Source organism: Fukomys damarensis, unplaced genomic scaffold (genome assembly GCF_012274545.1).
Source record: "Fukomys damarensis isolate Sample0158 unplaced genomic scaffold, DMR_v1.0_HiC HiC_scaffold_1, whole genome shotgun sequence".
Classification (NCBI taxonomy): Eukaryota; Metazoa; Chordata; class Mammalia; order Rodentia; family Bathyergidae; genus Fukomys; species Fukomys damarensis.
Window position 1 is genome coordinate 33,664,491 of NW_022900913.1, and position 72,089 is coordinate 33,736,579.

The following is a 72,089-nucleotide window of genomic DNA, read 5'->3' on the forward strand; positions in this document are numbered from 1 at the left end:
GTAGGATACTTGCTTTGGGAAAACCATAACCTGAGAACTCTGACAACACTGAGGCCACCATGCTTGCGAAGCCAAGTACTTTTGCTCTAGACAAGACCCAGCTGAGCCTACTGTCTGATCCATCTTTTCCCAAAAAAAAAAAGGAAGAAATGTTTACTGCTACCTTAGGTGCTCCACACACTGGCTGACTACCACTGAATGATTTAAGGTGCCATGATAAGGAACCAAAGAATTGCTCAGCTGATCCTGTCCAAATTTCTGATCTACTGAATATATGAGCCAAATTTAAAAAGGGTTGTACTAAGTTTGAGGGTAGTTAGGTTTGCAGCAATAACTAGAACATTTAGAGGCTAGAGAAGAGTAATATAGAGAAAGATACCTGAAAATTGAGAGCACATGTATGTCAGGTGAACAATAAAAGAGATTTGCACATACACAACACAGCTACATACATTGTGGTATGATTTTTTTTTAATTTCAAAGTAAAGAAGCCTACAACTACCCAGAGTTTGTCTGTTTTCTGCATTAAAGGATGTTTATCATCTCTGATTTACAGACACTAATTCTAACAGAGACCCCAGGGATTGTAAAAAATACAAAAATATCTTCACATACAGTAAAACCTTGGATTGTAACTTGCTCTGTGAGTGTTCCACAAGATGAGCAAACATTTCTAATAAATTTTAAGTTGATAAATGTGTTGCCTTGTGACACAAGTAGTATGTAATGCCAAATATCACATGAGCTCAATTGGTCCAAAGGTTTTCTCTTGCTGAGGGATTATGGGCAATCAATTCCTATCAGCAAGAGGTTAAGGAAGACATTTCATCTGTAGAAAAGGAAAAAAGGATGGAGGAATACCTCACTTCAAATGAGATTAGGGAGATGTAGAAAATGTGGAAAATAGTGCAAAATTTTATAGAAAAGCAACCCCAAATAAGGTTTTAGCAGTGTGAGCAATGAATCTGTTTAATGACAATGCAATGTCACATTTCTGTGAAATCCTCAAAAGGAAGCAAAAGTAGGTGCCACTGGATAGATTCCTTGTTAAAGTTGCATGAAAAGAAAAGATTCCATTAAGCCAATAGATCGCAGTGATTCTTTAGTGATAGTAAAAATCACCCTACACAATAACCCTCCTCTTCCGTCTCTCACATTAGCCATGATGGTTTTCAAAGGTAAGTGCTGTTTAATTTATTTACTTATTTTGTGTTTTCTTCACTATTATATACAATATTGTAATCACTTGATGTACATACTTTTGGGCTGTGAAAAAATCATCTGAGGTTTCATTATTTCTTATGAGAAAATTTGATTTGATATAAGTGCCTTGGATTACAAACATCTTTCTACAATGAATTATGCTTGTTATCCAAGGTTTTACTGTATTCAAAAATGCATAAGTAATAACACACACTTTTCACTGACTCATCCAAAATAAAAACACACTCTTTCCACAATTATTAAAACATTTGAAAAAGAAATTACAAGGCTATCACAGGATTGAATTTTCAGCCCATTTTAATCAAAATATTTTTTAACTTTTGAAATTTTAAATACTTTGTTTTTAAAACTTCTTAGAAGAATTTTTTAAATTATATTATCAACTTAAATTTGATGGGAATTTGCAGGTTCAGAATTACAGGCCCAGACATTTGGGAGATGAAGAAAAAGATATCTCTACCACGATAAGAAAAAGAAAACTTTCCAGCATTAAATTCATATACCTCATGCCCAGTGTTATGGCATTAGAAAATGACACCTTCAAAAGGTGATCAGTAAGATCTAATTTAAGGCACAGTATGTAATTTATGTTTAAATTTATGATAATATATATTATTAGAAATTATAGTCTGTCAATCTCTATAAACCCAAAAGTCTCTCTTAACCCGACTTAAATTTACAGAAAGTACTCTAAATTTGGGAGAGCAATAACCAACTCCTTCTCAGCTGTATATAGCAAAGGCCTTCTCATGGGAGACTGTCAGCTTTTCGTAAATGGGACCAAATACCCAACATGTACAACTTAGAGAAGTAAGGTTTATTTCTTTCTCACAGTTTCAGTCCACAGTCAGCTGGCTCTAAGGCGGGAACATCACAGTAGAAGGACATAGAGAAACAAATCTGCTTAGTTCATGACAGTCATGAAGCAGAGAAGGGGAACAGTACCAGAGACAGATAATATTCCAAAGACACACCTCCATGACACACGCAGACTCACTCAGAAGTTTGCTTTGCTAATCCTTTGGACAGTTCCCCATCCCATAAAAAGCTTAACCATCAAGTTTAACCAATCTTAATCAAGCTGAACCATCACAGACATATAGAAGCCGCTAAGAGAGATTAATAAAAATGAAAGCTAAAAACATAAACATGAGTCCAGGAGTGTGAGCACCAAGAAGATGATCAGAGAAGATATGAAGTGAAAGTTTCAAGGTTATCCTCTGAAAATGGGATGGAACTGACTCGTCCACGGCAGGGTGACCAGGTGGAGAGGCAGCCACCTGTGGCAGTATCTGAGTGTCTATCAGGAAATGTAACAAAAACAAGAAAACCACTCTGATCTCCTCTTCCACACAAATAACTTTGTGTAGTTAGAAGCAATGTTTTGATAACTTGCTTGTGGTGCGGACTGAGAACTCCTAAGAGATGCTCCTTAATGGAGGGCAGACAGGCTGAATAACAGTAAAATTTTGGAGTGTCCTGGTGCACTCCGGACATAGAGTAAGGGCAGAGAATTGTCTCATTCCTTCTCAGTTCTCCCCCTGCCATTGGACTGTCCCTCCTCTCAAAATTACTAGAAATAGATACAGATATATGTCATTATGATATCTTTTCAAGGAGGCATACAGCCATCACTCATTTCTAGAGAAATTACCACCTCATCAGTGAAATCTTTAGTGACAGCGTGGGCCAAACATTTGGTCAGTTGTCACTGTAGCTAGATTGCAGCTCTCAAGCTACAGATTCTGTCCTTGACAGTTCTTCAAAGAAAACTGGAAGCCAAACTTGGAAAATGAAGCTGGTCTGAAGGTAGAATGGACATGGAGAAAATTACAGCTGAAACTGAAGAAGCCATGGTGCTGGGGAATTACATTAGTCTGCCATGTTATCCTGTCACATATGCCACTGTCAGATATCTTGTCCCAACTATGCATATCAGTCATCCTGCTAACTACACCCTGTCAGTCAAGGCCAAGCCTCCCCAGAAGGCACCTGGAGAGAGGTCCAGTTAGTCCATACAGTCCTTTGTGAGTTAATTTCCCAATAAAGAACAAGATGCAGAGAGTTAATCATCAGGATCACAGCATGACAGTAGGAGCTCCAGCTCCAGAGCTCAAGAGCTGCATATTTTTATTCCTTCAGTAAAAGAGCTACTCAAAGGTTACAGTGTTCTTTTGTTCATAGGAGTTGTAATGCCTTATCATCTTACTAGGACATGGAGCGACAAAACACCTGCTGCATGACCTTGATCATGCTGTTCATGTGTGGTTGAGTATGTTAAGTCATTCTGATAGAGAATGCTTTAACAGCAAAAAACCTAGGAAATGCCACATTGTAAGATAACATCTGCCCTTTGCTCTGTTTAGTTCAGAATTAAGGGGAAAAAATGAGAATCAAGACTTGCCATGTAGAGGTACATGATCCCAACAATGAATGTAACTGTATCCCTAAAATGTACCAATAAACTCAATAAAATTAAAAAAAAAAAAAAAGAATTAACCGGGTGGCACGGGAGCATCTAGCCTCCCTAAATAGTTTTGTAAATGAAAAGAACTATTGTTAACTTTGCTGACCACACACACCCACTTTCTCTGGGCTAGAATAGATAACTAAATGAATTTTAATGGTAACCTCCCCTACCAAAGATGTGCTACATCCTGGTTGAAATTCAACTGCCTTAAAACCATATTTTGAATATCAGCAATGTGAACTGTGAAAATGAAATGTATCCATCTAAATGAGATCAAGGCTGTAAAACCCTATAAAAGGGGGAGTTGTAGAGCAGTACTGGATCGATCAGGGCACTACCATTAGGTGTGACTGATCCCCATTGATGGAGTAAACTTGATAACTGTGGACTGTTCCGTGCATGTCCCTGAGAGGAGAGCCATGTCCTTAAGTGTACTTAGGTGCACTCAGACACCCAGGCTTTGAGTATAATCAGAAGTGGTAACCCACAGGATTTTGTCTTTAATCCTTGTTCAACGCCTGTGTTGGGGATAAACTCATATGCTGGTTCCTACATTGGTTAAAAACAGTACACATGCATATACAAACAATATTTTAGCTAAACCTACTTTTCTTGATTTAGCCTTAAATTCAGAAATTAGAAGAGTTGACATTCTTGTAATCATTTATACTTAATTTCATAATTTTTAATGTTTGTTGTTTCATTTAGGATGCCCTATGTGGTTTAAATGTTTCTAAATCCTATGCAATTAACTAAAAAATTTCACTAATCAATCCAGTCTACTCATATAGTACATAAAATAAATGTTCCAGAATTTCATTTTTATTTTAAGTAAGTATTCAGGATGCATTTTTTCTTTTTCTATTTGGTTGGTTTGGGGGGTCTTGTTTGTTTGTTTTATGGGTTTGTTATGGGCTGGGGGGTACTGGGGAATTGAACCAGGGTCCTTGCACTAAGCAATATCCCAAGTCTTTTTCTTTTCTCTCTCTCTCTCTCTCTCTCTCTCTCTCTCTCTCTCTCTCTCTCTCATAAATCTCATAAGTCACCAAATTGTGGTCCTCTTTCTTCATCCTGCTGCAATGCTAGGATCACAAGTTTGTTCCTGGTCTGCATGCATTTTTCTACAAAACAAAAATAAAACTATAATATCCTACAGTATGGTACACCAGTAGAAGCCTGTTTAAACTTCAGTGTAACTGAAATGTTGTGTATTCAAGATGACTTGATTTAAATACAAGTTTAAAAGTATCCTTCATGTCATGCTTGGAAGGACATTGAACCAGAAGAGAACGAGGCAGATGGACGTTTCTGTGAGGATGATAAGGTGAAATCACAGATGCTCCAAGGGCTTCAGAGTTGATGGTACTGATTTCTGATTTTATATTTTCCCTTAGGTGGGTGAGGTCATACCACATTTGTTTGTCATAACTCATTTTATTTTTGTAACATGGGAATAAAAACGAGAGAGAGAGAGAGAGAGAGAGAGAGAGAGAGAGAGAGAGAGAAGATCCCTTAAGATTAATTCAAGTTTGCTGGAAAAAGTGAATACAGTGGAAAGATATAGTTGTATTTGTGAGAAAACAGTTGTCTGAGGTAGCATTGACTGAGCAGTGACAAATCAACTGGTGAAATAAACAGCATGATTTTCTCTGAGGATCAATGAAATATTGATTCTTTCCCACTTAATTAGGTTTCTTTGCAAGAAGAATATGATATCCTCGATATTTGCAATCACTTAGCTATGTCCTATACTGTCTATTCATTTATCTAGGTTCAATTTCTTAGTGTGTGTTGTTGTGGTGGTTTTCTTATTTCTTTTCTTTTCACTCGAATCCTCTGTAGAGATCCTAAGGTAAGACTGCTAATGACTTCTTTAGTGAGAGAAGAGGAAGAAAACATCCAAATCAGCTCTATTTTAAGACTCATCTGTTTTGTTTTTAATACTGCTTAAATGTTATATGAAACTAAATACATCCCTATAAAAGGATGACAGTTGCCATAAAAGATATTTCATTTTACTAACTACTATGTGAATGAATGATTAAATTTCAATGTTTATTATACAAAAATACTTGGCAGATGCCCTTCAAATTTTACTCAGTTTATTCTGAATAGTTGTATATAACCAGCTATTTTTCCCCTTTACTGAGGCATGCATTCTACAGCCATTTTATTTTGACAAGCTTATGTAAGGATGGTTATTGGTAATATTTTTTTCAGCTTTAATTGCTTTTATTGGTACATTTTAGGGATACAGTACAGTTACATTCATTGTTGGGATCTTGTACCTCTACGTGACAAGTCTTGGTTCCCATTTTTTCCCCTTGTCCCTGCCCTCCCTTCACCCCCTCCTCCCCTCCCCATCTACAAACACTTTATTTCCATCTTTTCATTATCTCACATTTTTTTCTTTTCCCTTATTACCCTTCCCCTACCCATCCCACCTTCCCTACACCTTTAGCTCCTTTCTTCCCATTTCTAAATGTCAGTAATCTTATTAGGATCTTCTGTATTATTGTAGATTATTCACACCAGAGAAACTATTCGGTATTTACACGTGTGACTTATTTATTTCACTTAGGAGTATATCTTCAATATGTATCCATTTTCCTATGAATGAATCTATCTTCTCGATCTTTATGGTTATTGGTAATATTTTTAAATGGCTACAATTATTACTTCCCTGTATCCACTCTCTTTACAGCTCCTACTATCATCAGAGTCTGATCCTTCATGATTTGAATCTCAGCTGACTTGTAATCTGCTTTGGCTAGCAGAGTGTGTGGAAGTGGTTGTGGACCACAGCTGAGTCTCCTCTAAAGAGCCCTGCAAGCTTTTGCTTTCAGTCTTGAACTCTGACACTCCCCAAGGACAAACAAAGCTGAGTCTGTTGGAGGATGAGACACCAAGTAGCCGAGGGAGGAGTGATCACAATCAAGGATTCAGCAATGTGAGAACTGAGTTGAGATCAGCCTAACCACTAAAGCCATTAGGTTTCTGTTTCGCACTTTTTATAATTTATAGTTATACATTTTGTCTTAGTTACTTTCTCATTCCTGGGATGAAATACCCGATACCCATGAGTTAAAGGAAGAAAGGTTTATATTAGCTTACAGTTTGTAGTGGTTTCAATCCATAGTCGGCTGGCTCTAAGGCAGGGCAGCATGGCAGAAGACACACAATCCACTGCAGAGCAGACAGAAAGCAGCAAGCAGTGAGCCTTCCTTTCCTATTTTTTTTTCATTCCATTCAAGCTACAAAGCTATTGGTTGGTGCCATCCACACCCAGGATAGGCCTTTCCATTATTCCTACCCAGAACTATGCTAAACCAATTAGGGGACTAATCCAGCTATCACATCCAAAATCTAGTATTAAATACCTGTGATCTGGCCATTTCCAAAATCCCCACCTATGAGCACATGAGGCTTTGAGGGGACATCTCGACATAAACCATAACAGGTTATTTATTGTCTATTCCCCTCTTATATCACGAGCCCTGTGGGGAAAGGGACTACATCTGTTCATGTATGCGTAGTGTTCTCACAGATCTCCCGAACATGGTTGGAGTGCAACAAGTCCTTCTTAAGTAAATGGGTAAATGCTGAGAGTATTAAAAAGGCAAGAAGAAAATGAATACCTCTGAAAAGCTCTATGTTTAGAAAACTAATGGTTTTGAAACATTAATATGCACACAGATCATCCAGAAGTATTGTTAAAATGCAGGACCTAATTTAGAAGTTATAAAGTAGAATGACATTCTGAATTTTTGTTCAAACAAGCAGGTGGTGCTGCTGGCCCTACTACCACACTTTGATTAGGAGGAGCTTAGACCACAATTCATTATGATTGCCTTCAATAATTTACTCTGACGTCTTTTTTTTTTTTTTTTTTTTTTTTCGTACCGGTAATTGAACTCAGGACATTGAGTTTTCGAGGCAGGCAGAGGAACCACTGAGCTAAACCCTTGGCCCTACTCTGACCTTTTAAATAGAGACACTTTTAGGAAAACAAACACAAAACTCATGCTTTGCATTGAGGAAATTAGATGTTAATTTTCTTAGTACTTCCTGTATTAATTTGATGTGAAAAACCAAGAATTTTAAATCACGAATATTAATTCATGAGAAATGTATGATTTTTCCTTTTTCACAAAGAAAACTCAGGTATCGAGTCTATATCCTTTTTTTATTCTAACCAACAAGACTTGAAAGTGAAATTTTTGGCAGGACTATAAGAACTTTATAAACTACAGACCAGTGTAATTGTGCTTTATAATATCTCCAGGACTTTATTTCCATGTCTAATTTATATTTCACCATGTGCAGATTTCTCCTCTATTTTTACCATTGTATAAAGAAGTATTCATAGAAATGAAATTGAGCTAGAATTACAGCAACTGGAAAATCTGAATATGCAGATTTTAAAAAACATGCCCTAAACAGGGGCAAAAGTATTGAGAGAATTGAGCTTATTAATATAGCTGTATCTGAAGACTGAATTGATTAGTTAAAACACTTCCAAATACTTGCTATAATATGGGAGCAATGCCATTATGTTTTGTTTTTATAACACACTGGTAATGGAAACTAAAGTAAGGAGGTGAGACAGGACTGTCAAAGCAACATTGATAATAACATATACTATACTTCAACCCTCAGCTATTTTCTCCTATGAGATGGTAAGTTCAGGCAGAAGTAGAATACCTTATTTTTCTTGCTCATCTTAATTCCTAGACCTTTAATAGCTGGCACCTTGCAAATATTTTAAATATTTTAAGATATATTAATAAGTGAAATTGTTGGTAACCTAAAAAAAAAATCAATGTCTTGCTCATCTTACCATCCTTATAGGCATAGATCTATAGCTGCAGTTTTCTTTCAGCTGTCTATGCGCATAAATATTTCTTTTCCAAATCAATGATTTTTTTTCCACATTGAGTTTATTGTTACATTTTAGGTATACAGTACAGTTACATTCATCATTGGGATCTTGTACCTTTACATGACAGGTCTTGGTTCTCATTTTTTCCCCTTGTCCCTGTCCTCCCTTCACCCTCCTCCCCTCCCCCGTTACAAACACTTCATTTCCATTTTTTCATTTTCTCATATTTTCCCCTTATTAGCTTTCCCCTAACCTTCCCACTTTCCCTACACTTTTAGCCCTTTTCTTCCTATTTCACACTGATTTTAAAGGATTCCAATATTCCTTTCTTTCTTAGTCTGCCATAAAACTGATTTGTTCTTTAATATGATTTGCTAGGCCATTGTCATTAAATATTCAATGAATCCTTGATCAATCATAAAATATATATTTTCTGACATTAAATTCTGTTTCTTTTGCTGGGTGTGGTGGCGCACGCCTGTAATCCCAGCACTCAGGAGGCTGAGGCAGGAGGATAGCTGTTAGTTCAAGACCAGCCTAGGCTACATAGTGAGGTCCAGGTCAGTCTCAACTACATAGTGAGACTCTGTCTCAAAAAACAAACAAACAAAAAATTCTGGTTCTCTTTTTTCACTTTTAATAGTATATATTTGCAATACATAATGATTATAGTGCTTGAGGAGTAAAACTGAATACAACTATAAAAGGTATTCCCTTTTTAAAGATGAAATCATGAGAAGTTCAAATAGTTTCTCTTTGATACACATTTTTGAATGGCCTACAATCCTATGAAATAAAATGCTAACTCTATAAACTGAAAGAGAAACTTTTATTTTCCTAAACTAGAAAAAGTGAAGCTAAACTTTACTGATTTGTTTCTGGTATGTTGATTCATTTCTGCCTTCTCTGCCTATTTTAGGAACATGGAGAAATACTGACACATACACACACACACATACCCTCCCCAGGTCTAAGGAGCCAATAATAAATATACTTGGAAAGAGAGATTCAATGCCACAAAATAATGAAATATTCCATGTAGTAAAGATGGTCACAGCTGATCTCTGTGCTCACTGAATGACTCACGAAGAAGGCAACATTTTAGGTGGGTCATAAAATCAGCTTGTTTCAGACACTATCATGGCACTAGTCATATGGTACATTTAATTTGATAAAACCAAGAATTTCGACAGCCATTTCTACGTGTCGTGGCTAGCATCAAGGAACCTTGCTTGAAAAGCAGAAAATTGTACCCCATATTTTCCATTTTGATCCAGTTCTCTTGCCTCTGTGCTATGCACTACTTTTCAAATAATAAGGTATGGATTATCCTGTTACAGTTTACATTTTTCTACTTGCCAACTTTTGAATTCCATAGAAAAATGAAATTCATGAAAATATATCTCACATCTCTCTCTCTCTTTTTTTTTTTTTTCCTCCTCACTGTGTAGCCCAGGCTGGTCTCGAACTCACAGTGATCCTCCTGTCTCAGCCTCCCCAGTGCTGGGATTATAGGCGTGTGTCACCACTCCTGGCTTCACATCTCTCATTTTTAAAAGCTGACAGTAGGTACACTTTCAAACAGTTAGTAGACACCATTTAAAATTATAATAACATTGTAACCCTCTAAGCAAGGAGCTCCTCTAATTGCATCAGTTCACTTGATTATCACAACAGCTCTATGAGGTAGGTATTATTATGATTTATTTATATCACATATTAAAGAAGCTGAGTTCAGTATAATCGAGAACTTTCCCAAGATCATCCCCCTAATATAAAGAGTTGGGGCTTATATAGGTGCTGGAGCCCAAGCCTTTAATTACTAAGCCAGAGAGGCAAGACACTAGAGAAAGCCTATTAACTGACTCTGGTACTTTAAAAGTCTACTTTTCAAATTCAAGAATAAATATAGATTATTATTTATTCAATAGTGCTGACTCACAAGTCAAAATAAAACACTGTGATTTATTCTTCGGTCGGGAAACATTTGCTAACCTGGCAGTCACTGGACGTTGATCCATGTTTTGGAAACCACATGAAATTGTAGATGCTGAAAGAAGCTAGGGCCAAGTCGGTGAGGACAGGAAGTCTGGTGGTGGGAACGCCAGGACGAGGCACAGACCCGGCCAGAAACAGCACGGGCACATTGTTTCGGGAAACTGCCTCCCGTGGAGGGGGCAATAATCAGCGGCGTACCCGACCGGACTGCCAATTGAGGCGGGAGAGACATTGAGGAACCAGGAACAACAGCAAGTACGTTCAGAACTCTTCATGGGTGACTCGAAATTCTCGCCTTTTTCAAGAATATTCTTTCCTGCCTAACTCTGCACAGTATCCTGCGTCCGTACAACGTTTTATCCCAGCTGCTTGTCTAATACCCACCTCTGAATTAAACTTAGGCCCTGATGGATACCAGGGTGCTGTAGAGAGAGGCCGGATCCCCAGGCTGTGGGCTGGAAAACTCGAGGGAGGCGTTGAGAGGAGGAGGTGACTGGAGGCTGGCTCCTAGTGCTTCACTGCCGAGACCTGACTGCTGGGATCTGGGAGGGGAGAAGCCGGCAGGCCTGAGGCCAAAGGAAGTGAGGCTGTCGCTTACCTCGCTTACCTGTAGGGATAGTTGCAGCTGGGCCTTGAAAATCAAAAGCCAATCCCTGCTGCTCGGAAAAAAAATATAAGAAGCTCTGAATCACCAGCTCCTCCTCAGGTTTACTAGGCAAGGATCTGTTTATAGGAAATTGGGGGAAGGGTTAATTAAGATGCATAGAAATTAATTGGCTGGTTTGGCTAGAGTAACAAAAGGAATGACATGGAATGATAGCAAATGGAATATACTGTCTCCCGGCACTCTGGAATTGAACCCAGAGCTCTCACAGCCCTTCAGCCCTTTCCTTTTTTTTTGAGATAAGGTCTCTCTATGCTGCCCAGGCTAGCCTTGCAAGTCAGTCCTTCTTGCCTCAGCCTCCCGGAATGCTGATACTGCAAGCTTGCGCCACCACACCTCCCAGGCTGAAAATGGAATATTTGTGATAGGGATTTTGTTTTTGGAGTGCTAGGGTACTGACCCGGGGCCTTAGTCTTGCTTGGCGAAGTGCTCTGCCACTGAGCTACAGCCTCAACTTTCAGTAATGGTTTCATTAGGGAAAAAAATATTTCATGAGTCCTATAAGAAAAAATAGTTGTGAAAAAGATCAAGTTCAAATTAAAATACATTTAGTTCAGGAGCCAGGTTTAGAGACATACCTCTGGCAAAACAAAACAAAAAATTTACTTATCATTTCGGGACTAAATAGAAAAAAGTTGGGGTGAAGGGATTTTTCAGAATATAGTTCTATTAAATAATAACAGTAACACTGAATAGTGATGGTTTTTAATTTTGCTCCCCAAAGAATTTTACTGTATTTATCAGGGTAAGCTATTACAATTATTTTATTTTTATGCCATAAGGATCAAATTTTAATTATGTAGGGGACTTTTCTATATGCCAATATACACGATAATAATTCAGTAAACTGAAAATACATAACTAAAACTCTTATTCTTCACTTCAAGTTAGCTGGCTGTCCCCAAAGGTTAATCTTACTCAGAAGTACAAGAGAATAGAAGTACATAGAGAAATACATAGCAGTTGTTTTAAATGCATTAATTTCTGTATGTCCTTTAATTACCAAACATGTATCAAACAAAATATGAAACCTAAGCAGAAAATATTTGTGGCACACTTAACTATCTTTACCTTCTTAAATTGGCAATATTTATATGCAGAAGTCATGTTTCAAATTTAATGATTCATCAGATTTTAAGTTCAGCCATGCATATGGCAAAGAGGTGAGTGTTAGACCTTGTCATGATTAGATTTTTATAACATGGACAAATAATATCTACCTATGTGCATATCGTTGCACTTAATTTTGTTTAGAGAAAACTTGGCTTAAATCTTCTCCAAGATTTAATGTATTTGACCTTTGTTAATACCTGGTATAACAAAAATCTGAGCAAAATAGAGCTCAAGGTATGTGCTTTATTAGTAGAACATTAAGTGTTTAAGTTCTGACCATTACTGTGATGCTTTAGATCTTTCTCATTTACTTAACATTATCTTGCTTTTCGCTAGTCCAAGCATGGATCAAAGTAGCGAAGAATGTACCAGAAAGATCAGCAGTGTGAATATTGACAAACTTGTAAAGGATTTCTCACAGATAGAAAAGGTATGTAAAGATAGCAAACCGTTACAATATATTTTTAAAAATGGAACATTTTACCAATGGAAGAAGTTGAGAAGAAAAAAATACAAAAAAATAAGCAAGGTACAGATAATGAAAATGTATTTTGCTAAGCCCTGTCTCATTTTTAAAGTCTGTATTTAAAATATATCTGATTTTTAACTCATTTGCATTAATATATCAAAATGTTTGTAGGGGAGGGTATCAAATAATTGAAGCACTTGTCAAAGTTAAAGGGAAAATATATATTTAAATGCCAAGTGTGTTCATAAAATCAGAACTAGTTTTAATAAAAATTAAAGTAGACTAATCTTTCAATCTCCTGCCATTATGACTAACTTTTTCCCCCCTATTCTATCTATTCCCTTTTCCTTCTTTATTGCCAGAAATTATTTGACCTCCCTCTTCCTGACTCTGGACAAATGGTAGACCAAACCCATAAGTACATAATATATTGGATTTTTCCCCCTCCTCTGCCAGAGAGAGAAATAGGAAGAGGTGTTTGAAAAAAATGTAGGTGAATAAATTAAATATTTGAGGAGTGCATTAATGATGTAGGAGTGTAAGAGAAATAAGAACTACCTGTGTACTCCTGTTTTTACTATTCCTTTCTATTCAAATTGCCAAAATTAAAGAGTTTTCATGCTGATAGGTTTTGGGACTAACATCAAGAGCTTTTTAAAAAGTATGATCTTCAGTTTTCCTAACTAAAGGATTTTCTTAAGAAGAAGAAATGAGACACACAGTTGGTGAATAAATACTAGATTTTATAAGAATTAATTTGGAAATATATATCATGTTCTTAATTTTTTTTTTTTGAGGCAGGGTTTCACTATGGTTCAGGCTGGCCTCAAACTCACAGCAATCTTCTGATTGCTCATTTTTTGGTAGACCTCATGATATTTTGAGTCTTATGTCTTAGAGATACATATAGGTGGTAATACTTAAAAAGATTAAATGATCTGTCATTTGTTTTAAGATTAAAAACAGAAGTGGTAAGGGGGCTGGGGATTTAGCTCAATTGTTCCACCACCTGCCTCACAAGCTCAAGGTTCCGAGTTCAACCCCTGCACAAAAAAAAAAAAAGTTGTGAGATTGGAGAAGTGGGTAGAGGTATAGATAATTCAAGATTAGTCATGAACTGATAATTTTTAAAGTTATTTGAACAGTACCTGCAGGCTTATATATTGAGACATATTAAAGAATGTTTATTCCTTATCTGTGATAGTAAAAACAATAGAAACAAAAAATTCTGTCCAATAGGGAACTAGTTAAGTAAATTACAACATATTCAAAAATTAAACTTGATATTGCTGTTGGATTTAGCTCACTGGCACCACAACTGCCTTGCAAAAGCAAGGTCCTGAGTTTGTTCCCTGGCACCAAAAAACAAACAAAACAACAACAACAGTAAAAGAATTATGTAGATATATATGTGTTGTTTATATGATATCATTTCCCAGATAACAGTGCTAAATGGAACAGCCAAGATGTAGGATAGAATAAATATGATTTTTTACTGTAATAGTATAGTCATAAAGTAGTCTGGGAGCATACATAAAAAATTATGTTGTTTTGGGCCAGGGATTTAGCTCAGTGGTTCTGGTGCCTTAAAAGCACAAGGGCCCAAGTTCGATCCCTGGTACCGAAAAAAAAGAAATTATGTTGTTTTGTTTTGGGGGATTTTGAGTTTTGGGGGGATTTCTTTGTATGTTTTGGTTTGTGTGTGTGTTTTTGGTTTTTGTTGGTTTTTTTTTTTTTTTTTTGGCTCTGTTTTGTTTTGCCATACCACCTAGCTAGGAATCAATAAGCATGAGAGTAAAGGCTGGAAGAAAGTGGCTTTTGTTAGCTTGTTAGATCATATTTTTGCTTTTAATTTATAATTGTTAGTCTGTTTTAATATTTTACCATCTTCTTTCTTTACAGTGCTAGGAAGTAGACCCAAGACTTCATGCATGCTAGGCAAACTATCTACCACGGACCTGCATTCCCAGCCTTACTATGTTACTTTAAAATCAAAAGTAAATCTGAAGGGCCAAGGATTTAGCTCATTGGTGCCACACCTGCCTCTCAATTGCAAGGTCCTGAGTTCCATCCCTGGTACCAGAAAAGAATAAGGAAATCAAAAATTGGTTTATTTAAAATTACATTCTAGGTATAACTATTAGATTTTCATGTGTTAAGTAGTGTATATTCTTACTGGTCTTCATATCTTCAGTAAAAGAATCAAAATAGCAGCATTGATTTGGTGGTAATATATATTTTATTTCTTCTACAGAAAATGATAGAAACCAGTGGAAAGAATAACATACTGGAAATTCAGTTAGAAAAGAGTACCTCTTTATTAAAAGTACTGCAAACAAAGGAAGCATCAATTAAAAAAGGTTAGTTCTTTGCTGCCTGAAGAAATACTAATTCTAAAGAGAGTAGTTTTTAGTACATTGATTAATATTGTACCATGCATTTAAAATGTTTTCAATTCACATGGGACTTTTCAGTCTATCACCACATTTTATCCTTAGTATTACTCTAAAAGGATGACTTCTACTTTTACCCAACTTCAGTAGGGGAAACAGAATAAAAGAAGTTAAATAATCTGTCTGAGACTGCTCATCTAAAAAATGGAAAATTTCAGTACATAAGCATATAAAACCGTAATGGAAAAGATTGAATTCCCACCTCACAGTTATACCAAAATAAAAGTAAGATTAATTGATACTTTTAGGACTAAAATTGAAAGTTTTACACATACATTTTCTTACTAAGACAACTAGAGGACCTAGAAGTAGTAATACCCCAGTATCAGTGAGACACCTAGTGCCCAAATCTTACTGTCTAATACCAAACTCTATTTTAAAAAACTGACTAATTCTAGGCCTGGGATAAGAAATAAATATAAACTTGAAGCATCATGTAGTCATAAAAAATAAGAAAGTGCCCTAAAGGAAAACACAAGCTAACAATAATGACAGTATGTCAAAAGGAACAAAGGAGTCAACTGAAAGAGCTCCTAGAATGCAAAGCTGGAGCAAGTTGAGTAACTAAAAAAGTAGTGTTCTATTATAACCCAAAGTAGAAAATAAATAAATATCCACAAATCCATATCATACCTATTTATAAATGAATTCATAATAGGGGGAAAGGGGCAAAGGGTGAGGCTAGGAGAAATTAACTACACAGTAGGGAAACCAGGCATATACTACCGCAGCTACATGACCAAGATCGACATCAAAATAAGAATCATGTTGGTATTATGTACCCTTAATATAATATAATGAAAATGACACTTTACCTCTGGCCTTCCTCCCCATAATTTACAACACCAATCTAATTGAGAGATAAACATCACAATAGATTTTCTTAGAATGATATTGCAAAATATTAGGCCAGTACTTGGCAAAACTGTCACTCATCAAAAACAAGGAAAATGGAAGTTGTCACAGCCAAGAGAAGCCTAAGAGAAATCACAAATATATGTAATATGCTATGGTAGCTGAGATCCTACAACAGAAAAAAGACATTGAGAAAAGCTAAGAAAATCTGAATAAAGTATAGATTTTTGCTAATAATAATATATCAACATTGGTTCTTTATAACAAATGTACTATTCTAATATAAGATGTTATGATAATAATAGAGTTGACTGGGTATAGCATATATGGTATCTCTCTGTGGTATCTTCCCAATTTTTCTCTACATCTAAAATTGTAAAATGGCTTATTAAAAAATAAAAAATAGTTTATTAATGAAATAAAGTACTTTATTAATAAAATAAAAATTATTAAAGGTCAAAAGATGAAACCACAAAAAGAAGAAAATATGAATTTCTATTTTTATAATGTAGAAGGCTTTCTAACTGTGTGACGCAACATGTAGAAATGATAAAAAATTTGTTAGTTTGAATTTTTAATTAATAGAATTTTGGGGAGCAATTTTAGATTTATAGAAAAAAATGAATGAAAATACAAAGAGTGCCCATATATTCTCTCATCCCCTCCTATTTCCCTATTATCAACATCTTAGGGCCGGGGATTTAGCTCAGTGGTTCCGCCTCCTGCCTTGCAAGCGCAAGGACCGGAGTTCGATCCCTGGTACCAAAAAAAAAAATCTTTGATTTGTGTGGTACATTCATTACAATTCATGGAGCAGTTTTGAAACATTTTTATTAAGTAAAACCCATTGTTTACATAAGTGCTTAGTCTTTGTGTTATACATGTGGGTTTTGACAAGCACATATGACATGTGTCCAATGCTGCAGTATCGTATCAAATAATATTTCCATTCCTGTAAAAGAAATACCCAATGCTATACTTATTCATTCTTCCTTCCCTCCATCCCCTTGAATCCTGCACAATCACTTATATTTTTACTCTCCGTACTTTTGCCTTTTCCAGAATATCATATAGTTGGAATCATGCAGTACCTAGCCTTTTAGATTGACTTCTTTCACTTAACAGAATACATTTAAGGTTCCTCCATATCATTTGTGGCTTAATAACAAAATTCTTTTATTGAATTATTATATGGAAGTACTGCAATTTCTTTATTCATTCACTTGCTAAAAGGATTTCATCCAACTTTTGGCCATTTTGATTAAAGCTGCTATCAACAAGCATGTACAGACTTTCATGTAGACAAAAGTTTCAACTCACTTGGTGAACACCAAGGAATGCAGTGGTTACATTACACAGTAAGAGTGATTAAGACGATAATTACATTTGTTTTGAGGACCAAATACTGTAGAAAATTCTTTAAATGCTTCCATTACTTTTACAAATGCCTTAGAGTACTTGAAAAAGAATAAAAGTTTATTTGGCTTACAGTTTTTGGAGGTTTTAGTTCCATAACCAGTTGGCTGCTGTGTTTTGGGTTTTTTGTTTTATTTTGGTTAGCTTTTATTTTTTATTTCGGGGAGTTTAATTTTTTTTTAATTTGTTTTGTTTCTTTCTGTTTGAGCTAGTCTTGCTATGTTGCCCAGGGTGGTCTCAAACTGCCCAGGGTGAACTCAAGTGATCTTCCTGCCTCAGCTTTCCAAGTAACTGGGATCACACTCAGTAAGCCCTGGAGGTGCTGCTACACCCAGCTGGTCCTGTTGCTTTGAGTCTATAGCAGCACACCATAGTGAGGGTGCATTGGCAGAGGAGGCCTACTCACCACATGGCTGCGTGTGAAAGAGAAGAGTCCAGGGTCACATTGGAGCATGCGCTCAATCACTTAACTGTCTTCCATTAGGTCCCACCTTTTAAATGTTCCACAACCTCTCAGTAGTGTCACTGACTGGGGACCAAGCCTTTAACTATGAGCTTTTGAGGGACATTTCAGGTCCAAACTATATTAGTGCTTTAATTGTACTTAATATTTCTAACTACTCCATGAAGTACAAATTAATACTCAAGTTGCTAGTTAATATCAGAGCCTAAATTTGAGCTCAAAATGATCACTTGTTTGTTAAATTTTGTAATAAATAGCTTAGTATTATGAATTCTGGTTTTTAGGAAGAATTTGATAGGACAGTATTCTTCAGATACATAGAAAAACCCAACAGGAAAAAGAAAATAGATTAAGGTTTACAAAGAAAATTAAAAGCCATTATTTTAAATTACTGAATGATATTCTAGTTTATGAAGAATTTCTTGTTGAGCCATTTTTCCCTGTAGAAAAAAGTGTAGTGAGGGAGCCATCTTGTGATCAGATTTTGGAAATACACATTTTAATTAGTGCATACCAGTAAAACAGAATAGTGATGTTTATTTTGTATGTTGGTACATGCATATAACACACTTTGATCATTTTAAACCTCATTACCCTTCTCTCCCTTTCCTCTCCTGCACTGATCTCTTCCCCCATTTCTAAAAATCTATCTCTGGTTTCCTGTCATCTCTCCTTAAGAAAAAAAAATACTTTTCTTTTTTAGACACATCTGGTGGCATCCTGGTATCTCACGATCTCATGATCCTGGTATCTCATGATCGTATAGGGGTTGCACAGTTGTTTTCGACTTGCCAATTACTGAGATAACTTCAGCTATCAAAATCATTCATTGCTAGATTCATTACAATAAAGACGCAAAGACAAGTGATTGCAAGGAGTATCTTTCCTTAATTTTTGAGCTATTTCAGCTAGCACAAATCAGGATCTCAGCTAATGTCTATCAAATGTAACTTAACATTCCATTTCTGGAAACTTGAAGGACAGAGATAGGTTATTATGGTGAGATCTTTGGCTATGTGGTGAAGACAGTAAGGTGAAGGAGTGAAAGGCCACAGTAGTTGAACCTAATATGTACATAAGACTTTTAACTTTTACCTCATACTATTACTTCTAACAGTATAGTTGTAAAAAGTACTTGGAGACTGAGGGCAGAACTTCTCATCAAAAGGTGAATCACAATATTGATTTTCATTTGTACAATAAAATAAATACTGTTTTCAGGCCAGAGCTTTTCCACTTGTCCCTTTCCTCTTCATACCTACAATAATATTGCCTGTCTATACATCAATCACTCAACAAATAATTGCAGATTACCTATGGTAGACAAGTCCTTTAAGTACTAGGGAGAAATATTTGGCAATAAATACAAAGACTAGTCCCTGCTCCTGTGGAGCCTAAAGCTATGCAGACTCCTAATGTCACAGAACTCACCACTATTGCTCCACATCAAATGTGTGGCTATTGCTGATGATAAGTAGCAGTGTGATCTAGGCTTAAGTGCACACATAAGGACTTTAGCCTTTACAGCAGATTCTATCTCCCATTAGTAAGCTATTATGCTGGGTAAAGCTACCACTGAGTTTGTATTGGTCACTTTTAATTTGCTGAGGCAAATACCTAATGCCAACACCTTAAAGGAGGAGAGGTTTATTTTGGTTCACAGTTACAGTGGGCTCAATCCAAAGTGAGCTGACTGCAAGGCAGAAACAATATCACATAAGGCTCTGCATAAGGTAGCTGCTCACCTCTTGGCAGCCAGGAAGCAGAGAGAGAAGGGAGGAGGGTAGGGATAAGAACACCCCCTTCCAGTTGATGCCCCTAAATGACTCACCTCTTCCTCGCAGGCCCTACCTCCCCAACAGTACATTCAGCTAAGAACTCATCAGTGGACTTACCCTATAACGAATGTAGCACCCCCATGATCCAGTCATCTTCCAATACCCCAATTAGAACAAAAGAAACTTTAGCAGGGGAGTTGTAACAGATATCGTTGAGTGTTTAATCTTTTTTCATTAATTTCATTGGTACATTTTAGGTGCACAATATAATGACATTCATCATTGGAAATTTGTACCTTTACATAATCTATCTTGGTTCTAAATTTTTTCCCTATTCTCCTGCCCTCCCTTCAACCCCTCCACCCCTCCCTATTTACAAAGACTTTGTTTCCAGTTTTTCATTTTCTCATATTAATTCCATTCCCTTCTTTCCTTTTCCCTACCCCTCCCACTTCCCCTTCCCCTTTGCCCCTTTTCTTCCTATTTCACATTATCTATTATACCTTTTTGTCCTTGTTTACACTTTCACGTTCTCACACCAGAGAAACTATTTGGTATTTACACATGTGTGTCCTATTTATTTCACTTAAGAGTATCCCCTCAGTCTGCATCCATTTAGTTATAAATGTCTAATTTTTCATTCTTTATGGCTGAGTAGTACTCCACTTTACTTTAAAAACATTTTCTTTATCCAGTCTCCAGTTGATGGGCAATAGACTATTTCCAAGTTTTAGCTATTACAAACTGTTCCTCTATAAACATGGGTGCACATATATCACTGTGATGTGATTCTTCTAATTCTTTGGGCAAGATACCCAGCAAGTGGATAGCTGGGTCCGATGGAAGCTCTAGTCCCGCCTCTTTGAGGTATCTCCTTATTGATTTTCACATTGTTGCACCAGTCTGCACTCCCACCAGCAGTGGAGCAAGGTTCCTTTCTCCCCACAGCCCCACCAGCATTTGTTGTTGTCTGATTTCACGATAGCAGCCTTTCTTTCTGGGGTGAGGTGGAATCTCAGAGCTTTTTTCATTTGGATCTCTTGAATGACCAGTGATGTTGTACATTTTTCATATGTTTATTTGCTATTTGTACTTCTTAGTCTGAGAAATGTCTGTTCATTTCAGATGCCCATTTTTGGATTGGGTCTTTAAATTTGGGAGGTCTGATTTTTTTAGGTTCTTTCTATATTCTAGATATATTCTAGACCTTTGGTGAAAATTTTTTCCCACATAGTGGGTGGTCTTATCACACTGTTGGTCATTTCTCTTGCTGTGCAGAAGCTTTTTAATATGAAGGCATCCCAGTTGTTGATTGTTTGTGCTAATTCTTGGGCAACTGAGGTTTTACTCATAAAATCTTTTCTTACACCGATTTCTTCAAGAGTTCTACCTAACCTCTTTCCAGCCAGTATAGTGTTTCTGTTTTAATATTTAGATCTTTAATCCACTTTTATTTTGGTTTAGTGAATGTTGAGATATATAGGTCTAGTTTTAATCTTTGGCAAGTTGAAACCGAGTTTTACCAGCACCATTTATTAAAGAGACTATCTTTCCTCCAGGGAGGTTGTTTGGCTCTTTTGTTGAAGATGAGTTTATATGTAATTGTTTCTGCATCTTCTGATCTGTTCCACTGATCCTCAGGTCTGTTTCTTTGCCAGTACTATGTTGTTTTTATCACAGTAGCTTTGTAGTATAGTTTCAAGATGGGGATTGCAATACCACCTACCTTGTCTTTATTGCCTAGAATTGCTTTTGCCATTCTAGGTCTCTTCTGGTTCCAAATGACTTTTAGGATTGTTTTCTCAAGGTCTATGAAGTATGCTGCTGGGATTTCAATTGGCATTGCAGTGAATCTATATAGCAGTTTTGGAAGTATGGCTATTTTCACTATGTTGCTTCTTCCTTCCCAGGAGCAAGGGATGTCTTTCCATTTTCAGATATCTTTAATCTCTTTTTTCAGAGTGCTATGGTTTTCAGAGTAGAGGTCTTTGATTTCTTTCATTAGGTATGTTCCTAGGTATTTCAATTATTTTGATGCTATTGTAAAAAGAATTGATTACCCCGTTTCTCTCTCAGTGAGTTCTTGTACAGGAAAGCTGTTGATTTTTGTGTGTGACCTTGTATCCAGCTACTTTACTGAATTTGCTTATTAAGTCTAAAAGGTTTTTGATGGAGTTCTTGGGGTCTTCTATATAGAGTATCATGTCATTACAAATAATGACAATTTGTCTTCATTTCCTATCTTTATTCCTTTTATTTCTCTCTCTTGTCTAATTGCTGTGGCTAATGTTTCCAAAACTATTGAACAGGAGTGGCGATTGTGGGCATCCTTGTCTTGTTCCTGATTTTAGCGTGAAGGATTTCAGTTTTTGACCATTTAGTATGATATTGGCAGTTGGTTTTTCATATATGGCTTTTATCAGATTGAGTTAGAGACAATCTATTCCAGTTTTTTGTAGGGTTTTTCTCTTGAATTCATGTTGGATTTTGTTGAACACTTTTTCTGTATATGTTGAGATGATCATATGTTTTTTGTCCTTGGCTCTATTAATATAGTATATTACATTTATTGATTTGCATATGTTGAACTATCCCTGCATCCCTGGGATGTATCCCAGTTGGTCAGGGTATATGATCTTCTTGATGATCTTCTGCATTCTATTTGCCAGTATCTTATTAAGGATTTTTGTGTCTATGTTCATTAGTGAGATTGGCCTACAGTTCTCTTTTTTGGTTGGGTCTTTCTCTGCTTTGGGGATCAAGGTGATGCTTGTTTCCAGGAATGAATTTGGGAGTATTGCTGAGTTTTTAATCTTTTTGTTGCTAATTCCCTTCCCTGAAATTTAGGCATAAGTATTAGGAGGACAAGCTAGAGGACAGTAAGAAAAACATCTTGTACCACATCTGGACCTTTATCGTGAACAAAAAAATGTAATTTGACTCACTTTTTCTAGGGTGTTTTTCATGGAAGATATGCACGGATACCTTCCACATAACTCTCCAAACAGGTCTACGTGTGCCTTACTTTCAGGGAAGACATTGCTAAGGCACATGAGAGAATCCTTACTGTAATGTGCTTTAGAAAACCCATTCCTATATCTTGCAATACACTTGATTTAAAGAGTGACTAAAAGTATTTATTGGCTAGGCACTATGACCATACTTAAAATTTGAGGCTATTCTGAGCACCTTACTAAGAACCTGCCTCAAAATAAAATAAATCATAAATATTTGGGGCTGGAGATGTAACTCAGGAGTACAGTGCTAGCCTGTACATGTGAGGCCCTGGGTTCAATCCCTACTATATAATTTATGTTTATGTCAGATATTGCTTTTTTAAATTATTTCAACTGAGAATAATTCCAAAATTAAAGCAAAGGATTTTCAGAGAAATTTATTCTATGTTTTAGATTGTGCTGCTCTTCATGATGTGATAAAAGGACTACAACAGACTATTGAATATCAACACAATTTGAAAGGTAGGTTGGAGAAAAAACTTAAGTAAGCATGATTTGTTTGAACATCTGTTAAAAAATAGCATTGTTTAGTTTTGTTGACAAGCTCCTATTAATTGGGAATTATTCAGTTCATCAGATAATAGCAGAACTTCATATTACTTAGAAATACTTTTTAGGGCCAGGAATTTAGTTTAGTGCCTGCCTTAGAAGTGCAAGGTCCTAAGTTCAGCCCCTATAACAAAAACAAAACACTTTTTTAAAGATTGTGATATAAATGCTATGCTGAACAGAAAGTTTCCACCATATCCTATCTGACGAGGAAATCAGATGTTCTACAGTAGATCATAACTATTCTTTTATTACTTTTAAGTATTTAGAAGTATACAATTGTCCTTCAGTATTCTCTAGGGAATGTTTCTAGGACCATCACAAAAAGCAAAAGTCTGTAGACACTCAGGTAACTCATATAAAATAGCATAGTATTTGCATTTAGCCTGTTTACTTCCTCCATACTTCAAATCATGTCTACATTACTTATAATACTTTACATAATGTAAGTGCTATATAAAGAGTTATACCATGTTACTTAAGAAAAAATGACAAGAAAAGAATGTAAACATGTGCAGTGCAGACACGACATTTTAAATATTGGTTGAGTCCAGGGGAACCCACACGTACAAAGAGCTATTTACTCTCACTATCATTCTTGAGTTTTATAAACCTATGTTCAGGTTTGAAAGACTAGCATTTACTAGTTAAATCGTGAATATTCTATTCAAGCCACAGTGATGACTTACCATTTAATTTTTGTCATACACTGAGACTATACTTGTGCAAGTGAAGCCAACATATTCACCTTATCTCATTTTTAATAATTATCCTAACCCAGTGAGCCTGCCATTTGCTAAACAGCAACCAAGTGCTGTGTACTCTTCTTGATTGAGCTGTCAGTGCCTATAAGATTTTCTTCCCTCCACTATATCAGGTATTAGACTAAATTGCCTTAAGGACCTCTTCCAACATAAAATTCACGTAAGTAAGCATTTATCTTAGGCCTATTTTCATCCATAAATAAAATACTTTACAGATGTTAATAAAGTGAAATATTGACCTTACGTGTCATTTCTGTAATTTGGCATGTTACTGTCTAATTTTTTAGTTGAGCGATACCTTAAATAATATTAGTTCATACTTTCCTCCCATTTCTTCCACTTAAAGTAGAGACCTTCATGCCACCATCTCAAAGCTGAGAACCTTGAACAAGTTTTCCTTCTAGGTGACACCTACACAGATTAAATAAATATGTGAAAGTTCATAATCTTCTCTAGGCCTCTTATTCTAGGAGCCACATGATATTTAATTTAACTCTTGCATGATTTTGTTCAAAAACTAATATAAATTAAATACTTTAAAGTTCTATTAAAACAATTATGAATATATTAAGCATTTGTATAGAAGATATAAAATGATGATCAACAGTCAAGCATATCTTTTCACAGATTTGACAGTATAAGGGTTTTTTTCTTTCCAATTTTATTGAAATAACGTTGACAATAAAAATTATATATTTAAGATGTACAACCCAATGATTTGATTGTAAGTATATATTGTAAAATATTCATGTTATGGCTTTTGTCTAGATGCCCTAAAACTTCATGCAGTTGTGTGTGAGGCTTTTTCAGAGGAAGATGAATCTAGAGTGTGTGATTGACTGATTGATGGTGCAGTGCTAAAATTAAGAGAACTAGGATTAAGGGTGGGTAATCAGTCGACTGATTGGCTTGAGACCACCCTAGTCCTGGTAGCCTGGATGTAATATAAGGAACAGAAAGACACTTGTCTTACCCCTCTTGCTTGCTTTGCTGCCTTTTGCCTGTCATGAACTTTTTCTCTGCAATTCCTATCTTCCATGCCACTCTGCCTTGGAGCCAGCTGATTATGGGCTGTAACCTCTACAAACTGTGAGCTAAATAAACCTTTCCTTCTTTAACTTTGGGTGTTGGATATTTTGTCTCAGCAAGAAGAGAAAAGTAAATGAAAACAAAAAGAAGAGAAAAGTAACTAAGACAATTCACCACCATCCATTACCTCTCTGATAGTTACATATGTGGAAAAGGGGGTGAGAACATTTAAGATCTACCCTTTTAACAAATTTCAAATGTATAATATAGAAAATTTCAAGTATATATACATACTGTTAACTATAATTCATATTCTGGAACTTCAGATCATTAAAACTTATTTCTCAACTGTAACTGAAACTGGTATCTCTTGACCAAATACTTCATATATACAGCTTCTAATAACCACTTTTCTACTTTCTATTTCTATAAATTAAATTCTTTCAGATATATAATTCAAATAATACATATTTGTCTTTATGTATCTGGTTCATTTCACTTGTCATGGTGTTCTCCAGGTTCATCCATATTGTCACAAATGGCAAGATATCCTTCCTCTCCCCTCCCCCACTCCCCCAATGTTATTGCTGGGGAACAAACCTAAGACTTCAAGCATGCTAAGCTTTACCACTGAGCCACATCTCCAAGCCTGATTTCCTTGTTTTTTAAGGCTGAAAAATATTCTATTGAATATTTTAAACAATATTTTTTCTGTAATTAACCCATTGTTAACTATCTGCCTCAGGGGAAGCTAATTGTACCCTAGCTCCAAGAGAGGAAATTTTTCCTCTCCTCCAAAAGATGGACTCTGTTCTTCTGGCTGTTATGTGACTATATATGATGCTTGAAATTGTTTCAGACTTCTTGTTTTCAGCCTGAAGATCACATCAGCCCTGAAAATGGCAGATGACACTAAAATAATGTAGTTTCTTAGTAACTTTATTGACCTTGTGAATCAATTTCCCTTGGTATTTGTGAGCCTTTTCAGTTTCAGTGAGAGAAATGATAGTTCCTTTTATGCTCATGAATCTTTTCAGTAGGAATTTATGGCTTGTATAGAATATGATATATTCAGATATAGAAAAAGATTGGAATTCCTATTTATACTTATTTTATCTAAAAATATCAAAGCAGATAAGCTTATGGAAATTGATAGATGGAATAATATTCCTTATTTTATAGGCAAGTTCATTATGTGTCAATTTTCACACATAAGTTTCTTCTAATGGAGAGAATGGGAGTTCTAAAACCGAGCAATTGCATGTTTGTCATTTCCTCCAGTCTGTATGGGCGTGTAGCTGACATTTCCTCCCTTAATATAAAATAAACCTTATCCTTGGCTCACAGCTAAGGTGATCCTCTTCTCCATTTTTCCTGACTTTAAGCAGAACTAAGCTCTTTTTCTCCAGGTTCCCACAATATTTCAGACATACTTATGTTTTAGAACTATAATCATGCACATTGTAACTACTTATACATCTTTTTCACCACTAAACTGTATCCTCTTGTAAAGAACAATAACTTTCTATTTCTACATTCCCAGTGCAGGGTGCTAGATGTATATTTGTTTGAATACATACATAAAAGGAAGTCAGAATGTTCAACACATTGCCATATTAATTAAAAATGCTATAAATTTGGTTGTTATTTGATGATTTTTTTTTTACACAGGTGAAAATGAACAACTGAAAAGAAATGCTGATATGATAAGAGAAAAGCTAAAATCTCACGAACAGGTGAATCTATATATAACTGTATTCAATTAAGTCATTATAGAACATTTGTTTATACAAATTAGAAAAAAACAGATTGCCCTTATTAATAAACACAACCAAAATTTGTATGTGTATCACTATTTTTTTTGTACCAGGGATTGTACCTAGGACCTTGTGCTTGAGCGGCAGGCACAGTGCCACTGAGCTAAATCCCTGGCCTGTATTTTTATATATTTTTTAATTTATGTCAAAATTATTAATATTTTATATTTCAAAATTATCGCTATTTTGTCTATATTTTTATATGTCAACATTTTCAATAAGTGAAAACTTATTTTAAAAGTAATACAAGTTTTGAGAATCCTAGTCTTTTTTTTAAATTAGGGCATATTTGCAGTACATAGTGTTTACATTTCTCACATGGAGTTGGTAAATGTATGTAACACATGTTAATTCCTTTTTTGCATCTCCTCTCCCTTCCCTCCCTATCTCTTAATCCTCTTCCCATTTAAGAAAGACCTATCTCCCTACTTCCTGTTATCTATCTTTTATTTTGCTCTTTATTTTGACTCTTGGCTTCTCATATAAGAGAAATCATATTATATTTAAGCTTGTGTGTCGGATTTATTTCATTTAACATTATGGTCTCAAGGTGTATCCATTTTCCTACAGTTGACTCGTTTATTTTTCCTTATGGCATAGTGGTACTCTATTGTCTAAATGTGTCTAAATGCCACATTTTCTTTATCCATTTATCTATTGATGGACATAATAGGCCACTTCTGATATTTATCTATTAAGAATTGTGCTGTGTTGTGTCTTGTATCTAAATGTCCCAAAAAAGCCTCATGCAGTCATATGTGGGGCTCTTCGGAGGTGACTGGATCTAGAGTATGTGATGTTGGGATCAAGAATGTGATACTGGGGTTGATTCATTGCGTCATGCTAGGATTAAGGGGTGCCCCACCTTGAGTCTGAGTGCTACCCACCCTACAGGTAAATAGCCTGGATAAAACTTAAGGGACAGAAAGAGGGCTGCTGTTGTCTCTTGCTGTTTATGTCTTGCTCTTCTGCCTTCCTTGTCACAAACTGTTTCTCCCTTGCTATGCCCCTCTGCCATGCCAACCTGCTTTGATGCCAGCCAACTATGAACTGAAACCTCTACAAACTATAAGCCTAAATAAACTTTTACTCCTTTAACTTTGAGTTTCAAGTATTTTGTTTCAGCAACAAGAAAACTAACTAAAACATGCTGCTATAAGTAAAGGTATGCATGTGTCGCTGTAATATGTTTTAATATGATGTTTTAGATTTTTTAAAATAGAATATACTAATATATAATTTGTATTGTCTTTTTCTTCCTACTTAAAAGAGCCTCAGTTATTTTGCTGTACTTTTTAATTGTGTTAATAGTGTTTTTATGCTAGTGTATATTTTTTACCTTTTTTAATACAAAATAAATGAGTATAATTACGTTATGGGTAATCATTATATCATCCATATAAAGTGGGCATTTTATGTAGATCACAAATTGATTCTCTTCCAATGGCCACGGTACCCTCTGCTGCATATTCTTCTCTCCTATAGGGACAATACAGTGATAACAGTTTCAGAACATGCAACACAGTGCCTAAAAAGCAAAAAGTACTTGTTAAATGTCAGGTCCCACCTCTCTGCTCTTTGGGAGGCTTATTATGCTAACATTTTATTCCTCCCAAGAGCCAATATATCAAAATCTGGCAGATCTAAGGTCTCCAAAACTCAAATTAGATCTGTAACAGGCTTTAACTTGAAGGATCTTCTCTAAATTCGGTATGATTCCCCATGTAAGGAGCCCCTGCATGAAGTCAACTAAGTCTAGAAACATGCCCAGAACTTGTGAGTAACATTCTCCAATCATGAAAAGAATTCTAAATTCTGGCTGTGTGCTTGGAAAAATTTAGCTTTTTATCATCAACTTTGAGGTAGGTTAAGTATCTCTGGGTTGTACAACACTCTTTTTTCTCTTTCTTTTCCTTCCTTCTTTTATTCTTTCCTGAACCCATCCATATCTTGGCTCTAGAGCCTAGGTCACACAGAGGGAAGATAAATGGTCTTGGGCCACGTATAAAATATATAATGTCATTAATGTGTGTAAGTAACAAAACTTCCTTTATTTTTTATATTATAACTTTTTATGAAATAACATAACAAGCCCAACTTTAAGTAAGAAAATTTACATATCTGCTTAATTACAATAAACACCTGTCTTCGCAGCACAGACACACACACGTTGAAATACTATTGCTAGTACTTGCTACATTTCACTCACTAAGCCACGTAACTACATGTAACCTCTGATACACAGATTTCATTGCACTAACTGTGGTGGGCACAAGAGGTGAAGTTAGCACTGAAATGCAGCCTCCCCTGTGCAATATTCGGTTGCACAATTTCATAGGCTTAGCTCCAGCATTGTGCAATCCAGTCAAAAAGTATCACTAAAGTTTATCTAATAATCTTAAAAGTTTATGATCTCATGGGATCACATTAATAGTGTCCAGACCCATGTAGCCCCAGTGTCATGGGTTGGACATCCTTGCCTTAGAGATGATGAAGTAAGTTTTTAATTGGGGCAAGGAGAAAATTTGACCTTTTCTTTTCTAAAACTTCAAGCTCTAGAGTACTGTTTTGTCTGCAATACTATAGAAACATTCAAAGAGGCGGAAAATAAAGAGAAAATACTGTGCACTAAAATTCTTAATTTATTAATCAGCCACCATCCAATACAAACTAAAAATTTACCTTGAACAATGAGAATTGGCTAATACAAAACCAACCAACGAATTCATGCAGAACCACTCCTAGAAGCAAACTCTGTAGATTCTTAATGGTGATATTTGTGGTGCTTAGAGAATTTTTATAAAGTAAACTTAGAAAATCCCTTGGTTTGTTACCTGACTCTCCTGGCTAAGTACTTTGTTCCTTAGGACAGTGGCTTTTTAACATTTAAAATACACCCTTTCTCCTTCCAAAATCAAACATTTTTTGTTGTCGTTGAACTCCAAGATATAAAGCAGAGGTATAAAGTTATTTATTTTGTTAGTTTTAATTTGTTATGTAAATTCAAGTTTATAACAATTTTTTGTTATAAAGAACAATGAAGCTGTTTTGAACAGTACAATTTGGGTTAAAATTTTAAAAAGAAAAAAAATCCATAAGTTCTATAAAAAGAATTCAAGCAATCTACATGATCCCAACAATGAATGTAACTGTACTGTATCCCTAAATGTACCAATAAACTCAAAAAAAAAAAAAAAAAAAAAGAATTCAAGCAGAGACTGTCCCTTGAAATTTAACATTCCCAGAAAACAAATGAGAAAATAAAGGCAACCAACTGTAATTTACTTGTGCTTGGTCCCCTTAGGGGGAAAAAAAAGAAATTAAATCCATTAGTTGGAGCTAGCACAGGTTTAAGTGAGGGAGAAGAACATACTGATACAATCCAGCTCTTCTCAGATGTTAGGATAACCTTATACCTGGAGGCTGGAGTGAAAAATCAGTCTTACCACCACTTTAGTGGTGGCATCTTCAGGTGACAAAGTCAGTGGAGATGGGAAGGTACACAGAATTTTCTCTTATGTTCTCTCAAAGAAGCAGCGATTTGGTATACTCAATGTAGTTTTTAGAAGCCACTCTTTCTAATTGACTATCTAGAAACCTAGATATACATATAATTGAAAATGGCAACTTGTAACATTCACCCTGTTAATTATCTGCTCACCTTTAATCATAGCCAAGGAGTTAGATAGGATTGGCCATTCCTACAATTGAATGGCAAGATAAGTAACACAAGTAGGAATCTGGATTATACCCCTTGAACTATGGTAATTTGTAACAATGTATGTTTTCAAGCATAATTGTATAAGCCAGTACCTCTTGACTCTTTTTGATGTCTTGTTTTGTTTTACCTCCTCCACATCATTGAATATCTATTAATAGTTATTAACCTTCTCTAAAAAAAATACATGTACACAACTTTTGCATAAAATTTCAATAAGTTAATGGACTCTGAAAAGCCCATTTGTTGCGTCTAGGCTAAGAGATCTGACCTAAATAATGCTTATTGACCTTCCTATTCAACAAATGTACATCCAGATATTAGAGAGGTAGGGAGAGAGGAAGGGAGAGATAGAGGTAGGGGTAGAGAGAGAATGCATTGGTGAGTCCCAGCTCTTATGGTGTTTACAGACTTTTCTTGACCTCTTGCCTTTATTATTTTTTCTTACTATCCTACTTAGCTTTTATTCTTTCCACATTCTTTTTCACTTGTCTATATCTTAAGCCTGTGATTAATTTCTTTATGTAGAATAATAACCCTGGAAAATTGTAAAATGTGTCTTTGAGGGATTTCTCTTCCATTACCACTATGAATGTTCTTTTTGCTATTAGAATAATAAATCATCCCTATATATCAGTAGCTTGTGAAGCTAATTTCAACAACTGTTGAGGAATTTTCAAATTTTAAATTCATCACTCTTTTGGTGCTTCCTCATAAAGCTAATACTTACCTTGAGTAGTTTTTTACTTTTTTCTAAAAATTAGGAATATTTGTATAATTTTTGAGAAATAGTTGTTCAGCTTACTTTCAAAGGTCTGAGACTACATTAATTTTTCTAGTTGTCAGAGTTCCTTCTATAAACTTTAAATTGTAGCTTTGGTTTATATTATATTTTAATGTTGTAGGAACATTTATTCATACAAATAATCAAAATATTTTAAGTATGTAGGATATGCTACACACTAATAATGAATATCCAGAAAACAAAGATAAAAAGACATTATTTCAACAACAGCAAAAATCCAAACAGCAGGGCCGGGGATTTAGTTCAGTGGTTCTGCCACCTGCCTAGCAAGAGCAAGGACCCGAATTTGATCCCCATACCAAAAAAAAAAAAAGAAAGAAAAAGAAAAAAAAATTCCAAAAAGCTGAGCATAGCTGTATTCACTTGTAATGCCATCACTCAGAAGGCTGAGACAGGAGAATTGCCACATGGTCAAGGCCAGTTTAGACTACACAGGGAGACCTTGTTTCAAAAAACCAAAATACACATTGTTTCTATATGATCTTTATATCCTTGAATCAGAAAGTGGTCTTTCTCTTGGATCTCATAGAAACAGAAAATAGTGGTGTTGAACAGGGCCTGTGATTGTTGGGGGTGCTGGAAGAGAAGCTATGACTGGGAAGATATTGGTGAAAGGATACAAAATTTTCAAGAGCTCTTTTTTACAACATAGCAATTATAGTTAATTACAATGTATTTTATTCTTGAAAATTTCCAGAAGAGTAGATTTTAAATGTTTTAATCCAAAAATGTGAGATATATAAAATATATATTTTATTTTTAGGAATATAAGAGTAATATTGCCAAACTTGTACAAGAAATGAAAATCAAAGAGGAAGAACATAAGATAGAAATAAGCAAACTTTATCAAGATATGCAGAAAAAAGGTAAGATTTTTATTTTTAATTTACTGAATTCTATGGCATCATAAAACAATTGAAAGACACATGTAAATTTTCTGAGCAGTATCTAGTATTCTTGAATGAATACTGCCTTAATTTAGGATTTATGTATTGTCACATATTCATCTGTATAAATATATCAGTTAGTTAACAGCAAAATGCAATTAAAACTACAATGAAATACTACCTTGTACCAATACAGGATTAAAAACTATTATTCCCAAGTGTAGATGAGAATGTGGAACAATTTGAACTCTCACGCACTATTGTTGAGACTATAAAATGGCACTGCCTTTTTTTTAAAATGTCAATTTCTTTTAAAATTAAAGAACCAGTGTGTTAAGTACTCTGAGAAGCAGATGCTAAGACTTGATTAGACACTTGTGTTGATCAGCTTCATGGCACTGAGACATAACACCCAACACCTAGAACTTAAAGGAGGAGAAGTTTAATTTAGCTCTAGTTTAGCTCATGGTTTGGGAGAATCCATCATTGTAGGCAGTCTTCAAGGCAGAAACTTCATGGCAGCAGCATGTGGCAGTGCATAGCTCCTCAGTTCTTGGTGGCCGGGGAGCAAAGCAGAGGAGCAGTATCAGAGAGGAATGGGTGAGGACCATATACAGTACTCAAAGCCACACATCCATGACTTACCCAGCTACAACCAGGAACAGGCTTTACTAATCTGCTAAGTGTCTATTAATCTAATGAAGTTAAGAGAGCAACATTAGTGATCACAACATTCAAGAGATTTTCTGGGGAAAGACATTTATGAGGGCAGATTGAGAGGGAACTGGAAGAGTCTGGGTGAATTCTCAAGTCTCTGATTCAAATTTCACCTCTATGAAGAAGAAAAGGAAGAAATTTTGAATTGGAAAAGTCTTTGACCATAACACATTTCTAAGAAATTTTCAGTAAAGTTGAGCCAAAGTTGCTAATGAAAAGACTTCTGCAACTCTCAGGAACGAGCTTGCCTTACTATGTCTGCCAAGCCCACTTGTTGGCCAAGAGAAGCTTTTGGGAAGCATGGCACGAGCATCAACCTGGTCATAAAACTGTAAGCCAATTTTGCTTTCTGAAGTTGTAGATATAAAAGGTGCATTTTCATAGCCACAGCCATCTACCCTTTTTCTACACAGACCTACTTTCCACATGGGTTCAGGTAGCAACTTTCCCATGGTTCCTGTGGGGCTCTTTCCTTAGGGTACTCTTGGAACAGAGGTTTGTAAAGTGTTTTATTTTCCCTAGAAGTCTAACCAGTCAACTCTAGATCCAAAATACTGGTTTAAGTTTGGGAACTAAGCAAAGTGTGAAGATTTCTTAATTGGAGGGCTGCTATGGCTTGAATAGTTTTGTGTCCCCCAAAACTCCACTGCGATTAAAGACTTGGACCTTAGGGTCACATTGTTGGGAGGTGAGGCCTAGTGAGAGGTTTTGAATCATTGAATATATGAGGTTGTTTGTGCACAACCACTTGTAGTTCTTATGCAACCCCTTGTGTTATCATGAAAGGATTGTTATAAAGAAGCAAATCTTGCCTCACCTGTCCTCCCTCTCTCTGCTCCAAGATGTGACCACCCTCCTCTACTTTTAAACTGTGTGATCCCTTAAAACATATCACAGTTAGGGAGACTGTGACAGGAAGACTGCAAGTTGGAGGCCAGTCTGGCAACTTAGTGACACTATCACAAAAATAATAATAACAATAAAGGGAATATACTTAAGCCTAGCATGTGCAAGGCCCTAGGTTAGATCCAAGTACCAAAGTGGGGAAAACATAGCATTATGGTAAATGAAAGAAGCTGGATTTAAAGGGCTACATATGGTGTGATTCTGTTTATATGACTTTCTTTAAAAAGGAGAAATTTAGATCAGTGTTTTCCAGCATATGAAGAGATGAATTGCAAAGGAGTACAAATATTCTCTTTGAAGTAATGGAACAATTCTATTTCCTCATTGTGGTAATGAATTATATTATTATATAGGTTTGTCAAAGTTCATCAAACTATATGCCTTAATACAGAATTTTGCTATATAAGAATTGTGTTTCAATAAACCTGATTTTAAAAATAAAATAACCTAAGCAAAATCAATTATAAAAATTTTTTAAAAGGAAACAAAGATCCATTTATGATCCAGATAGTGGCATTATCAATTATAGATTTCATAATCCTGATTAACATAATCAATAAATTTAAAACGGAATGGGGAATTTTGATGGAGAACTAGAAATTCTTAACCATTAAATGCATGGAAAATTGAGAATAATAGAGTAATTGAAAATAAAATTTCACTGTATTGGTTTGTAGCCAATGAAATAAAACAAAGTAAAATTAGTAAATTTAAGGGTAGATTAGAAGAAACTATAGATCAGTCTGAGGGAAGGAAAGGCAAGAAGATGACACACAGAAAAGAGCACATGGACACAGTGAAGTGGTGAAGTCTATGGAAGGCTGTTGCATCTTTATCTAGTGTTGAATCTAAAGTTACTGTGGTCAAAAAGACCTACAATCAGCCAGGTGTGGTGGTGCACACCTGTAATCCCAGCACTCAGGAGGCTGAGGCAAGAGGATCGCTGTGAGTAGCAATCCCAAAAAAAAGGAGACCCTGTCCCAAAAAACAAAAAAAAAAAAAAAAAAAGACCTACAATCAAACACAAAAGCTAGATATGAAATGATAAATTTCCTTATTTTTGTGGATTTTTAGACTAATTGACATGTTTCTCTTTAAAGTCAAAAATTTCCTTGATGTTTTCATCCTAGATGGAGTGTTGTTATTAACAAGAAAGAGAAAATTTGATGACACATGCAGCCATAAGGTGAACCTGAGAGAGGCCTGATCATATGAAAGAGTATAGCAGAGTCTTGCTATAGTTCTGGAGTTGTTGAGTAGTTGGTTTCTATGAACCTTGGAATCCAAGCTTTGTGTCATACTTTAAGCACTAAATCTCATATCTTCTAAGTTGTCGATACATAAGAGTACAAATTAGTTTCTTCATAAAAAGCATTTTATGAGTAGCTTTTGTGTTTCAAACATTTTACAGGATCCTGTCAAAAATATATAAAATATGCCCTACATATAAAACAATTTCTAAAATGTTTTACTAATAAAATTTACTTTGTTTTGAATTATTCACAATATTTAATACAAGCATATATTTTGAAATATTAAATACATGTATTTTTTGTTTTATTCAGTTGAATTAAATGAAGAAAAGCACAAAAATCTGATAAAGAAAAAGGAGATGGAAATTTCAGAGTTAAACACAAAGTTAATAACTCAAGAAAAAGAAAAGCAAAATGATATAATCAAACTACAGCTGGAGGTAGGTGTTTAAGAGTCTGATAAACTTGATACTGTACATTCCTTAGTCTATATCGTACTTTGTTTTTCATCACAATGAGATAAATTTCAGGACTAGAAACAATTCTGTGAGAGGACTTCCATACTCTGATTCTTCATCAAATGCAGTGCTCAGTCACCAAACAGTGATCATGGGCACTACCTTTTAGTACTGCACCTGAGAGTAGAACTCCAGTTGTCCTGAAGGTTTTGGTTTCTGGGCAAGGTATTGTTTCCTGTGAGAGCAGGGTCAGATACTTCAGAAATTACCTGCATATTATAGTCAAGATTATGCAGGCTTCATAAGACAACCGGTGTTGCAGAGTTTTTAATCTTACTTTCCCCCCAGCAGAAACTGGGAAATTCTTGAAAACCCACTAGTAATTTCTTCTTCTTTATTTTGAAGATGAAAACACAAACTTCTCCCTAATAAACTTCTGGAAAAATATGTATTGTGGGGCAAACAAACCAAATTTCTAAAATAATTTTTAAAAAGGAAAATTAAAGGGACTTCAAACAGGGGATCTCATAGGTTGAGAGGCTGTAGCTATTTGTTCTAAAGCCTTTTCAGTAGGTTAAGAAGCTGTTAAAATCTCAAAGATATTGATATTTTTGCAAAATGCTTGTTCTGTAATTTTTTTACTAGATTTTACCATACTCCCTTTCCATTTTTCTTTCATAGTTTCCTTCTGCCTCGACTCTCACTTTATTTTGTCTTATAAAATTCTCAGGTCTAATATTTAAGATGACTGACTTTATTTTCCAGAAACTTTGGTATTCCTGGAGTGCTTGATGAGGTATCATGTATAATCACTGGGCAGAAAGGGGACTTAGGTTTACTTTATGCTACTTCTGCTCCTTCTGGCAAAGTGTACCCACAAATTACAGAGGGGGCTAGATGACCAGATGGAATACAATAGGCCTTGTTTCAAGATCTACTACCAAGTTTTACTGATTGGGAATTTGAACTTTGTTTGTTATCTGGGCTATGTCACTGGTCTAGCCCAAGTCTGTTATTTGGTATACAAAACTCTGTTGTTTGTCGTCATTGTAACAATCCATTTCTTTTGTCAAACTAGAAACAATCTCCTATAGAGTTTATTTAGACCTAAGAGAGGATACTCTAAGTCTGAAGGCATGGATTTTATTGACATATTGTATGTACAAAAATAATTGCTTGTAAGAATAGCCTCTGAACATTTTTTAATTCAGCTGAATTCCAACCAGGAAAAATTCAAACTAAATCAACAAATCATACCAAATTCTACTGTTCAGATTCAGTTTCTACAGAAGGCTATGTGAGTTTTTCTCCTACAATGGTTGATTAGATAGATAGATAGATAGATAGATAGATATTACATTTTCTTGACAAAAATACAGTCTAAATAATGTGAAAATATTTTTATCTATTTTTAAGTTAAACTAGACCCTCAGTCTCTGGCTGAGACTTAACTATTTTGAGAAAAAGATGCTAGCCATTCCCCAGCATCCCTAAGATGCCCAGACATTGGGTACTTTTTAAAAGTTCTCCAGGTAATTTTAACATGCAATCGGGTTTAGTCTTGTTTGGATGTTCTTTGCTCTTTCTTGAAAATGGTTTCTTAGTGATTTTTCCATTATATAAAAAAATAAACTTATAGAGTGTATCTCAAAGGATATCATGGATTATAGATTTATAGAAGCTTGTCTAGTTGTTGAACTAGAACTAACTATCTTTTTAAATTTCATTCAGTTTGATGCCAAACTAGCAAGAATTCAGACTAAATCAAAATCATATCCAGATGCTACTATTTCCCCACAGAGTATCTACAGAAGGGTATGTGAGTTTCAATCTTATGACTGTTACTTAAAATATATTCCCTTACTGTGTTTTTAAAAAATCCTTATGCTTACTGATAATATGCCTAGGATTTGTTTTTGTGTCCTTAAACCAGTTTCACCTCATTATGTCCCACAAAACTGAAATTATATACTTTTCAAAAGAAAGTATCTTAGTTTGGCATGGTGGCTGGTGCACATGTCACAGTCTCAGTACTTGGGAAGCTGAGGCAGGAGGATAATTTTGAATTCAAGGCCAGCCTGAATCACATAATGAAACCCTGTCTCAAAAGAAAATCAAATAGGGGCCTGGGACGTAGCTCAGTGGTGCTTGCTGCCTGCCTCACAAGCGCAAGATCCTGAGTTCCATCCCTGGTACCAAAAAACGGGGCAAAAATCAAATAATAAAGATAAGGTATCTTTTTATATACATGCTTAAACACGATGTGTAATTTTTAATTGTTGTTCCTTGTACTTAGTGTTTTTATGAATTTCAATAACAAGTTCTTTTCTGTTATATTTAGAAGCTTCAACATCTTCAAGAAGAAAAAAATAAAGAGATTGCAGTTCTTCGTAATACCATTCATGATTTGGAGCAGCGCCTTTCTATTGACAAAGATTTTCATTTTAAACGTAAACGATTTTGAGTACAACAGTAAATTCATTAATTAATATTTACTTTTTAAAAAGCAATTGAGGGCCAGGAATTTAGTTCAATGGTTCTACCACCTGCTTTGTAAGCAGGGCCCAAGTTTGATCCCTGGTGCAAAAAAAAAAATTGAAAAATTCACTTCCATTTTCAACATAAGCTTACTGCCTAAATAGTCTAAATAATAAATAAATGAGACAGCTTTAAACATTTTATTTAGACAGATACATACCTTGGCCAATCACGTACTGCATTCTTGCTTAATGGTATTATCCATAAAAGAGTTCAAGTTTACAGGATTTAGTTTACCTATTAAACCATCATTGACTATGGAAATACCCTCTAAGCAGTCTAAAGATAGACATTTCTTTCTTTCTCTCTCTCTTTCTTTCTTTTCTTTCTTTCCCATTATAGCCATTCAAAATTCAGAAGTGTGACATAATGCTAGATAAAGAAAATAAGACACAAAGACTTTATGTATGGTAGTAAAAATCAAGCTATGAGTCATAGGTATAGAAAAATTAGAGGAGTTAAAAATGTCATTATGCTTTTTTAGCAAAGTATTCATGTGTTAAGAAACAAAATTCACTTTTTTCTCTAAGGATTTAATCAGTTTAAAATGTAAGATTTAAAAAACAAAGATGATATTGTTTTGAGATAAGTACAGAAAAAGTGGAAAACATGTCTTTGTTGTTCTTCCTCCATTCTAAATTACTAAGTATCCAACAGAAACCCCTAGGTCATAGTTTACGTTTCTGTTCTCATTAATGCAAATAGAATGCTGGAAAAAGCACAAGAAAGACATATTAACCAAAAGCTGCAATCACTTTTCAGTTGCCCCATAATAAAAATGTGGTTTGAGTAAAAAATTTCATGACATAAAATTTCGAAGCCAATCTATTAGATTTATGTTTGTAGAATCCAATTCCAATTTACTAATTAGGTACTTTAAAAATTTGGGAAATAAAGTTGTATCTTGATTGATTTGGGGAGTGTATCTTATTTTAAATATTTAGTTTGAGGGTCATTTTCACTTTTGTGCCCTGTTTCAGCTTCAATCACGGTTGGTTTCTGTGGGCTTCTGCTGCTGCCTTATTTGTCAGGCAGCTGGGGGCAGTCGACACTGACAAGATTCAATGACTTTCTCCCCTACCCAGTCTCCCTGGCAGCTGCATAGAGATGGGAGGTTTTCTGCACACTGGCAGGTGACTGAAGACGCTTTTGTTCCAAATACCAGATGTCGACAATAGCAGCAACAGCTAGTAGGAGCTAATTGGGAATCTGAAGGGAACTTACACAGTAACTGGTTTTTACATCCCCTATGGCAAAGCTTCCTTTGTGCAAGTGAGAGCTGTAAAGCTTCACTTTCTGACATAAATCAGCTCTCTGAGTGACCCTGCCCCTGTTGGCCGTTGGGCATAAGCTCACGGCGGTGATGATGCCCTAGAGGAGAAAGCACAGGATTGTTGAGAGGAGAAAGCACAGGATTGTCGGGTGCTTCCGGCTGCTTATTCTCGGAGAGCTCACTGCCCCCAAGATGCTGATGCCCATGCTTGTGGTTATCTGTACTGTGTGGAGCCTCAGCTGTTTTTTCCGCAGTGGCCAATGACACGTTTTTACAGAAGTCTTCGTCTTCAAGAGTCTGGAACAAATTTATAAAGCACTTATCAAGAAACTGACACATTTGGCAGGAATGCATGAGAAATTTATAGAGCTAACACACATGGTTTTCCAACTAGTTGGGATAGAGCTGGTTTTGTCCTTCTAGCATCATATTAATGAAGTCTGATGTTAGTCTCAACACCTAGACTTTTTATTAATGGCTTAAAAATAAAGCCAAAGTGTATTTATCTTCAGAAGAAAAACTAAGAAAACTGAATAAAAGAATTTAGATTGCAGTAAAGTCAATCTAGTATCAAACCGTAAAATCACTTGACCCACATGGAATCCTTCACAGCTATGGCCACAGTGTTATGTATCTAATCCAGTACTGTTTCATCAAGCAAACTGGCTTCTCTGCCAACTCGAGAAAGCCAATAAAAGTGTTTAAATTGTTGGTGTTTCATACTTTGACATATGCCAGGAAAGGGTTTTGAACTGCACCAAAGCTTTGCTAAGGTACCTACTGTATTTCTCTCCAGTGAAAGTAGCAAACTATTGCCCCTTTCTCACTGATCATAATCTTGCATTCTCCATGCTACTAGTTCCTTAATTTACTGAAAGTCTTCATTGTTTTGTGGTACCCACAAACTCAAGGCCTCTCAACATATCAGCATAATACTAAAATTTCAACCTGAAGTTGGTTGTAAATAAAATTACAAAATTAACTGGAAAACTCAAAGATTCACTAAATGTATAGCTTAATATTTTGAAGGTTTTTAAAAGTTATAAATTCCACTGGATTTTTGCATACAGCTGCTAAGTGGTGTAGTTTTTTGGTTGTTTATGAATTACTTCTAAATAAGAACTTAATATTTAATTATAAAATTATAAAAAGTAAATGTTCAAAGCTAGGCATGGTGGCACACACCTGTAATCCCAGCTGAGTAAAAAGAATCACAGGTTCAAAGCCTGCATGAGCAACATAGAAAGGCTCTGTCTCAAAAATAAGATAAGGCTACAGATGTAACTCCCTGGTAGACTACTTCCCTAGCATGTTCGAGGCCCTGAGTTCAATTTCCAGCATTGTAATCAATCAGTCAATCAACAAAGTACTCAGTTATTAAACATAAATAGCTATAGTAGCAGCTTAATTTCATAAAACCTGTTAACTATTTCACTGATTCTATTATACTAGTCTATGATACTATTTCTAACATTAGAGTATATCTAAGTATATTTTGATACTATTTATAATATTAGAGTATATTCTGCTATAATGGTTTTTTAGCATTGTATATTACTTTAATTGCCAGCATTTTCTTAATAGTAAATTAAATAGTATTATATAATTGATGGCATCTAGGAAGCAATGAAAAAGAAAAATCCCAATCTGAGTTGATATGCTAGATACACATGATATTCTTATTTATAGGTAGTTCAAAAGTTTTAAGAATATTATGGGAATTGTTTCTGTTTTTAATATAACTAGGTACATTTATAAATTACACAACACAAATAATATAAGAGATCAGTACAGCTGGCATTTATTAAGTAACTGAAGACACAGTATTTTATTTGCATTACCTTATCTCCTCACCTTTAACACCAGAAAAAAACTCATTATCACATTATTAAGATTAATGTGGAAAAAATGACGTGATTAACCTGTTCCACTCAATACCAACTAAATAAATAAATTTAAATGATTTGTTAAAATTTGAGGTGGCTTTCTTTTGCAGGGTGGGGGGGGATACCAGGGATCAAACTCTGGGCCTTGTGATTGTGAGACAGGCATAGTGCCACTGAGCTAAATCCCTTGCCCTGAGGTGGCTTTCTTTAAAGCTAGGAAATATTTGAAAGTGCTGCTCAAAAATGAAATTCAAATTGTTTTTAAACCTGAATTCAAATTTTGTCTGTCTCCCTATTAAAGAAACATGCTTTAGAATTATTTTCTTTTTAATATAAGGAAAAGCACATCAAGTTATAGAAATTTAAATTATCTGTTTACCTTTTATTTAAATATAGTCTCATAACAAGGAATAAATATTTCAGAGTTACTAGGGACGAAATTGTAAGTAGAAAACATTCCGTTTTCAAGTAAATACAATAATTCAGGCTGGAAAATGGGGAGGTAGTATAAGGACTTCACAGAAAAACTGGCTTATGTATCCTTAGTAAATTAAGTAATTATCTGGCTTTAATTCCTTGACAAATTGTGTCTAGGGTAAGCTTTGTTACCACAATGCTCCTATGAGCAAGTTCAAGTTACTACAATAATATCGTTTTATGTGTCGACTAAGTTCTTAAGCATCTACTCATACAATATCATTTAGTGATGATCCAGATTGATTTTTATTTTCTAAAACCCTTCTAGATAAAGACAGTAATATGGATCTTAAAAATGTTTTAAAGTGTACATTCCATAACAGAAAACGTGTATAATTTTAAAAATTACTTAGTTGTAGTATAGCTAATCACAAAACACTAACTTATTTAAATAGCTCCTAAAATATTTCCTCTTTTTCTCCCAGTAAAAATAATTGAGAAAAGTAGGGTACCCTGAGAGAGCAGTTTCCACATTTTTCTTCACAGTAAGCGATCTTAATGGCTTCTTCTACATACGGGAAACTCAGGAAGGAGTAAGGCAGACCAAGATGATAGACAAGACGACCACATCTGAAAGAAAAGGGGGGGGAACAATATTATCCAGTACTTTTTATTACTTATATGTGGTTTCTGATAAGTATATTAGTACTCAGGTTCACTGGTCTTACAGCTAAGAACCCTTCATATCTTCAGTAAATTTCCTTGGATGCAGTCTACAAAGGAAGTCCAGGCACTGTGTACTAGATCAGATCACAGAAAGACTACAATGAGTCTAATGTTAGCATTTTGAATTATAGATGTGTCACTAAATAAAAAGTCATAGTCACCCAAATGCAGTTTTGCAATTGACCTATAAATTTTACCACATCCAAACTCACACTGACACATCAGTTAAGCTCTGGAAACCACATGAGCTTTTCATAACTGCTAAGACAGCACAAATCCCACAAAATAAAGATATTATACCGACCAAAAAGATCCCCAAGCCTTGACCAGTAGCTAATTTATTGAAAAATAGATATGATGCAACAAAAATGTCAGCATGAGAATTAGAATTATAACACTGGGCATCCTGAGTAATGGTAGGGTTAAAATTTCCTTGTTGTCCATATTTTACCCAGTGTATGACTCTATGCAAATACTAAAGTGCTAGACTTTACAAATGACTAAGAAGTTCAGAGGCCTGAAAGAGTGAAATGTAATATTAGAAAGATGCTTAGACCTAAACAACGTCTGGCTCACCACTCCAAAAAGCTAGAAGCAGACATCACTATGAATATATTCACAGCAGATAGTTTTATGGTTTATGTCTAGCTGTCTCCCTAAAGCCTCAGGTGGTCATAAGTGAGGCTTTTCAGAGGTAGCTGGATCTAGAGTGTGTGATACTGCAATCCAGAATGTGAGATTTTTAAATTAGTCCACTGATTGGTTTGGCATAGTTCTGGGAGTGGATAATAGAAAGGCCCTCCCTGGGCATGAGTAGTCTGGGTATAAGACAAGGGACAGAAAGAGGGCTGCTGTGGTAACTTGTTGCTTGCTATTTGGCTCCTCTGCTACCTTCTGTCCACCATGAACTGTTTTTCCTCTGAGATTCCTGTCTGCCATGCCACCCTTCTTTGAAGCCAGCTGATTATAGACTGAAACCTCTACAGAGTTGAAATAAACCTTTCTTCCTTTTTATTTGGGATGTCGAGTATTTTGTCTCAGCAATGATGAAAGTAAGACACAAATAATATATACATTGAAGTTCTCTCAAAATGAATATTTTATTCATGGAATCAAACAGTCACACAGATCACAATGATTAACACACTTTACAGTTTGAAATGCAAGTAGCCTTCAAGTTATAAATTAAACAAAAATATTGTCTTCAAAGTGAGGCTATTCATCTGAACAACATTTAGATTAGAATTGTACGTGAAATGCAAATGGATCTTTCTATTTATGTAACCCGAATGTAAATTTACTTGGTGGGAGAGAGATGTATACTCAGCGTTCTTTACCTATTGGAATGGTGAAGTCTTTTACATAACTTACCTTTAAGAAAGTCATTTTAAAGCTTTAGAAACAAAACCCTTTAATAAACCTATTTTTGAAGCTGAGTATTTGGTAATAACACAAAAACAAACACCTTATTTTAAATCCTTTATTATTAAATACATAGCAGAAAAGAAACAACTAAGGAAGTTGTTGCAAAATTCTAGAGGGGAGGTAACAAGAAAATAGGATAGTGATTATAAAGACAAGATAGCTGTACTGAAGATTTAAAAATCCATAGGGTTTGGTGACTAACCCAAGATGAAAGGTGTGATAGGAGTCAGTAACACGTCTGTCACATAGCATTTAAAGGACAGATGGCAGCAAAGTTACCAAATATGATGGTATCTGTGATATCCTTAACAGAAAAAGACTGGGAAAAGGAGAATGGAAGACACTGAAGATTATATTTTGTAATCCTGTAGCATATAATACTGCTACTGCTGCCACTACTACTACTTGGCTACATCTTTCCCTTACAAGAATTGTTTTATATAACACAAAGGGTAATGTAAAATAAGACTATGGAAGATAATCAGTCAAAATTTGAATAACTGAATTTAAGATGTTTGTATGTGAAATGGATAATAGGTCTAGAGTTCAGTCATTGTGTTTGAGCTTTGAATTTAGGATTATCAGAACATAAATCATAACTAATCAAGGAATAGCTGAGATTGCTCATGCAGAATATGCAGTGTGAAGATAAGGAAACCTAAGTGTTCTTAATAATACAAATATATAAGAAATAAACAAGAAGGATGTAGAAGGAAGGATGAGAAGGAGAAAGAAAAGGAAAGATGTGGAAAAAAATCAGAATATAGCATCATAGAAATTAAAACTGGAAGTGTTTTTTAAAACTAGTTTTTTTTTCTCTTTTCCAATTCTTTTCATTAGTACATGTTTGCAGTGCATATATTCCTTGTGGGTAGGTGGTACATGTACATACACAGATCAATTTTTTCAACTCCTAGTTGTTACTTCTACATGTTAATGAAGGATAATGTGAGATGAGAAGTGAAATAAGGCATTATATTTAACAATGAAGAAGTCTGTATGTGGTGAAAGTAAGAAAGTACAACACAGGTATCTTAATTTGAGAGGGGATGGGTACATACCTGTCATAAATGAGGAAGTCATCTTTATTTCCATTTAAGAGAGTCCAAACATCAGTCTGGTGTTCTTCTTGTTGATAAACAGATATATGGTCTGAAACCCGATTTTTAAGATGTATGTGTTTTAACCGAGAATCAATTCCTTGGTGATTAACAATAACATAGGAAATACTAAAATAGCCTTCTTTCTCCAATTTTACTCGCAGGTCTTCAAATCTAAGATATTTAGGGAAAATGCGTAAAATGAATAGTCTCATTTAATTTGACTAGTGGTCTTTTCTCTCTTCCCTCACATTCTTTTTTCACCCCTGTGAAACTCTCATTATTTTTGACTGACCTGTATTTGTTATAAGATTCTGAAACTCTTATTTTTTAGAATAATTTAAATTTTTTTCCTCACTTAAAACCTTATGCTAAATGCTTCCACAAACATTAGCTAATTTAGTCCTCAAATTAATCTTATGAAGTATATATTTTTGAAATTCATCTTATAGAAAATTAAACCAATGATGAAAATTTGGTGAATAATCCAAAAAGCATTTTTGATATGTTTATGAAATGACCCAAGACCTTTGATAGCAAGTCTAGTTTGCATGTTATTCTGACAAAACATTCTTCTTGACATAACTGCCACATTTGCAATTCAACTTAAAACATTTTTATTACACAAGTAATACAGATTTAGTAGGAATTTTTAAATATAAGTCCATAAAAGAAAAAAATGTTCATAACCACAGGAAAGCAACCAAGACATTTTGTTATCTATTTCCTGGGCTTGTCTAATTTATTCTATGCAAATACATAACAGTTTTTCCAAAAATGCGACTTAACAAGTATGTTGTTTCCATTTTTAGTTTATGTACATATGTATGTAGGTAGGTATTTAACAGCTTTTCCTCAAATATATCCTAAACCACAAAAGTTCTGTGTCTTACCTGGAAGCCTGCAGAATGCACAGGTATCAGCTGGCTTGAAGAAGAGCAACCACAGTCACTGTACCAGTGGCATTCAGCATGGGATTTTGATTTTTTATGCTCCATGCTGGGGGTTGCTTACAAAAGGAGCTTCGGCTCTGGCTCTCTGCTCCCCCACCAGGAAGGAGACAGAGAACCAGGGCAAGCCCCAGGCTTCGCCACATTTCTGTGGTTGTCCTGCAAAAGAGGAAATTGGTAGTCTTCTTCCCAGGCTATAAACTCAATAGGTAATAATTCTACTTCCTATCATATGTAGCCCATGGATTCTGTCTCTCTTCCCTCTCATTGTTGGGCTCTCATTATGCCATTATAATGAGCACTAAATCTTCCTATAAAGAGGAAGTTACCAGACAGAGGCAAGGGAGTTATCAAGACATTGACTATCTGGCTTAGCAAGCTACTGTAGTAAGCATCCTATGAACACTTGCCCTATCAGGTAGCCAAGTGCTTCATCAGAAGGTGCATATTTTTTTAATGTTCAGACTGTTGTTTATGTTGACCCATAACATTCTATGAACACAGTCTGCCTTTCATATGAGACGTGCCAAGTTCTGACTGCTTCTTTATGACCTTTCAGAGTCTCAAGTAAGTGAAAGGTAAGTAGGAAATTCTTCACAGAAATGAGGAAAGCCAGCCCAGAAAGGTCTCAAGAGCTGCCCATCAGGGCAGTGTACCAAGAGGAATGTTGCTCGTGTTGGGCCTTTTAGCTCTTCAGGCTCAAACTTTTCACATGAATAAATACGTTGGATATGGCTCCTTTTTGTTTCTTATTCCTTAGGGCTTAGCTACATGTTAATATTATAGGAATTTAATATCTCAAAATATGAGATTATCTTCCCTATCATTATTACCACACCCATGATAATATCAACAAGGTGGGGGAGAACCTCAGAAGGAATCACGAATCATTGCTCCTTATATCATTTAAGGCTCATTAAATCTATACTCAAGGAGCCTATTATGGGCTACTACTACTTTCAGGAAGCTCCTGGAACTAGACAGCATATTCATGCATAAAGAGAACTTCTCTGAGCAGAAAAGTTAAAACATTGAATACCTGACCAGAAAGACTCCCCCAAACTATGGCCAGCTCTCTCAGCAGAATAGTTTAAAAAAATGCACTTAAAGATGTGATGAAAGAAGGGACACATTCAGCAGAGATAAGTTTAGAAAAACTCCACAGAGGTAATTCAGGCTCATTTTGATGTGTCTGTGGAAAAAAATCAGGGCAAAATTCCAAAACTAGGAAGTTAGGACATTTTTAGGCATTGATCTGATATTTTAAAAAAGCAGAAGTCTTTCTTTGGGTGAGAGTTGCTAATACTCAGTTATCTGGAATGAGCCTAGAATTAAAAGATGAGTGAAAAGCTAAAACCAGACTAATCTAGCCTCTGCATCAGTGGGTATATATATATATTTTTTTTTAATCTGATCAGCTTTCATATTAACAACTCAAAATACCTACTTATAGAAGATATTTGATAAGAGTCTAACCAAAAAAAGGAAATGAAGACGGGAAGAGGAGAGAGAGGGAAAGGAAGAGGAAAGGAAAAAATGACAAATTGAATCCATCTCAACTATTCTAATATTTTTAAATTTGTACTATTTAGGTCTAGAAATGTAGTTCAGTGATAGAGTGCTTGCCTAGGTCGCACAAGGCCTTAAATTTGTTCCCCGGTACTGAAAAAAATCTAATAATGTTTTATTAGAAAAAAATCTAATAATTTTTTATTTTAAAATTTTTAATTTTCTGCTGCCTGCCTCGCAAGTGCAAGGACCAGAGTTCAATCCCCAGTACCAAAAAAATAATAACAATAATTAAATTTTTAAAATTTTTGTACTAAATCTGAGAAATTTCTTTAAGATGATATTTACACTGATAACACAATTGTCCCTATTGTAGTTATCTTTTATTGAGCATTATAGAACTCTATACAGGCAGCACTAAGCAGCCTGTTAATTCTTATGCCTTATCCTTTTTGAGGACACTATGGCTAAGGGAAAGTTTAAACACTTTGTCATGATCACATATGGAGTAAATCACAGAGAAATTGAATTCAAATCAATTCTGTCAGATCAAAAACAACCTCTCAGCTACTGCAATATATTGAGAGTTTTTCAATAGATCATTTTGTAATGACTATAGCAGCCAACTTTGTTTATGCCCTAAGATGGCAGAGAGAACATCAGAATAATGTAAGGTGCTTTATTTCTTAATAAAATGTCTATTTTCTGAAATATAAATTTGTGCAAGGTCTTGGATTTATCTCTTTCACTACAAAAATTAACTCAGTAGTTCTAGAACCTTCATCTTAAAGACAACAATTAATATTCTAATTTTGCCATGAGGACATAGTTTTTAGTGGCTAAAGGACAAATATAAATGAAAAGACTATTTTCTTCAATTAGGTTTCAACCGAAAAAATAAGCCATTTGTCAGAAGGTAGTGAATTAAACAATTCATGATTTCAGATTGTCCTCTGCCATTGTAATCAATAGGCTGTTCAACATTATTTGCTCAAAATAATTGTTATACAATAAGCTTTTAACTATAACTGTAAAACAGCTATATAAAAATGAGGATAAATAGCAAAATTGGATTTACTAGACACTGATTCAGAAACAATTGCAAAGTCTTCGTAACTTTCACTAATCTCATAGCTTTCCAATTATAAACCTAGATTAGTTGGCCACATACAGATCTACAATTGTTTAAAATTCCCCACTGAAATGCAGGCTACTCAGAGACTTTAACCTCTCACTCTGGGCTTCAGGTCAGCTTGTGAAAGTGCCTCCTTGTTCCCTTGAAGGCTCCCATTCTGCACTTAAATTGAAATTTTTTATATTTAATCACCCCATTGTGACATGGACTTTCATTCCCTTGAAGGTGGCCCTGGGGCACAGCCTGCTCCACCACCACCACCCATTTTTCTGAAACTGCTCACAATATGTCTACACATTTCCACAGCACTGTAGTATAAGCATGTTCCAATCTCGGCTCTACAAATCCACTAGGCTCTTTTTTTCCCTTTGTTCTCAGTCTGCCTTTCAGAGGGAAGTACTTAAATGTGATCATATAACATTGCCTGTATAACATCGCAGCCTCCTGCAGAAAGTGCTAGATTCCTCCAGCTGCACCCCTACTCAGCTGCGATGAAGGCAGGACAGATATCAACAAGAAAGTCAGATGTGCCCACTGAGAACTTCACCCACCACACCTGAGCTCTGAGTCTTCTGGGGGTTTTTTCCTTATAATTTTTATTTCCTTCACCCATCTTTTTCTAAGTCTATTCAAAGAGGAAAATAACTTTTATCATATTCAGAAAATATTTACCAAACTCTACAAGAATACACTTGATCTTAGCCAAAAGGCCCAGAAGCGAAAAACTCTACAAGAATAAACTATTGGAAAACAAAATCCTACTTACGCAACCGCTTCTGACCAGCCTGCTTCCTTTCTCTTTGCTTTGCTGGGGCGGCTCCGCAAAGCCACAGAGAGAAATGCTGATATTTATAGTCCTGTTGTTTACCTCACCCCTCAGCTAGAGTCCAGACTATGGTGCTATCTCTTGCAGTGTCCTTGCGAGCAGAACAAGCCTCTGAATTGTGATTGCTGTTAAGGAAAGAAAGCAACAAGTCCTGGCATGGATAAAGTGGGGGAAAAGATTTCAACAATTATAAATCCATTCCCTATGGTTTACAGTCACCCCAGTATCTAGGATTTAATGGTACAGTCGGGGGCGGGAGGAAGTGCAAAGGGCCTCCAAGTCCTGCTCTTTTCCAAAATATAGTAGGAAAAAACATTTCCTGAGCCAGCAAATTATGCTACCTTTGTGTTTTCTTTTAATCTGTTTTTCCTTTTCCTTTGTGGTGATAAAAAGTTAGAGCTAGCCTCACGAACACTTTGTTAGAAAAAGACATCTGTTGTTTTAAATTATTCTGGTCTCATCTTACAGAAGTGTCCATTTTTTTGTCTGTTTGAAACTGGAATTCCTGTGAGGTCTCAAGACAGCTGCTCTTTTCTTTTTCATTTAAGGAAAGGATAAAATAAGAAAATGGCTTCCTATCTGAAGGAAACCAAGCCTTATTTTAATTGTCACAGAAGTCCTACTTCCTACCAGACCTATGTATCCCATGGATCATTAAATAATTTAATATAAAATATTTACAAATTTAAATATTCTACAAATAAAAATTAGTGATAGCTGTTAGGCATGAAACAAGTATAGAAATTTCAAAGTGTACAGATAAAATAGAAAATTCCAGCTATATCAGAAGGAGGAAGCTGGGCGTGGTGGTACACACCTATAATCCCAGCACTCTGGAGGCTGAGGAGGAGGATTGCCACGAGTTCAAGGCCAGCCTGGACTACATAGTGAGTTCCAAGCCAACCTGAACTGCGTAGTGACCCCCTGTCTCAAACCGCAGCCCTCAAAAAGGAGGAAAATTATTTCCTATAACACTTGCAAAGTTGCGCACTCATGACAAGAGAGTTAAGGAACGGTTTTCCCCAAACCCCACATATGCACATTTTCTGTGTCCTGACAGAAAATCACAGAGTGCCTTGGCTGCTCTGGACCCAGCCAGCTGCAGGGTTTTTTCCACATGCTTGAACTCGAACCCAGGCTTTGAAAATTCTCAAGCACTAATAAAGGTATTTAGTTTGTTGCCCAAAGCACTGAAAAAATAACTGGCCGGGTCGCTGATCTAAACGTCCTCGAACTGCTTACCTTGATCCCCTCTCTGAACGCAAACCAAAGTAGAATGTCCCAGACTTTTCTCTGCTACAAGGATATGCTGCAGCACTAATACCCCTTACTGCTTTTTTCTTTGGGATCTATACCAGCATCAGCTGTGGACAGCTTCAGGCACTAGTGGGAGCTCCTCTGTATGGAGTCACAGCACAAAACACAGGGACAGATGAGGTCATCCTGGACATTTAGATTTTCAAGTAAGTCTTGCTTTTATCCAAACAAACCCTTATTGATTGCCATGTGCTGGATGCTGCTGCAGAAAATACAAAGAGGCCCAGATGTTCTCCCTCCTATAAAGAAACTTCACATCCAATGAGAGGTCATTTGAAAGCCAAATTCTGTTTACTTGCACCAAGCAGCAGATATTAACCTTTTCAGATATCTTTATTAATTTCTGGGTGTGGAAGTGTGCATATGTGTACTAGCTTTTTAAAACAGTCTCATGAGTGCTCACTTCGGCAGCACATATACTAAAACAATCTCGTGAAGAACAGATAGTCTCCTCAGTAGCTCATTTCCTTGGCAAATTTAAGCAGTCATGTCAGCCTGTATGCAACAGAAAAGCATGTATTTTACTGTCTGTTCCTTCCTCTTTATATAGCTTAGCAGGCACTTCTTACCCAGAAAGGATTTCTGCTAAGAGTGCAACTGGCTCTAAAGCCAAGCACCCAGAAGTGTGTGTTCACATCAGTTTACACTAAGACACCCAAAATATTAATGATTTCTATGGAGAATAAGACCCAGAGACTCTGTGAGTTCACAGTAAAAGAAAGATGCCCCATAAATCATGACTCTTTAAATCAGTGTATTAGCTAAGGCAGATGATAATATGACATAGACTCATTAATTAACATTTGTGAAACACTAATGTCTCAAAATGTTAGGAAGTGAGAATGTTATTAGTACTTGAAGGACCTCTTTGGTTGAAGTGGCATATTACATAACATACAAAAGAAAATGAAGTCATTCCCAACATTTTTTTTCCTTAAATGACATTTTGTTCCCTTGCACATATCAAAGGTAACCCTAAATGTCAGCACATGGCTAGTATCAATTGTAATATTGCTTGAGTATCTATTGAAAGATTAGTAAGCCACTGAATATGCAAGGGATGTTTAGAAAAAAAACAAGGTACTCTTTAAATGAATGCGATAAATGAGAACAAGGGCCGGAGGAAGGCATGGGAACAGCAGGTTGGATTAGATAAGACCTACTTGGATCTCTTGAGATTCAGATGAGGCTGAAATGTGCTTCAAAGGGGGCTTTTCTTCAAGCTCACAAGTTTATAGATCAGAGAACCCTTTGATATATCAAACATAAATCCAATTAGGGAAGTGACTTCATACAGTGCCAAATTGCATTCGCCTCTGAACGCTTTCAGAAAATAAACATCAAAAAAAGAATTTTGCTTGAATAAAAGATGTTAAAATATTTTAAAATAAAACAAAACTTGCTCAAACCAAACCTACTGACTGCAGCCATTCATGAGATGTCACTAGCGTCATGTAAGAAGCACATAGGGGATGAAAGAGCCTCCAAACGGCATTAACTCCTTGAGTGAGTGAAACACTCATGTAAGATAAGGTCAGGGAGTTTGGCCTCAGAAGAGGGCCACAGAACCCACATCTGGTCAAACTCCTGGACTGTCGTTGTTGACAGCAGTTGTCTCTTTACCTGCTAAACAATGTAGGTGAGAAGGGCCAGAGAGTCTGCGGGACAGGCACAGGTCTGAATCACCATGGCGGAGATTCAGTGTCCACCCTGACACAAATTGTTGATCCTTTTTTTGGTACCGGGCATCAAACTCAGGACCTTATGCTTGAGAGGCAGACAGCAGTACCTCTGAGCTAAATCCCTGGCTTACAAATTCTTAATTCTTAATAAACATTTGGTGAAAGAACAGGTAAGTAAATGATGAATTTTTCTATGAGCTTTAAAGACTGAGAAGTCTGGATTTTCAAATTATGAAAGTCTTTGTGACCCAAAGCACAAGACAATCTAGTAGTAAATCATTTGCTGATTTCTATCTTGAAATTATTTTTATCATGGACATTGTCCATAGACAGAATTGCCATACTGCTAATAAATCTCAAGTGAATATTCATGTTCTCAAATATCATACAATGGAAGGTTTCTCTTATTGTTTATCATAACTAATATTTCCCTATACCAGTTGCTAAAAATTATTCCTATTTTCCTTTAAATATAGGAAACTTTCTTTTGTGTTAAATGCTATCCAGTTTTCAAACAGGCCAGGTTTTTTTTTCAGCTTTAATTGAGTTTATTGGTACATTTTAGGGATACAGTACAGTTACATTCATTGTTGGGATCTTGTACCTCTACATGACAAGTCTTGATTCTCATTTTTTCCCCTTAACCCTGCCCTTCCTTCACCCCCTCTCCCCTCCCCATCTACAAACACTTTATTTTCATCTTCTCACATTTTTTTCTTTTCCCTCTTTACCCTTCCCCTACCCATCCCACCTTCCCTACACCTTTTGCTCCTTTCTTCCCATTTCTAAATGTCAGTAATCTTATTAGGATCTTATGTATTATTGCAGATTATTCACACCAGGGAAACTATTCAGTATTTACACATGTGTGACTTATTTATTTCACTTAGGAGTATATCTTCAATATGTATCCATTTTCCTATGAATGAATCTATTTTCTTGTTCTTTATGGCTGAGAAATATTCCATTTTATAGAAAAGCCACATCTTCTTTATCCAGTTTCCAACGGATGGGCAAATGGGCTGTTTCCAAGATTTAACTGTTACAAACTGTGCCGCTATAAACATGGGTGCACATACTTCGCTGTGATATGATTCTTTTAGTTCTTTTGGAAAGATACCCAGCAGAGGGATGGCTGGGTCAAATGGAACCTCCAGTCCAAGCTCTTTGAGGTATCTCCATATTGATTTCCATAGAGGTTGCACCAGTCTGCACTCCCATCAACAATGGAGAAGAGTTTCTTTCTCCCCACAACCCCGCCAACATTTGTTATTGTGTGATTTCTTGATAGCAGCCATTCTTTGTGGGGTGAGGTGGAATCTCAGTGTTGTTTTCATCTGCATTTCTTGAATGATCAGTGATGTGGAACATTTTTTCATGCATTTATTTGTTGCTTTTACTTCTTTGTCTGAGAAATGTCTGTTCATTTCGGATGCCCATTTTTTAATCGGGTCTTTATATTTGGGGGGTCTGATTGTTTTGAGTTCTTTATATATCCTTGATAATAGTCCTTTGTCTGAGGAACAGCTGGCAAAAATTTTTTCCCACATTGTAGATTGTCTCTTAGTTCTGCTGATGGTTTCATGCCAGGTTTTAAATAGCTGATGCACCATTTCCAGAACCACTAGTCTCATCTCAATTAAATGGATATCTCCAACTTAATTTTCTAGTAGTCTTAATCTGCTACTTCATTTTAAATGTGTGTATACTACCAGAATTTTCCAGGACTTGTGTCGATAGTATATCAAATCTTAAGAGTGTTTTGGTAGAACCTCTATGTAAATTTTCAGAGTTTTCCAACTAAATAGCCAATTAAAAGTAATAATTTTTGACAAGGTAGCTTTACATAATGCTCATTAAAAATAATTCAACTTTTAAAAAAAGAAAAAAAAAGAAATGATCTTAATTTGTTTCCAGAACTGCTGGGAGTCTGAGATCAAGGTGTTGGCAAAGTTGGTTTCTTGTGAACTTTCTTTCATTGACTTACAGATGACTGTTCCCTTTAAAAATCATACCATAATAACTATTAAAGGAAGTTTTGACCTTTTGGCTTAATCCTGAAACATGTGCAGGGTTATCTAATCATAGAGGCTTGTATCCTAATTTTTTAAACAAGTATAAAAAAGTGTGCATTTGTGTGTATATGTGTGTGTCTGTACAAGTATGTGCATAAGAACCCAAGACACTTAGTATGACTCCAAAGTGACAACAAACAGAACATTAAGCATGTGAAAAAAAGATTAGAAAGACACATTAACAACTGACAGTGGTTTTCCTTCAGTATAGGGATAATTTTTAGTTCCTCCTTGTGTTTTTCTACTTCTATAAAGTCTCGAACAATAACTGCTCTGTGTATGTGTGTGCTTACTCTGTGTCAGTCACTACTTTAAGGCTTTTACAGTTAACAACACACATAATCCTCACTACAGCCATTAACTTTGTTTTATTGATAAGAAAACCAGAAATGTTGAGTAACTTGCCTCAGACTCAAAGCTAGAAAGCAGAGAAACTGGATTCAAACTCAACACGACCAGTGTTCAAAAGTTTAACTGCTGAAATGATCACAGATTTGCTTTTCATAGTGTGTGTGTGTGTGTGTGTGTGTGTGTGTGTGTGTGTGTGTCTTAAGACTAGGCACATGCATGCTGAGGCTTAATGTATTACAGTACATGCCTAATCCCTAAAATTAAATTCCATTCTCTCAATTGCTGGAGAATAGCCCTTAGGGCCAGTTCCCCAACGATCTCATTTGTGTGCACAGACGTGTGAGGAGGAAGGCTCTGCAAAGTCTCTTCTTGTGTTTGGCTGGCAATAGACTCGAGGCAGAAATGACTTCAGATTCCTTCTTGGAGCCTAAAATTCTGAGTGATTCCAGATAAGCATAGCACACAATTATAAAAATGCATATTTGAAGTTCTTTTAGTCAAACTCCACCTAGTAGACAATTCTGAAACCTCTCTCCCTCTACAGTCTAACTTCTATCTAAACATTACCAGGCCAGAAAGCTCACCACTCAGAGGAGTGTCACATTCTTTTGCCAGGCCTTTCACATTAAAAGGACTGTGTCCTCACACACATCTGAACTTTCACCCTGCCAGCTCCACACTCAGTAATGACACAAAAATGTGCATAATCTAAAACGGATGCAGTCACTTGTTTTGCACAGCTCCCTTCTTATTCATTCTAGTTTTTTGTTTGTGCTATCACTCTAGTTATCCCATGAGATAACAAAGGTAAAGCAAATATTTGAAAGTAATAAGCTCCAGTGGAAAATATGTCCCTGTGTTTCTTTGGTGCTACAATAGTCTAAGGTCTCCACGTGCTCCAAATGTGACAGTAGTAATCCAAAGGTGCTAGAAGGTACAAACACTGCTATAAAAGGAACAAGTAAGTAGGGTATATTCTGGAAATTCAGGGTCAGCTTTCTGATACCAAACCATCAGACCCTGGCCTCCAGTGCCTGTATCTTTAAGACTGTTTGATACATTGTGAGCCTCAGAACATCCCCTATTTAATCTTGGCTGCCATTTCTGAAGGTGTTCCAACTTCGACTTTTGATCTGCTAGAAACTGGTTTCTGGATCTGCTCGTATTTGGCATTTCCTAATGTTCTGACCCTGGTCACATTCCTTGACTTAGCCTTTGCCTCCTGGACAGAGTTGTCACCTCTTGCCAACATTTCTTGCCTGTTTAGATTGTTATTTCAATCTCAAAACTAACAAGACTTATGCTTCTGAAGGCTTAACCCGAAGACTTCCTCCAGGAACATGGCTTTCTGATGGCATGAACCCAAACCATCTTTCCTACTCTACCTTCTGCTACTCCTCAGGGTAGCTCCCATATACCAGCCCAGGGCTTCTCTTGCACAGGACCGTTCCTACTTTGATGCCTTAAAACCTTCCTCTTCCACAAAGCACCCTTCATCTCCTCCGCTTTCCTGTTCAAACCCTAGCACAGAGTTAAATATTCAGGTCGCCTGTGTTTTTAACAAGCTTTCCTACTTATTAACCATGCGACCTTAAGCAATTTACTTAATCTTCATTGTCTAAGTTTCCTGCTGTGTAAATTAGTACCTATTTGGGCAGTATGGTTAACTGGCTGTCCAACACTAATCTCTCTCCTTTTTTCCTTATTACACAACCCCCAAGGTAGCCATGTGCTCAGATAAAAAAACAAAACCAGAAACCAAAAATAGCTTCCATTTCTCAGCCAGTCCTGCCACTAGGGTGTCTATGTCATACAATTCTAACCATGGGATACAGTAGAAGTCTGAAGTTTGCTAGGGATCCTAGCAGAGGAGAGTTCCTTTCCATGTCTAAGTTCCATTGTCCTTCTACTGGCATGTCAATACAATGTCTTGATTGGATGGGCCATTTCATAACTAAGGAGCCAAAAATCACAACCTGAGCATAAAGGAGGAGAAAGAAGAAGCTGGAAATGTGATGGTTTCTAAAGTAACTGTATCACCTCCAGACTGTTTGCTCTTGATCTGTTATTGTGTGAGGGAAGATAAGCTTCTGTTTGATCATGTGCTGTGGTTAGGTTTCTGTTACCTTCTGGCTTCGTGGGTCGCTATGAGGACTGAATTAGAAAAGATGTGTAAATGCCTAGCATGATGCTTGAGACAAGTGGTCAAAAGAGCTACTGTTTTTATTTAAAACCTCCAACTCAAACCCCATGAAATCTAAGTGCTGATACTGTCCTAAGCATTAATGTCAAACAAAGAGAAATCCCATTCCTACTTTTATGGAGTTTAGCATCTAATGGTGAAATAAATGTCATCCACCCTAACTTTCGAGGGAGACTCACAGCACCTACTTTGATATCTTAGTGACCACAATTGCATATTATGCTTAGTTTGGTGTCCTGAAAAAGGGGACACAGTTTTCCATAAGCTAATTCAATTTAGGGTCACAATGAAAAGTAAGAATTGAATGATATATGGAAGAGTCCAGAGTTTTAAGGAGCTTGTATTTATATAGAAGAAAAAAATTTAAGGAATTTGAGTTAGCATGATAGCGTGGAGGAAGAGGGATGCCTGACTGGCTTCCTGGTCAAAACAAGTTCCCCACAGCCCCCATACTCAGGCAGGGTGCACATGTGGTGGCAACTCAACCCTCGGGATGCATGATCCTGTGCTTTGCTGCAAATAAATACTGAAGACTTCTGTCAAATTTTATTTGCATTTGCTCTAAGGAAAAGCCTGGAGTTTTCTTTTTTGATCTTAGTCCAAAGGAAAGGGTTTCTGCAAAGACTGAGGAGAAATTTATGCCTAACTGTGAGAGATCTATAAACAGAGAAGGAAAATAATGTTTCTTCTTCCTCCTCCTCCTCCTCTTCTTCCTCCTTATCCTCCTCATCCTCCTCTTTCTTCCCCCAATTCCTTCTCCCCTTCCTCCTTTCTCTCCTTCTCCTTTTCCTTCTTCCTGAGAACATTGCAGGAAGTCTTGCAATCAATTTCTCTAGCATACTTGAATCCCTGGGGAATCCACATTAGCCATTTTTACTAGCACAAAGAATATCCTTTAGTACTATATATAAAGCAATTCCTGACATACAACACAACAAGCAAGCAATAAAGGTATTTTAACAGGATTCTATATATTATTTTTGCAATCTTCTGGTTTTTTGTGTCTGGTATAGTTTTCCTATTATTGATTTATTATATTGTCTTTCTAGTTATAAAAGTGACCCATATAAAAGTGGCTTGTGGTTCCTTGTCTCCTCAAAGTCTCCTGTGGTCATAGGTGGGGCTTTTTCAGAGGTGGGTGGATCTCAAATGTGTGATGCTGGGATTGATTCATGGTGCAATGCTAGGATCAAGGGCACTAGGGTTAAGGGTGTGAGAGCTACCTGCTTTAACTATCCTGGATAAGATAAAACATAGAAAGAGCTATAGTTGTCCTTTGCTTGCTTTGTACCTTCTACCTACCATAAACTATTTCTCCTTTGCCATCCACCCTGCCTTGGAGCCAGCCACTTGTGGACTGAAACCTCTATAAACTGTGAGCTAAATAACCCTTTTCTCTTTTAATTTGGGTACCAGGTATTTTGTCTTGGAGATGAGAAAAGTAACTAAGATACCCACACACAAGAATGTCTTCCAGTCTCATAGTGTTTCTACTTGAGCAGTCTTTCCTGAAGCCTCTTTTGTTGGGACAACTTCCAAAAGCACAGACGAGCCTAAAAACTCATAAGGCATTGCCAAGCAGTGAAGGGAAACAAAACTGTTCCTGCTGACTCTGCACCACAGCTGCCAGATGCTTTGCTTAACTTGTGGGAAGAAAAACAAAATGAATTGTGAAACAAAATACTTCAGAGACCACAGAATGGTGGTGGCAGAATTGAGGTTTGCTCCTCCAGTACTTTTTTGTAGCAATTCTCTTGGGGTCATCTACAGTCCAAGCTCACATGTCTGAGCAGAGGCAGGATGATACCTGATGGGATAAGCCAAAAGGAAACTCCAGTCCTTAATCCAGGGCACCAGAAAAATCACTCTCCCGAGGCCACCTATATACTACTACTAGCCCCAAAAAGCAAACTGACTCACTTAAAGCTTTGTTCACTGAGTTTTCTTAAAATGCAAAGAAGAGAATTTAAGAGCAGGAGGAATGAGTTCCAAGTTCTTAGCCAAGGCAGCCTTTCATGGAGGAAAGAAAATACATGGCACGTGTTGGTAAGAGAGACACCAACTCCAAAACGGTAAGGCAAACAAAGGGGAGGCCAGAGGACAAAGCTTTAAGCCCATATGGTTAAGTCCCATTTACCTCCCAGTGTGCAAGGTCAGTGGAAGTGTGCAGGGAGTGAGGTGAGGTGATAAGTATTCAAAGCCACTTACAACCACCTGCATCCATCATAAGAGAAAACTGTATTCTAATGAGACATCAGGATACCTCTCAAGTCCATGCAAGGCAAGGCTGCCTCCAGATAGAAAACAATCACTTTTATCCAATAGCATCTTAAGGAGCTGCCTTGGACTCTACTAAAAGATACAATGCAGGGAGGATTGTAAGCCTACACCTGTCAGTGACAGTTCTTTCTTCCAGTAGTTCCACTATCACATCAAGTCAACTCAATGAAGGCATGCCATACATCCACTGTGAGCAGATATGCCAGGCAGGGTATGGTGGTGCAGGCACATAATCTCAGCTACTTGGGAAGCTGGAGCAAGAGGATTACAAGTTCAAGGCCAGCCTGAGTGATTTAGCAAGACCCTGTCTCAAAATAAAATGTAAAAAGAGCAGGAATATAGCCCAATGGCATGGCCTTGCATTGGTCAGCCTGCATGTGGTCCTAGGTTTAATCCCTAGTACTATAAATGAAAAAGAATAAAAAATAAAAAATAAAAAATAAAAAATAAAAATTTTTTTTAAAATAAAAAAGACTGATCTGTCAAATATGGGCTTCTGCAATAAGCTGGAAGCTCTTCTGTGTGACAGTTATCAGAGGCACTGGGAACTGTGAGCAAGGGTGACAGGGAGGCATATAAAAATCTACCAAATTGCATTTGGTCCTTTGGGTATGAGGGGTGTGTTTTTCCAAGTCTCCCTGTTACTGGCTTCCTCACAGCCAATTGTTGTGCAATTTCAAAAGGAAAAGAGCACGTAATGCCACAGGCTGGCCTCACAGGGCTTTCTTGCCAACCAGCTTTTCCTGAAAGACAAGAGGCTTTCTGATGAGGATAATCTAACATCGACCTTTGAATAACTCTGAGAAACAGATATGAGATTGCCACCTGGAAATCTGTGGCGACAAATTGATCCAGGCCATTGGTCCCAACTCTAGCTGCAAATTGGAATCATGGGAGAATTTTAAAGCAAGTCATTCTCCCAGCCTCATCCACCCCAAAATTCTAATTCTAAGAATCTGGTTAACTTTGGATGGAATCCAATTTTTAAAGGCAAAACAGAACATTGTTTTGCAGCCAGAGTTGCAAACTACTTCTGTAGACCACTCCATAAACTGATGTTATGGATAAAGTGTGATTCCACCTCCCTCTTCCAGATACAATTAATTGGATTAATTAATGGAGGTGGCCTGTGTCCAGATCCTCAAGACTATACACTTATTCAGAGATTTCTATAACTCTTAGGACTCACTATATGGTTAGACTCATGACCAAGACCTATTATAGTGATGCAATAGAAAAGATAATCAGTTAGGTCATAGTGGAAAAAGATACAGGCAGAATCCAAAGAACTCTATACACAGGCTTCTATGCTCTCTCCTGTGAGGAGGTATACTTCAGTCTGTTTTTTTTTTTTCTCTCTCTCTCTCTCTCTAGCAGGGAGCAATGCAATAACATGTATGCAATGTTTCTGCCCAGGAAATCACACTACAGATACATAATTTTTTAAGATTTTTATTGGAGTTTGGTTGCATCTTCTGTTTTCCTAATATGTGCCAAAATTCCAGATTCCTGGAAGGAAAACAAATATTCAACATAAATGATATTATTTGCCTTGATAGTCTAAGCACAAGGAACCACCTATATTAGTTCTAGGAATCATGGGAACATCAAAACACCAGCCAAGAATCAGACTTGCAAGCAGGCCTTTCCAAAGATAGCAGCCTCGGACACATAGCCCGAACAAAGATAATGATCATCAACTAAACCAATAAATTCCCTCAGAAATTGACTTGGGAAATATGAAGAGAGTCAGGCAATTGATTTTCAGAGAAGTGCCCAGACGCAAAGAGAAACAAGGATTAAAAGCACAGTTCAGGGCCAGGGATTTAGCTCAGTGGCACCTGCCTCACAGGCACAAGGTCCTGAGTTTGATCCTTGGTCACCCCCTCCTCAAAAAAAGCACAGTTGAGTGACATGGATGACAATACTCTAGTAAAGAAACAAACTTCAGTCGTGAGAATTAAATAGAACTCAGCTTTTAAAGCTCTATTGTTTCTTCTGCTTCCTAAATACTGTTCTACTTTGTTCTCTGAAACTGATCACCCTATCTGTTTCTAGTTTTCCACGAACTTTCCTCTATAAACCACTTCTATCTTCTCTATATGCCTCAATCACTCTGCCAGAGTGGGTCTAAGAGCTAAAAAACACACAAATCATGGAAGTAGGCAGGAAAAAACAACCCCTGACAAGCTCAAAGAACACTGAGCTGCCCATGCAGAAAAAGCTTCACAAGATCATAGCTAATATTCTTAGAACACAGTGCCTTCCACACAAATAAGACATTGGGCTATACTGGGTGCTCTCTCTGTAGAAAGGACTAAAAAATCATATCAGTTAAACAATTCTTCCCTATGGTCAAATTCTTTCATTGATTTTTTTGACAAATCTGTCGCTAGGGATCAAATTTCTGCAGAGGGCAATAGCTTGTTTATTTGTTTGTCTGTTTATTTTTGTCATAAATGTTACCTGTCAATCAAGTTATTTGGGAGCTGTTTTGTTCTGCCCAATTTTTGCTGCCTACTTTGCAGTGCATAGTTCAGCCTAGTTCTACCCTTCATTCCTATGAAAGAACTACATCATCCTAACATTAAGCCTCTCCTTGGTTTCCAGAGTGCTCAGGTTAATCATATTGATCTCAACTTCCATTTCCCCTGCCACCTCTTCAGGTGTACATCAAAAACATGGAGTCCCATAGGAACAAATAAATGTAAAGCAACGTGTAAGACCATAACAAGTTCATCAGAAATGTTCAGCTCATATTTGGCCGAGTTTATGTGGTACAACTGATTGAGATGCAATGCTGTTGATTCCTTTTTACTGCATATATTGAAACAATTTCCTAATAGCTAATATGTATTTTGATTTTTGGTTTTGTTGTGTTTTAGTACAAATATTCAGGGATAAATTCTTCAGTTAAATACATCTAACAGGCAAATTATTCAATTGATCAAAAACTTTGGTCATAGAAATCAAAAAGAGTTGACCCTGAAATTTCCAGGATAAAAACCAAATAATTAAGAATTGTACTTCTTTGTCTGAGAAATGTCTGTTCATTTCGGATGTCCATTTTTTGAATTGGGTCTTTATATTTGGGGGGCTGATTGTTTTGAGTTCTTTATATATTCTTGATGATAGTCCTTTGTCTGAGGAACAGCTGGTAAAAATTTTTTCCCACATTGTAGGTTGTCTCTTAGTTCTGCTGATAGTTTCTTTGGCAGTACAGAAACTTTTTAATAAGATGAGATCCCAGTTGTTGATTCTATCCGCTAGAAGTAAAAGCAGCAAGTAAATATATGAAAAAATATTCCACATCACTGATCATTCGAGAGATGCAGATGAAAACAACACTGAGATTCCACCTCACCCCACAAAGAATGGCTGCTATCAAGAAATCACACAATAACAAATGTTGGCGGGGTTGTGGGGAGAAAGGAACCCTTCTCCATTGTTGGTGGGAGTGCAGACTGGTGCAACCACTATGGAAATCAATATGGAGATACCTCAAAGAGCTTGGACTGGAGGTTCCATTTGACCCAGCCATCCCTCTGCTGGGTATCTTTCCAAAAGAACTAAAAGAATCATATCACAGAGAAGTATGCGCACCCATGTTTATAGTGGCACAGTCTGTAATAGCTAAAACTTGGAAACAGCCCATTTGTCCATCCGTTGGAAACTGGATAAAGAAGATGTGGTTTTTCTATAAAATGGAATATTACTCAGCCATAAAGAACAAGAAAATAGATTCATTCATAGGAAAATGGATACATATTGAAGATATATTCCTAAGTGAAATAAATAAGGCACATATGTGTAAATACTGAATAGTTTCCCTGGTGTGAATAATCTGCAATAATACAGAAGATTCTAATAAGATTATTGACATTTAGAAATGGGAAGAAAGGAGCTAAAGGTGTAGGGAAGGTGGGATGGGTAGGGAAAGGGTAATAAGGGAAAAGAAAAAAATGTGAGATAATGAAAAGATGGAAATAAAGTGTTTGTAGATGGGGAGGGGAGGAGGGGGTGAAGGGAGGGCAGGGACAAAGGAAAAAGTGAGAACCAAGACCTGTCATGTAGAGGTACAAATTCCCAACAATGAATGTAACTGTACTGTATCCCTAAAATGTACCAATAAAGTCAATTAAAGCTGAAAAAAAAAAGAATTGTATAAGAGTGCTTATCTCTAAGCATCTATGTACTTATATCTGGTCTTATTCACTCAATATTTAATGGACATATTTATAGCCTTAAAACTCTTTTTCAACAGTGAAATAACCATATATACAGTTTGGATACCATGAAATGCAAACTTTTAGGTTTAAAAATAAATGCTTCATATATCTAAAGATTACCACTTTATTCTTCATTATGCAGCCAGTTTTCCCAGTGCCAACACTTTCCATCATAATGTTCTTTCTATCATAGTGACTGTTGATTTAAATAAACAGTAGAACCTTTTTTTTTAAAGGAGGAGAGATTTATCTTGACTCATGGTTACAGACAGTGGTTGGATGGCTCCAAGGCAGACATGGCATAGCAGAGGAAGGCTGCTCACATCATGGATGCCAGGGAGCAGAGGGAGGAGTGGAGCCAGGGAGGGAGATAGACTCTTCCAGGCCACACCCCCAGTGACCAGCAGACCCCACCAGACCCCACCTCCTAACAGCAAGTCAGCTATATTGATTTAAACACCTTCTAAAAGCCCTGCCTATGAGGCATAAGGCCTTTGGGGAACTTTTTTTTTTTTATCTAAACAGTAATATAGTCCCACCAGAATAGTAATGAAAGAAATTGTGCCAGGACTGGGAAATCACCCAGGAAAAGAACAGCCATGATCCCTTAGGGAGATCACCAGGAATCAGAGGAAGCAATAATCATCTAAATTTAAAAATAAAAAAATCTATCACCCATTTTGCATCTATGTCTAGTTTGTTATCAGAAATTGTTTTATCAGAGAGGTAAGTAAAAACAGATACACCAAATTGCCTAAGGGATGAAATGTTTGCAGTTGCAAAGAAGGTTTATGTTACAACACATTTTTGTTGAAAAACACATTTGGTACAAAAATCAGTTTTTGGCTAGGCAATTCACAAAGAGAAAGTTAACTGAATTATTTTTAAGAATGGTTAAAATGCTTATTGAAAGTGTATCTTGTAAAAGGGGAAAAAATGAGAACCAAGACCTGTCGTGTGAAGGTACAGGATCCCAGTAATGAATGTAACTGTACTGTATACCTAAAGTGTACCAATAAACTCAATAAAAAGGAAAAAAAAGAAAGTGTATCTTGTGGGCACTTGATATGAATTATTTAATAAAATCCTTATAGTCATTCTATATTTTCATTTTCCATTTAAAGAGATTGAATGGGAGAGGTTTTAAAAAACTTTTCCTAAGGTCAAAAGATCTGAAATGACATAACTTGCCCTGTCTCGATAGTGGTGAGAATGAACCAGGGGTGAACTTGGTTTCTTTGTTTCTACCGTGTCACCCTCTGGCTGATCTATACTACTTTCACCCTTATATTTGGATGTCTTGCTCACAATAGATTTTTTAGGTGAAGCAAACTGACTGTATATTGAAAACATCCAGTTAAATATCTCAATCATTTTTGCTTCCTGCATATAGCAAGGGTAGGTTTGGATAAGGCATGGGTGCTGCGTGCTGTAGGAGGCATAAGAATATGTAATTATAAAGACCCCATTTCTAAAACCACAAATGAAGGTGCGCCTTCTGTTAAAGATTTTTGAGCCATGCTCCATGGAACATGGCAAGAGGCAGCCTTGGAGATATTTGGATATCAAAACATCTTAATACTGGTAATGTGTTCAATTACGGAATCCGACAGAGATAGTCTATGAGTTGAACTAAGGTATTCCTGCCTACAACATAAAGCAGTGGCCTTTCTTCCCAACTTCTGTAAACATTTAAACAGCATCTTCACAACTTTTTTCCATTAATTTTGCTTTGTTGTCTATTTGCCCTGAAGTATGAGGCAGCTCTTAATTGAGTATAAAATTATGTATACCAAACCTTTTTTAATAGTTCATGATCCAAGGATTTAGCTCAGGGGTTCTGCCACCTGCCTCAAAAGCACAAGGACCCAAGTTCAATCCCCAATACCAAAAAAAAAATTAGTTCACGAGACTCCACACCAAGTAGGATAGCTTTCCAGAGTAATGCAAAGTCTCTACCTCAACAGTGATTGAAGTTACATAGGAAACGAGGTAAGGCAACCAAAAGTTAACCAAGGGGTCCTGGCATGAAGTACTCTGCCTCAAAGCAGGCTCCTCTTGTGGACTGGGGCCTCATGGAGCTCTGAAGTGAAGGTGAACTGAAGCTGAACTTCAGGTGGAAACTGCAAGTATAAAGGAGCAGGAGAATCAAGCTGGTGTTTTGGAAAGGAAGGAAATGGGTAAGAATAGAGCTGGATGGGTCAGGCAGACAGTTAACTGGAAACAAAGTTTGGGGTCACATTATAAAGGAAGAATGGGAAAAGTTAAGACTACTTTTTCTGAATCCTCATGGGTGCATTATCACACATGTGTTAATTTAATAGCCACAGTTAACTCCATAATGGAGGGTGTGTATTTTACGAGAGAACATTTGGCTGAAAAAACAATCTATTGGCTTAAGCCAAAGAATTTCATCACAGGATCCCAAGGGCAACAGCACAGACAACAAGAACAGATCATACTCAGAAGGGCCTCCCATTGATTTACTGCTTTCTTGTCACTGTACTAGAATTCTTAATTTTATCCTTGAACTTATTCTATAAGTCACAGACATGAGCAGAGGACACATGCGTCCACTGTTTGAGAAATAGTAGAACCTTAAAGCGTGAAGACACATTGTCAACCACCAGAAGAAATTCAAGCCTTTAGTTCTAAATACAAGGAACTGGATGCCCAGTAAGATATTAGACTTATCCAGGTTTCATGGCTGGTTAGAAACAAAGCAAGAACTAGAATTCTGATCTCCTGAATCCTAGGCTAATTTATTTATTTGTTTGTTTATTTTTCATTAAGTTTATTGGTACATTTTTGGTACACAATACAGTTACAATCATCACGGGATCTTGGACCTTTTACATAACATTCCTAGTCCAATTTATTAGCAATCAAGATCTTCTTCTTTGTCTTTACCTGTGCAATAGAATTGAGTTTCCATGAATATAACTGTTGATTATCTTTAAAGCTTTAATCTCTTCCAAAGCGTGTTGTTATTCCTAGAAAATATTAACATTGATGAGGACATGGATTTGTGATTGTGTAATAAATAATCCAACATTTTCATATTTGCTAATGTTTGCAGATGAAGGTCACATGTTTCTAAAGAACAGGAAACTGTGGTCAGTATTTTTACTTTAGAGGCTCTCAGAACAAGTCAGCACAATGTGCTGTTTGCTGAATTTACTTAAAAGATAATTTAATCTTCACTCATTTTAAAAATTATCTCAATGACAGTATTCCATTTAAAGAAGGTAAAGTTTGCCTGTATAATTTATTTATGGAAAAGTTAATCTATCAGTAATTAATGAAGGAGAACTTGGGCAAATATTAGAATCAAAACACTTCCAGGGGGGCATGTTGGATGGAGACAAAGTAATGTAAACCAAAATACTGTCAGATCATTTAATGTGCGAAAGCAAACTACAGAAATAGAGTGGTAATATTCAGGAATATATTTAAAACAATAAGCATTTGATTATACAATAAATCTTAAAACACCACAAGAACTCAAAGATGAGAAAGATTAGTAGAGAGAGAAAGCTAGCCCAAAAAATTTTTTCTGAGTAGGCATTTGTGATTGGAAGCAAATAAAAAAATCTGACCCTTGAGACCTATGAGAAAGGCAAGCCAGCTTTGGTGTGCCTTTGAGTTTTATCACTAATTCTTTCATGCATACAGTGAGTATTTATTGAGCACATCCATATGTTTTAATACTTTGCTAGGAATTGCCAAGGATCCAACCATAGGCATGTTAGTTAATTGCTTAAAACTTACTTCCCCTGGGCGTGGTGGTACACACACCTGTCCTCTAATACCGACACTCAGGAGGCTGAGGCAGAAGAACTGTCATGAGTTCAAGGCCAGAGTGGGCTCCAGGGAGTTCAAGGCCATCCTAAACTACAATGTAAGACTCTGCCTCAAAAAAAAGACTATTTCCTCATCATTTATATATGAAAAATAGACCCAGGTGACATTAGATTACTTCTATTTCTCTCATTTTATAATGTACTTTAAGATGAAGCAAAAATTCCTGCTAAATTCATACAACATATCTGAAGCAACAAAATGTGTGTATATAGAATAGTTAAATAGGAATATAAATATCTAATTTTCAGAACTTTTAGATTTTTTTTAACCTTCTAACCCAGAGGAAGTTTGTAGCACACTTCCTCCAGCGACAGAGGTTCAGTCCCTCTAGAGAGAGAAAATCATGTCCCTTAGTGGGGCAACAGGAGAGATACAGAGTCCCAGTCCTGAGGGGACTCACGCGATGTAGCCAAGACAGGGTACTACGGGATGGAAGTGTTGAAAAAGCTAATTGAAATCAATGTAAACACGGAGGACTTCATTGGCTGATGTAACTGATCATGGGCTTCAGAGCTCGCTTAATGTAGCAGCAACAACCAGCTGACATTCAAGAACCTCTACTTGAAACCCCAGACCCACTCCGTACTAGCATTTTGATGTGGGGAAGTTGCTCAGCTTCTCCAAGTCTTAAATTCAACATCTGAAAAGAAAATAGGAATAATAGGAGTCCCTACCTCACAGTGCTGTTATGAGAGTTAAGTGAGATAGTGGCAATGAAGCACTGAGTCCAGTGCCTCCCACACAGCAAAGGCTCAATGATTATAATCATTATCATAATTAAAGCGATCAACTGTGCTTAATAATAAGACCTTTTAAACATAGAATTTTACAACATGGGGCTGACTTTGGAAAGCAAGTAAAAAGTTGAAAAGTAAGTGGAGAGTGATAATTTGAAGAATGTGGTGGAAGCCTTTATTAACAAAAGTTTTTCTGAGAAAGGAAGATAAACTGAAAGGTATCTGAAGGGAAGCCTCAGGATAAAGATAAAAATTTTTATTTTGGACAAAAAGAAACCTGAATAATTTTATAATCTATGACACAGTATCCAATATAGTTAAAATACTAAAAAAAAATAAAATAAAAAGGAATGTTGCAAATTGTAGAAGAGATGAACACTGATCATAGAATAAAAAAAGTTTTGACTTAAACTGATGATAATGATGATGATGACCTTAATTATTCCATGTTTTTTCCCCCGGTACTGAAATTAAACCTAGAACCCTCACACTGAGCTAGCCCTTTTTATTGTTTATTTTGAGACAGAGTCTTGTTAAATTCCCCAGGCTGGTCTCAAACTTGCAATTCTCCTGCCTCAACCTCCCAAGTGCTGGGATTACAAGCATGTACTGCCATAATTATCCATCTTATTGAGTGTTTACTGTGTCAGCTTCCAGCCCAAGTGTTATGTATGCTAGCTCATCTTGTTCTCACAACCACCTCAAAAGGCAGACACTTATTTCTCAACATTTAGCACCCTCTGTTTAAATTTAAAACTGAAGTTTGGAAACTTTAACATTTTGTGTGAGTGGAACACAAAAATGGAAACAGATTTTATACCAAAATAGGTGTCCTAATGCTTATGTTAAGCTGAGGAAAAGAAATGAGAAGAGGTGTATATATTGAAATATCTGTGAGCGCAGGCATAGGAATTTGTAGGAGTTTGTGCTGGATAGAATATGTTTTCTGCATGAAGTATATGAAATTAACTGTCAAGATAGAAGATGTCAGACATTGTATATCTAGAAGCTGAGAGAGAAATGAAATGACTGGGGGAAAGCAATATGCAATGGGAATTTTCCAGAATCACTGAAAGACTAAAATTCTCAGATATAGGAATAAGAATGTAGGGCTGGAGATTTAGCTCAGTGGTGCGGGTGCCTGCCTCACAAACCCACGGTCCCAAGTTCGATCCCTGGTTTAAAGAGAAAGAGAGAGAGAGAGAGAGAGAGAGAGAGAATGTGCTTTAAGCTAAATGAATAAAAATTAATTCATACCTAAATACATCAGAGTAAACTGAGGATCATCATAGACAACATGAAAAATCTTAGTAATGTGCAGAACGAAAAGATATATTATTTATAAAGTAACAATTGGAAAGCAAAATTCTCAACAGAAAAAAAAATTTGTTGATGAAAAGTATCAGCTAAATTACCATTTAAGAGCAAAGAGACTCACCTGTAATCCCAACAGTTGGAAGGCTGAGGCAGGAGGAATGCCACAAGTTCAAGGCCAGCCTGGGATATGTAGTGAATTCAAGGTCAGCCTGAACTGTATAGCAAGAAAAAAAATGAGCAGAGAAAAAATAAAACAAAGTAAGTCTGAATATATGTGTCATATGCAGTGAGTAGTATACATTTTCATATGATCTTTGAAGGAACTATTAAAAGATATACTTTACAAGAAGAAAATTAAATTGAAAAGGAAAGAGTGGGCTTTAAACCCACATGGGTCAAACAATTTGGTAAATATTTAGGCAAACACATATGGGCTGTGTGAAAAAAAACTATAAGGACTACGGATGAGAGAAATTTAAATGAAGAAAAACTAAAATACTATGCAAAATGGGGAAGGTGATTAAAGGCATTGTTCTGTGCAAAAAAAATGTAGCTATATTAACTTTTGATGTTTTAAAGTATTTTCTTAGTGCAAGTGTAACCATTACTGGAATAAAAATGTAATCTCTAATTTCAAAGAGAGAAAGATAAGGAATACTTGCATTCAATAAAACCAGCATTGACACACTTTCTTTAAAGGGTCAAATAGCAAGCATTCTAGTCTTTGTGGGCTTCATGGTCTTATTTACAGTTGTATGACTCTACCATTACAGCACAAAAGCAAATATACACAGTGCATAGTTGAATGAGTCATATTCATGTTTCAACAAAATTTTATTTATATAAAAGAGTTGGTTTTCAAAAGGAGAAAAAAAGACACAGAAAAGAAATCCCTTCAAGAAATATGATAGGATGATAAGCAATCTAAGTATATTTATATTTATATAGTTATATATAAAGTTATATTATATATAGTTATATATAGTTTTATAGATATAGTTACATTTATACAGTTATAATAAGTATAAATTCATCTAAATTGCTAATTCATAAATTGGATACAACAAACAAAATCCAAGTGTATATTGATATGAGAGACACATGGTGAATCATAATTATGGTAGAAAATGTGAAAGAAAATGCATGCATTATGTTGGACCAGGCAAATGCTAACCAAGGAAACTGAATAAACTATATTAGCAGAAGAAAGATATTAAGGCAAAATATATAATTTGAGATAAAGATATGCTAGTTTTGAAAGTACATATGCTTAACAGCATAGCCTCCAAACTATGTAGAACAAAACTGACACTTAGAAAAACAATGGTATGTCTACAATCATACATTTCTTACAGAAACTTATCAAGAAGACAAAAACCAGCCATGTGTGGCAGTGCATGCCTGTAATTCCTGCTACTTGGGGGGCTGAAGCAGGAGAATCTTAAGTTTGAAGCCAACCTGGACAACTTAGCAAAATGTGGTCTCAAAATTTAAAAACAATTTTTAAAAATGAGTTCTATATATAGCTCCTGGTTATAGCTTCTGTATGTAGCTCCTGAATATAGTTCCTGGTTTTAATCTGTCCTACCACAAAATAAAAGCTAATAACAATTAATTATAAAATAATAAATATATAAAAATAATTATAAAATTAAATAAAAATTTAAAATCTAATGGCTTGAATAAATTCACCATCAGTGATGGATCCAATTCACATAGATTAATACAAAATAATAATATGCATTTTTATATGTGCAAAAGTGTCAAAATATTCAAGAAACTAGTATACATGACTACAAAATTATGGTTTGAGGGTAGATGTACAAGAGGGTATGACTTCAACTGTAGGTGTGATTAATGTCTGCAGAGTAAAAACTTTAAAGTGGTAAAGTGGTGATATATATTAATCAATAAATATAGGTGTCTAGTTTATATTTTTGAAATATTTTATAATTAATTTTGCTTTTTAAAAAAATAATGTTTCAAGCCAGGCATGGTGGTGCATGCCTGTAATCCCAGCACTCAGGAGGCTGAGGCAGGAGGATCACTGTGAGTTCGAGACCAGCCTGGGCTGCATAGTGAGTTCCAGGTCAGTCTCAACTACATAGTGAGTCTCTGTCTCAAATAAATAAATAAATAAATAAATAGATCAATAGATAAATAAATAAATGATAAATAAATAGCCGGGCACTATGGTGCACACCTATAATCCCAGCACTCAGGAGGCTGAGGCAGGAGGATTACTGTGAGTTCGAGACCAGCCTGGGCTACATAGTGAATTCCAGGTCAGTCCCAACTACGTAGTGAGACCCTATCTCAAAAAACCAAAATAATAATAATAATAATTAATTAATTAATTAATAATGTTTCTGGTGTTTTTAATTGAAGAGTTTTTCTTACTCATATATGCTATACTGAACTTCCATCAGAAAGCAAACTAGCTAAGCTCAGTTTGTGTAGGTATGACTGAGCCTCTTGCAGAAGCCGTAGATGTTATGCTGCTGTCTGTTGCTCCAGCCATGTGCCCCTGGAAGGCATCTGAAC

At 36.0% G+C, this 72,089-nt stretch overlaps 2 protein-coding genes and 2 long non-coding RNA genes across 5 annotated transcripts in view; 1 reads left to right on the top strand and 3 right to left on the bottom strand.

The window, feature by feature from the left end:
• The first annotated feature begins 10,576 nt into the window (after positions 1 to 10,576).
• On the top strand, positions 10,577 to 38,287 carry Ccdc152 (coiled-coil domain containing 152). Its single transcript, XM_010633880.3, has 9 exons — positions 10,577 to 10,829; positions 12,688 to 12,781; positions 15,075 to 15,180; positions 23,196 to 23,264; positions 26,816 to 26,880; positions 32,248 to 32,350; positions 35,560 to 35,687; positions 37,437 to 37,520; positions 38,047 to 38,287. Exons 2-9 carry the CDS (start codon positions 12,695 to 12,697, stop codon positions 38,167 to 38,169), a joined length of 765 nt encoding a protein of 254 aa, XP_010632182.1. The 5' UTR covers positions 10,577 to 10,829; positions 12,688 to 12,694; the 3' UTR covers positions 38,170 to 38,287.
• An 84-nt stretch (positions 38,288 to 38,371) lies between these two features.
• Selenop (selenoprotein P) lies at positions 38,372 to 50,861 on the bottom strand. Of its 2 annotated transcripts, none has more exons than XM_010633881.3 (6): positions 50,733 to 50,856; positions 49,431 to 49,615; positions 45,964 to 46,179; positions 45,032 to 45,244; positions 42,332 to 42,449; positions 38,372 to 39,813 (listed from the first exon to the last, which is right to left on the bottom strand). In XM_010633881.3, exons 3-6 carry the CDS (start codon positions 46,164 to 46,166, stop codon positions 39,184 to 39,186), a joined length of 1,164 nt encoding a protein of 387 aa, XP_010632183.2. In that variant the 5' UTR covers positions 46,167 to 46,179; positions 49,431 to 49,615; positions 50,733 to 50,856; the 3' UTR covers positions 38,372 to 39,183. The 2 variants fall into 2 exon arrangements, with proteins under 2 accessions (XP_010632183.2, XP_019064453.1); XM_019208908.2 differs by having other exon boundaries at positions 39,202 to 39,813; positions 50,733 to 50,861.
• A 10,009-nt stretch (positions 50,862 to 60,870) lies between these two features.
• LOC117286541 lies at positions 60,871 to 69,700 on the bottom strand. Its single transcript, XR_004517725.1, has 3 exons — positions 69,667 to 69,700; positions 66,538 to 66,620; positions 60,871 to 60,907 (listed from the first exon to the last, which is right to left on the bottom strand). It is a non-coding gene; the product is annotated as an uncharacterized LOC117286541 (long non-coding RNA).
• A 24-nt stretch (positions 69,701 to 69,724) lies between these two features.
• LOC104868904 overlaps positions 69,725 to 72,089 on the bottom strand; it is a 7,138-nt gene continuing 4,773 nt past the window's right edge. Inside the window, exon 4 of the long non-coding RNA XR_004516025.1 lies at positions 69,725 to 69,759. This is a non-coding gene — a long non-coding RNA (uncharacterized LOC104868904). The remainder of the gene's footprint in view (positions 69,760 to 72,089) is intronic.

Bases quoted from the DNA above. Each gene is read 5' to 3' on its own strand.
- Ccdc152 (XM_010633880.3), top strand. From the start codon at position 12,695: ATGGATCAAAGTAGCGAAGAATGTACCAGAAAGATCAGCAGTGTGAAT. The intron at 15,181-23,195 runs GTTAGTTCTTTG...TCTATGTTTTAG, and splicing joins GGAAGCATCAATTAAAAAAG to ATTGTGCTGCTCTTCATGAT. The intron at 32,351-35,559 runs GTAAGATTTTTA...TGTTTTATTCAG, and splicing joins TCAAGATATGCAGAAAAAAG to TTGAATTAAATGAAGAAAAG.